Raw genomic sequence first — 72,089 nt, forward strand, 5'->3', positions numbered from 1 at the left:
TCTTTCCATGTGATTGGTTGACTCCGGTTATGATGTACAGAAACTATCTGAGTAGAGCTCTGTCACTTATATATGGATTTTAGTATGCTGAGTGCAAACTCGTGTACAACAATTGGAATTTTGCATCAGGGTACTTCCTCCTATAGTCAATGATTGTATGCCAACCAAGGAGATTCTTTAGTGCCTTCCAAGGTTCTGCGTAGATAGCTAGGGTCTGGAGTAAAGGTTTGTGGGTACACCTCTGGTAAACCCTCCGGAGACAACACTCCGCCACTAGGGCCACCTAGCGGTTTAACGGCTTGCTGCACGTGCTAAGTGTAGTCATTTTTATTTTCTAGATTTGCTCGAGGACTAGCAAATAATAATTTTGGGGGTATTTGATAGACACATTTTTGTGTCTAAATTGTCCTCAATGTATATATTGTTGGAACTCGATTTTTGTATTAATATTGTTTTTTTATGTATTTTTAGGTATTTTTGGAAAATAAATATTGTTGGAAAATTAGGCTCGAAAAGTTGGTCGGAGCACCCCGGAGAACATTTGTTATACGGACCCCCATTTTTGCTAACTATCACCCACGGCTATATGTAGCCCATTTTTGTCCACATCACCCATTTTTGTCCACAACACCCATCTTCTTCAAATTCAAATATAAATTTTGGCGGGAAAATATTCACAGATTTTCAGTTCGTGATTTGGAGGGGTTATAGTGTGATTCAATGGCTGAAACTTCATGGGAAGACTTTATTTAGCTTAACAGGCGTGGTAGGGTCGTTGGAATTGATCCAGTTTGGCTGGATAATCGTTGGGAAGAAAACAGAGGTGTGTGTGCAAATGGAGGAGATATTCACGGGATTTGCATGAGTTGGAGAGAGTTTGCGCATGATGGGAAGACTCTAACAACTGTTGGAAGCGTGTACGAGGTAAAAAAGGAGAAGTTGACATCCACAGACGCGTGAAGGAATCAAGAATCGAAAGAAAATATTCCAGAAAATATTTTCTTCACTGCCGGATATATGAAGATCATTTTGAGTTATTACGGAGGATTTTCTTCACCTGTTGGATATAAATATGTTGATGAGGTTGCGAGGAAGGGAGATAGAGAGTTTGGGAGAGTTACAGAGCATCACAGAGCCGAAAAATGGAGTTGCAGAGAACACCGTTTCTGCTGCCGCAGAACTGAAGAACACGAAGAAAAGACTCACGAAGACAGTCGTTTATCAACAGTGATAACGACACAGAGGCGGGGGTCGTAGAAGCTGAACAGCGACAGTTGGCTTTTATCGTTTTATGTAACAGTGTTTTGCAATAATTAAAAACGTTGCAAACACCCGATTTTTAATAGTTTTTCTCCAATTCATCATTTGTAAACACTTTGAGCAATGAAATCAACTTTTGAGCGCGTTTCCACAATGATGAGCTAAACCCAATCCTTGGGGAGACGGAGGATGCTATCTTTCCAATGAAAAAGTGGTAATTCTTAATTATTTAATTTGTGCAATTTTTATTTATGATTATTTGCCTAGATTGAAAATAGATTTTATGGTTTTTGTTAAACAATTGTATTTTCTTTTGATGGAACATGCTTAGCCTAGGGTTTTGATGTCTCATGCTTTGGATTAACATTTGTTGTTTCTAAAAATCTACTTTTGCAATAGTTGAGAATCAATTTGAACGTATAAAATTGCATGATTATAATTAGTATCACTTTGGAATTGGTAAATAGCGGAATCCTAGCCCCAGTCTCTCCATAATTCTCAAAACACTTTTTATTCGAGTTTGTTATATTTTTTTTATTTATAAAAATTAAGTCTAAATAAATCTTCCTTCACAAGTCTCAACGAACCTTTTTATTACAACAACTTTGAAACTTCATCACCACCCATTGGTACGTTTTTGTAAACCCATGGCCTGAAGTGTGTTGTATCTCATTTGTAGAAGTGATGAAAACATCTTGTAGAAGACTTTGGTTTATGCCCGTCTATCGTGTAAGATTTGGGAAGACGTTCACGTTGCCATGTTTTCAGGTCTACACATCTTGATATGAATCATTAGGGCTTGAAGAAGTACGATCCATAGAGAATGGATAGTTGATGAAGCCGGATGTTGCGCCCAAGAGTGATGCTGAGATTACAACTGGAAGTTCTCCATAAATTCTTGTTGATGCTGAGACCATGAATAGAGTTCCTCCATATGTTGATGCCGATACTATGATTGGAGTGATACAGAGACCGGAGATGATAGTCTTTGCTCTTCTATCCAGTGAGCATGCACGAACTAATTGGTGAGTTGAGCATTCCTAAGATAAAGGTGTATTAGGATTTGAAACCAAATTCTCCTGATATGACTTCACTGTGAAGTGGATTCGTCATGAAATCGATGTTGTTGCGCGGTAGATAGCAGCAGCAGTCTTCATTCTGGATATGATTGGTGAATAGAGGAAGTTCCCCAGTCGTGCAAGGGGTTTTCATGTAGAGAGGTTCCGGTTGACGACGTTTCATGGAATCACATCAGGTTGCAATGACTTATTATGTGTATAACATTCATTGAGATATATTGAATTGATATTTCCAATAAAATAATGTCCCCAGTGCATCCCTCATTCACTTAGCAGAGTTGAAGAAGTTTGTAGCATCCATTGATGAATGATGTTGCATCTGCTTCAGAAGTCTTATCATGGGATAGTGAAGGCTTACGATTGTAATTTATCTATACTTTTATCGTGTCGGTGTTGAACCGGTGTGTCACGTCGAGATATTGTGCTGAATCTAGAGGCGTTATTATCAAAGGTGTACTCTTTGATTGGGAGTACAATTCCAAGGCTTCTTATATGCTTGAGCGCTGAAGTGTCGAATGTCTTAGGCTTGATCGTCTCGGCCCATGTATCTTCTGTTGATTTGGCATACCGCTGCAATTGTGGGATTCAACACTTCTGCGGACATCAAAGATTTCTGATACTCATGGACATTATTACAAGTCTATGGAGAAATGCCCAAAGAGTTCTTTTCCATGCTTCCATCATCTCTCAGTAGTGAATGTCTCAGTGAGATGCTTGATTCGAAGCGGTGTCAGATTCAACCACTTGGTAAATACCAATGTGGTGAAGCTACCATTCGTATTGCAGAATTGCTAGCAGAATTGAGTCCCCATGCTAGGATAGCATGTGAGGAAATAAATGACATAGACATGGAAGGAATGAGACTTGCCTGAGTGCGGAACCTCTTGATGAATGTCTATGTATCTTTTGCAGATTCTTGCTTCAACCTCGTCAAAGCTCGAAATTTCTCCAAGTGCTCCGATGATGGGATGACAAGTAGATTCTTGTCGAGTGATGCCTGCAGCTCTGAGGGTTTTCATTGGAATAGTGCTGATAGAAGTGACACCATCGATCAACGTTCTCTCAAATTCATTTTCTTGAAGATTGACTGTGGTGAGCAGTCCCCGGCCATACATCTTTTTGTCTGTGGATAAAGGCTTAAGAAGCATTTCCGGAATGGATTTGCTGACACGATGTGATTCAGAGCCTTGAGCATGTCTTTCCTTGAGCTCTTGACAGATAAAGCAATTCGCATATGTGCTCGATCAAAGACTGAGCTTCCTCGTCGGAAGGCTTTTCGGGGAGTTTGAAGTTCTGTGATTCTCCATTTCTTCTTCGGTCGGATCTCCCCTGGTGAATGGAAATTTGGTTGCACCATCTTGAATCCAGACTTCCAGTAACTCGATCACTTCTTCGGTAAGAAGAGGGAAATTTGAGTCTGTTTGATCATTTTACCATTTGTTGATGCTTCCTGGTGCGATGTTGTTGTACCAGGTATATGCCCGGCCTGTCAAAGATTTTGTGAATTCCTTCAGCCGGACAACATGATTGTATTCATGCTCCTCTAGTGCTTCTAAGAATCGAGAGACATGTTCTCGGGCGTTCCCAGTTCCGCTGTACAGAGTGAACGTTGGAGAAGTATAGCCCTTTGGGAGAGGAATCCTTTGTGTAGCAGCCGGGTATGGAGGTTGATGATGGTGGACGGTGGGCGTAATATTTTTTCCATGATCCTCCATGAAGCGTTCCAGATCCTCGCGAGTGATGAAACCCGCAGGTTCCTTTGTTGGTGGGTTATCTGCAGCCTTGTAGACTTCATCATCTTCTACTACATGGATTGGAGTGGCTTCAGGATCAACAACCGAAGATCTTTCTCTGGCCTTTCCTTTCTCTTGAGTTTTCTCTGAAATCTTGTTAGTGAGAGTCTTGAGAAAATTGAAGAGCTCCTTATGTGTTGCAGCCATATCATTCTGATTTTTGGAAAGGGTTTCTTGCACCTTCATGAGATCAGCTACGGTAGGCGGATTCTCCCTGACTTCCTCGGGACGTCGGCCGAAGAGGGGATGATTTTTGTTGTTGGTGTGAGGAGGAGTAGTATCACCACCGTCATTGTTGGAAGCGGGAATGTTTTCCGGAATATCTTCATTGTTATCGTTGTTGCTAGTGCTAGCATCGTTTGCATTTGTAATTAACCCAGACCTAAAACCAGCCATTTTGCGAGAATGTGAGATTGCAACCGAGAGATTAATCTCTCATTGTGGTCGCCAATATGTAGATGGGGAAAAAACGAGTCGCCGGTTTTTTGGGAAGTGAAGAGACGAGCGTGCTGTCGAGACTCCTCAGCCGGGCAAAATGTTAATCCTCACACAGATGCACTGCAAAGGGAGTGCTTAGATTCGAGAGATCAATCTATATGACTCCAGCCTAAACCAAGTCAATGGCCGTTCCAGAGTCAATTTGGCCGCAAAGAGGGAGATGGGTTGATCTGTAGGAGGGAAGCTGAGAATTGTGTGGGATCAGTGATGATCAAGGATTGTGGGTGTGTTGAAGGTTTCTGCAATTTGTGGTGAACTGATGAGTTCGAATAAGTTCTGATGGATTGATGAATTATTGAGAGTAGTTTTCTCGAGGAATTCTGCGTAGACAGTTGATAGCTAGTGATAAATCGTTGTCTGTTCTCCTTCAATCATGGATTCAGAGACTTAATTTATATTGTCAGAGTTGTGAACACCTTGATCCTGTAAGTATGACGGTTTCTTGAGTGAAAGAGTGGGAAAGTGGGAGATCATGGTACAACCAGTTCCAGGTCGTGCGGAGACTGGGTTGATCATTTACCCACTACTTTTCTAACTCCTCCAACCGTTGACACGACTTACTCACATTTCTCGTTGTGGATGAATCCACATGTTGTAGGCCGCCAGACCAAAACCCTAGTTGTTATCCCCCAATTTGACGTGATTGGTGTATCACGAATCGTGGAGTCTGAGTGACAAACGTGTATTAATTAGCCAGTTGTTGACTGATTAGACAATGAGTCTAGGTTTTGTTGAATCGAGCGTAAGTGGTGAATGCTCAACGATTCATGGATCGAACATGTAATTCTCTGAAATGTGATGCGTGTCGTAACCACAACAAATTAATTAATATTTTTCTCACTAATTAACAAGTAATATAGCGATAGTAAGGATCGTTCCCACGAGGAGCAAGAGGTTTTAGTTGTCTTATAATGTCACAAAAAGGGGGATTTTAGATTTTATAAAGTAAAAGAATAAACAAAGCAATTAAAAAGATAAAGTTGAAATCAATAAGAGAGATTAGATCAAGGAATCCTTCTTCGTTGCAAAACAATGATTCAAATTATGTTTTTCATCCACATGTTATTAGTCACAGATTACCACCAATCGTAGGATAGCAGGTTCGCTTAGATAACCCCAAAACTCCTTATTTCAATGAGTAACAGGTCCGCTAAGTTATCAGATTCTATTCAAAAGAACCACCTTGAGGTTCGCTTACAAGATGTAATTCCCTGAACGCATTAATATTTATGAATTTAGGTTTAATACTAGTAGTTAAACTCGGTTTGCTTGGTCCACTTTCTAGCGTTGTTTTCACGCACAATTGCTCCAGGAATCCCTCCGCAAGGTCTCGTGTTTGCTACTTGTGTAAAGAGTCAAGAAACTATTACTTATCCCCTAACTTTCACTAGGTTTAGATCAAATTAACAAATCAATTTAGCGTGCACTCTAAACAATCTATCAATCAACCATGAATGTATAAACATTCCTATTAGTAAAAACAAACGATAATCATGTGAAAAACTTCAAAGTAGATTTAAAAACAAAACTCAAAACATGTTAAGAACTAGGAATTCATCCTCAATCAATAAGAAAATTAGCTACTCATGTTTTTGAAATTCACACAAATAATTAAAGGGAGAATTTTTAAAGTTCACACAAATAACTAAAAGAAGAATTTTGAAAGCAAGCAAAAACACAAGTGTTGTGTGTAGAGGTGTAGAAGTTTAGTAGAGAACTTCTCTATTTATAGGCTTCAATGCTCTTCAAATCTTGTAGGAAAAGAATCCTCATTCAGTAATAACACCACTTTCCCAATTTGAGCCTAATTCCAATTTTAAGTCCAATTCTCCAAATTTTCCAAGTTTCCATCCAACTTCCAAATCTAACTATTCACACCCATGAGAAGAATCCACACAAAAATCTGTAAATTTGGGTTGCCGGAGAAATCCCTGGTACGAAATCCGACCATAAAAGTCACTGCCGGCAACCTGAGATTCTTTTCCGTTGAAGGAATATTCCATCCGGTACCGTTATATTTAACTGTCAATCTAACAGTCTTCTGTTAGTCAGCTGGGTCAAGGAAGGGGAGTCAGCCGAGTTAGATTTTCTTACTCGGTCTTACTGGCTGAGCCGCTGAGAAGGATCGGTCATCGGCCGGTATGAGTCGAATCGTCGGTATTAAAATCCGACAGAGTCTCGGCTGTTTTCTGGGATTTCCCGGCCAATTTCAGGCCTTCCTTTCTTCACTTCCCTGCACACATTTTATCATTCATTCAACACAGTTTTGAGAACCCATTCTTCTGAGTTCTATTTTGAGCTCTTTCTCTGTATCTGCAGCACCACCAGCATCTCTGCATCACCTTCAAATCCTTTCTTCTTCTCGATTCAATGGCAGCAACAGCTTAATCATCTTCTTTATTTATCAACGGCAACATAACCCATTTTCTTTCCTGAAATTTCAGTACCATCTCCCATGAACATCAGCAGCATCAATTCTTCCCTGCCTTCCTTGAATTTCAAAACCCATCTTCTCAACATGACCCATTTGATCACCACCTTCAATCACACAATTTCAACCAACACTACAAACCCATCTTGAATCTGTTGCATATCCATCGTCTTCTTATCCTGTCAATCCACCACCAACCTTCCTCTCGATTTCACAGATCCAATTCGAAACCCCATCTACAGACTTCAATCAATGACATTAACATACTCATATTCTCCTAGTCCTTCTCGGCTTCATACCCATTCCACCAGAACTTCAACAGACTACCATCTTCGATTCAACAGCAGGTTCATCACCATCTTCTCTGCAATTTCATCTTTCATCGAAACAGTGTCAATACCTTGCTCAATGCTCTCTCTCAAATCGAACCCATCTTCCATCATCTCAGATTCAGAATAAAACCCATCTTCGATTCGTTCTCAATTCAACACAGATCCGTACAATCTTCATAACAGTAATAGCAGATCATCGAGCTGCAACCAAATTTGTCTTCTTCTCTTCGATTCTCACAGTAAACCCTTACTTCATTTTGATCAGATTTCTTCTCTATCGACTCCATCTCTCCAATTCAATAGCAGCAGGTTTATTATCTTCAACAGATCCCATCGATTCAATCCTCTCTGTGTTTTTGATCCATCTCGATCTCCCGGAACTAACGGCAGTCACAGCTGCTTTTCTCATCTCAATTTCAGGGACTGTAGAATGAGGTGAATGAGAGAAACACGTCTCTCGATTTAGGGTAAAGAGGTATGGTTAGTTATTTAGTACTCGGTCACCTCGATAAGGTCCACCCCAGTGGGTGCCCTATAATAGGTGGTCAGTTTTGATAAGGGCTAGCCAATTTCCAGCCCCTTATCCTCAACTGATCTGTATTTAGTACTCCTTCAAACGGGGTTGCCCCTTAACCTTGAACAGGCTCCCAATAATGACAGCCTATGAAATTTCCTTTTTGCCCTTTTAGCTCAATTTGGGTGATTTCTTCTTCTTTTTCTCCGTGCGACTCCAGAGTACCTAATAACTCAAAAACATGCGTAAAATACATAATTTACAAGAAAAATAGCAGAGAAAGCATAAACAATAGATAATAAATAAGATGTATTCTACACCCTATCAAATTCTCCCACACTTAGACTTTGCTGGTCCTCGAGCAAATCAAATAAAATCCTCTCCAATTTCAAAGCTTTCCAGCGTGGCAAGCATCCAAAGAGATAGGAAGACATAGAGTTTCTGCATGCTAGTAAATAAGAAGTTAGAAATACCAAAGAACATATCCTCATTCTTAAATGTTGAGTGAGAAATAACCACACCATATGAGAGAATGCGTGTTTGAGAAGCGATCAATAAGCATTTCGCCTCGACTTCTGCCTCACCAAAAATGGTTTTATGAAATTTCACTCAAAAGACGTACTTTTATGGTTCTCACATGTGTGCAGGTAGGAATGAAGAGAGAAATCCTGCAACACGTTGAATGGTGGGAAGGAAAACTTCCGAAATATTTTAAAAACCCACATCTTTTAACATTTTGAAAACCATTTTTCTGACGATCTCTAAGAAAGGAAATCAACCACTATTATTGAGGATGAGATTACTTACTTACCTTCACATCCGATTGCCAATTATGGTAATACCACTCTCACGGCATCCAATATAAACGTCTTCCGCTCCTCGTTTTCATCTTCTTGGTCTTCGTCTTCGGCTTCAACTATTGATGATAAACTTTTGAACTTCATAGATCCTTGACAATTTGTAACTCTCTTCCTCAAAATCCTTGTCGCTTGAAACTTCTTTATAGATTTTTCTTCCCCGCAGCTTATTAAATAAAAGATAAAAACAAAAATTTCTCTTGCCATCATTTTTTTTTTCTTTTTTGAATGACAAGAGAAATAAAATACAAACAAAGTGAAAATAAAACAAACCATGACCGTGGGAAAAGTACTTTACCACTTGATTCTTCACAACTTATATCGTCTCGAAATCATAAACTTCAATAATTCTCATATTTTGCTTTTCTTTGCTCTTGTAAATAAGTCTTCAACATGTATATGTAAAAATCCGCTCATTATCTAGTTGCTTTACTTGGATATGAAATTTGCTCTTTTCTTGTTCCGTTGCTTGTAAACCTTGAACTTTTTCAACTTTCCTTGTAGATTTTGATGTTGCCCCCTTGTTGATGATGATGGTGTTTCTATGGATCTGTCGTTGTCGAGAGAGAGAATGGTGTTAACTGCAAATCGAACTACAAGAAGGAGGCTTTCATCTATAGACGTCACCCTCATGATTGACAAAATTAGCACTCAAGAGATCAAAGAGTAGTGTTTCTATTGGTGGGAGGTTGGGTAGCTCACCATTCTACCCGGAATTAACGTACGGTGACACAAACTCAAAAGAAAGCTCTTTAGTTATTTATAAAGAAATCTGGTTGGTGCCTCGCATGATATAAATAGGGTAGTCTCCACTAATGATTGATCAACAACTCTAATAATGCATGTCTCCCTGCTCCTAATCTGCATCACCGGCATGATTAAATCCATTATTTAACGCTCTAACAAGCAAGAAATCCGAACGTAGTTCCCTAACACTTCCAAGTTCAGTTATGTCGGTCAGAATTCTCTACGTAAACATACCTAGAAGTATGCTAGTGACTCTAAAATCTCTACAAGTTGGAGGTTTTATACAAATTTTTTTTTCTTAATATGCTTAACCACTCCCCACACTTAAACCTTACATTGTCCTCAATGTAATTGAATCGTCCAAGTAAAGTCAAGGTGGGAAATCCTAGTATGATATGGAACAAGAAAAAAATAAATAAACAAAACAAAAAAAATAAAAAGTAAAAGGTAAGAAATACAAAGCCCTATGGGTTGCCTCCCATTAAGCGCTTGTTTTAAAGTCGATGGCCCGACTTAGCTTTTGCTTCATATTACTCCTCCAGAGGGAGCACATCGCGAAGTCCAATCACGTCCACATGCTCCGTTGGAAAGTTTTCATAATATGGCTTCAACCTATGGCCGTTGACTTTTAAAGGTTGTCCTGTTTTGTCGCTAACAACTTCAACTGCACCATAATCATAAACATTAGTAACAACAAATGGTCCCACACAACGGGACTTAAGCTTACCCGGAAATAAACGTAGACGAGTATTAAATAAAAGAACTTTTTGTCCCACAACAAAAATTTTCCGAGAAATCATTTTGTCATGAAAAATCTTGGTCTTTTCCTTGTAAATCCGGGCACTCTCGTAAGCATCATTACGTATCTCCTCTAGCTCATGTAGTTGTAACTTTCTTTGCTTCTCCGCTTCATCATACTCCATGTTTCATTTCTTTATCGCCCAATAAGCCTTATGTTCAAGTTCAACCGGAAGATGACAAGCTTTACCATAAACCAACCGATACATTCCAATTAGTGTCTTGTACGCCGTTCTATACGCCCAAAGCGCATCATTAAGCTTAAAGCTCCAATATTTCCTTGTAGTATTCACCGTTTTCTCAAGAATGGATTTGATTTCCCGGTTTGAAATTTCCGCTTGTCCACTAGTTTGTGGATGATAAGGCGTGCCAATCTTATGTGTAATGTTGTACTTCTTGAGGAGAGCGTGGAAAGCCTTCTTGAAATGTGAGCCTCCATCGCTTATCACCACTCTTGGTGTACCATGCCTAGTGAATATGTTTTCTCTTACAAAATCACAAACAACTTGAGAATCATTAGTTTTGATGGCTCTAGCTTCCACCCATTTCGAAACATAATCCACCTCAAGAAGTATATAAAAATTTCCATTTGAATTGACAAAAGGACCCATAAAATCGATTTCCCACACATCAAAAATCTCAACGACAAGAATTGGTGTGAGTGGCATTTGATTTCAAGAACCTAGATTGCCCGTTCTTTGACATCTATCACACGATTTACAAAAAACATGTGCATCTTCAAACAAGGTGGGCCAATAAAATCCACTCTCGAGAACTTTGAGAGCGGTATGTTTAGAACCAAAATGGCCACCACAAGCAAGAGCATGACAAAAAGAGAGAATGGATTGAAATTCGGAATTAGGCACGCACCTTCGTATCATTTGATCCACGCCATATTTCCATAAGTATGGTTCATCCCACACATATTGCATGGATATCTTCTTAAGTTTCATCTTTTGGAAGTTAGACATTGTATTAGGTACCTTCCTTGTCACCAAGTAATTCACTATATCCGCGTACCAAGGTGTAGAATTTTCCAAGGAGAAAAGTTGTTCGTCCGGAAAGCGGTCTTGTAATGGAAGTTCTTCTTGAGACATAACAAGTCTACTGAGATGATCCGCAACGGTATTCTCCACACCTTTCTTGTCTCGAATTTCTATGTCGAACTCTTGTAGCAATAGGATCCATCGGATTAGCCTTGGCTTACCTTCTTTCTTCTTTATTAAGTATTTAAGTGCGGCATGATCGGAATATACAATAACCTTTGTGCCCACCAAGTATGATCGAAACTTTTCCAATGCAAAAACTATAGCCAATAACTCCTTCTCTGTGGTAGAATAGTTGATTTGTTCATCATTAAGGGTCCTCGATGCATAATATATAACATGGGACAATTTGTCCACTCTTTGACCCAAAACGGCTCCAACCGCATAATCACTAGCATCACACATTAATTCAAATGTAAGATTCCAATACGGTGATTTGATAATTGGCGCACTTGTCAACATTGCCTTCAATTTGTCAAAGGCATCCTTGCATTCCTTGTTGAAGTCAAAAGGTACCTACTTTTGTAATAACTTGCACATCGACATGGAGATTTTGGAGAAATCCTTGATAAACCTCCTATAGATACATGCATGGCCAAGAAATGAACGGATTTCCCTCACCGAAGTGGGATATTGTAAGTTCCTTATTAAATCTATCTTTGACTTGTCCACTTCGAGCCCTCGAGAGGACACAATGTGACCAAGTACTATGCCGTGGTTTACCATAAAGTGACATTTCTCCCAATTAAGGACAAGGTTTGTGTATATGCATCGTTTAAGAACTAGTTCAAGGTTGTCTAAACAACTATCAAAAGAATTGCCATAAACACTAAAGTCATCCATAAATACCTCGATGATGCGTTCCACATAGTCCGAGAATATACTTACCATGCATCTTTGGAAAGTAGCCGGTGCATTGCAAAGACCAAACGGTATCCGTATATATGCAAACGTTCCAAACGGACAAGTGAAAGTGGTCTTCTCTTGGTCCTCCGGTGCAATAACAATTTGGTTGTATCCCGAATAACCGTCCAAGAAACAATAATGAGAATGCCCCGCTAACCGCTCCAACATTTGATCAATGAAAGGTAAAGGAAAGTGATCCTTTCGAGTTGCGGAATTAAGCTTTCTATAATCAATGCACACTCTCCAACCGGTTTGAACTCTTGTAGGAACAAGTTCATCATCTTGATTTCTAACAACCGTAACATCGGACTTCTTTGGTACCACTTGTACCGGACTAACCCATTTGCTATCGGATATTGGGTAGATCACCCCCACACTTAGCAATTTGAGTATCTCTTTCTTCACAACCTCCATCATGGGAGGATTAAACCTACGTTGAGCATCACGTACCGGCTTCATGTTCTCTTCCATTAGAATTCTATGCATGCACATGGATGGACTAATGCATTTGATGTCTGCAATTGTCCACCCAATAGCCGTTTTGTGATCTTTCAAAACTCTAAGCAAACGGTCTTCTTGTACCAGTGTGAGGTTCTTTACAATAATCACCGGAAGCTCATATTCATCTCCCAAGAAAGCATACTTCAAATGGTCCGTAAGTGGCTTCAATTCTAGCTTAGGCGCCTTCACAATAGATGGTACAAGTAATTCATCATCCACGAGTAAAGAAATATATGAAACATTACCCTTTTTAGCTTCTTGCAACGCAGTCAAGGCACCACACATCTCCACCAATTCCTTGGAGATTTCAACATCCAAATTAGACAAGCCGTGGACGTCTAATTCAATGCTCTTTTGCAACACCACCTCAAGTTCGTCCTTTTCACTCAATTCTACCATTTGTTGCGCTGACGAACTAACCACATCAATGGAGTAAGCGGAATGCACATCACTTGGGTAGCGCATGGCTTCAAATATGTTGAAGTGTATTATTTCCTTATCGAATTCCATAGTAAGTGTACCCTTATCAACGTCAATCTTCGTCTTTGCGGTCTTCATAAATGGCCTCCCAAGAAGTAAAGAAGTAGATGACCGATTCTCATTATTGTCCATATCCACCACGAAGAAATCAACCGGAAAAATAAGCTCATTTACTTGCACTAGCACGTCTTTTACAAGTCCCTTAGGATATATGTTAGACTTGTTTGCTAATTGGATAATCACTCTTGTCTCTTTCAAAGGTCCAAGATTCAAGGAGTCATATATATCGGCCGACATTACACTTATGGAAGTTCCCAAGTCAAGTAAAGCATGTTCAAATCTTTTTGTACCAATAGTAATTGGCACCGTGAAACCACCGGGATCCGTGCACTTTGTAGCCATCTTCTTCAATAGCATAGCCGACGCACTCTCGCCAACTTTAGTAATTTCATTATCAAGCAACCTATCCTTCTTTGTGCATAATTCCTTCATGAACTTAGCATACCTTGGCATTGTCTTGATGGCCTCTATGAATGGGATGTTGATTTCTATCTTCTTGAAGATATCCATGAGTGCCTTGTCTTGAAATTCTTTCTTGTATTTAGCAAAATGATTAGGAAAAGGAGGTGGAGTAGTGAAACTAGGAACCGTTTCCTTGGATTGGTTGGTAGGTGTTGGATTCTCCTTTGGTGCGACTTCCTCATTGTTTTTGACTACCTCTTCACTAACTTCTTCATGGTGACTTGGACTCTCCACTTGTCTCCCACTTCTTAACGTAACCGCATTAACATTCTCTCTTGGATTTACAAATAGTTGTGAAGGAAGCTTTGTGGATGCTTGAGATTTCAATAGATGCACATCGGTTGCCAATTGTCCCATTTGGGTTTCCAAAGCCTTAATGGCCGATTCATTATTTTGTTGGCTTTGTTGTAACATAGAAGTAAGACCTTGAATGCCTTGCATTAACGCATTGAGCTTGTCATCACTCGAAGAATCACGCTCCTTGACTTGTTGTGGTTGGAATTGTTGTTGAGGTTGGAAGCATGATTGTTGGAAACCACCTTGTTGCACATATGGATTAGGAGCCCCCGCTTGCTTGTTGGCATAACTAAAGTTAGGGTGATCCTTCCAATCGGGATTGTAAGTATTGGAGTATGGATCGTACCTTGGCCTTTTATTTGGATATAAAGCATTTACTTTTTTGGTCTCATCATCCGGAATAATTACCGCGGCCATTCGTTGCATTACCCTTTCCAGGATCCCCATCCTTTGTTCAAGGTATGATGATGAATCACTAACTTCATGCACTCGCCTAACCGTTGGTTCTTCTCTTGTGTAGAATTGTTGCGAGTTCGCCGCCATACTCTCAATCAACTCGGTAGCTTGGGCCACCGTCTTGTTCATTAGTGCACCACCACCCGCCGCGTCAAGAAGAGATCTATCACTTGGGTGGAGAGCTTCATAGAAGTATTGGAGTATCATGACGTCACTGAATTGATGGTGTGGACAGCTTGCCACCAATCTCTTGTATCGCTCCCAACATTCATACAATGACTCTCCCACATTTTGCTTCATCCCACAAATCTCCTTGCGAATTTGAGTAGCTTTTGAGGCAGGAAAATATCTCTCGAGGAAAAGTTTCTTCATCCCATTCTATGTGGTGATACTTCCGGAAGGAAAATAATACAACCATTCCTTAGCGTTGCCCGCCAAAGAGAACGGGAAAGCTTTCAACATTGGTCCATCCGCATTAGTCTCCGGTGGAAGCATAGCCATGACTAAAGTTTGGAAGTCCATAAGATGCTTATTTGGGTGTTCATTCACCATACCATGAAACTTTGGTAACTCTCTAATCGACCCCGGCTTGATCTCGAAAGTTGAGTTAGTTTGGATACACCATTGTTGTGTATCGATCTTGTGAGAAGCTAGATCCTTGAGTGTACGATCATCAATTTCTTCTTCGTCTATATCGGAATCTGCAAACTCACTAGATGAAGAAGGAGGAAGCGGAGTGTTAACCGCTCGAAAGAGGTCCTTTAGTTGAGTGCCGGATCGAAGACGTATACCAATTGGACTCGGTATGCCCTCTTTAAGCATTCACCAAAGATATAGTACCTGAAACAAGCTTCTCGAAAACTAAGTTAGATACGATATAGAATCTAACAAAGCAAGAATAAAGCAAAAAGAAATATAAAACAACTAAAATCGTCCGCAGCTCCCCGGCAGCGGCGCCAAAATTTGATGCGTGTCGTAACCACAACAAATTAATTAATATTTTTCTCACTAATTAACAAGTAATATAACGATAGTAAGGATCGTTCCCACGAGAAGCAAGAGGTTTTAGTTGTCTTATAATGTCACAAAAAAGGGGGTTTTAGATTTTATAAAGTAAAAGAATAAACAAAGCAATTAAAAAGATAAAGTTGAAATCAATAAGAGAGATTAGATCAAGGAATCCTTCTTCGTTGCAAAACAATAATTCAAGTTATGTTTTTCATCCACATGTTATTAGTCACAGATTATCGCCAACCGTAGGATAGCAGGTTTGCTTAGCTAACCCAAAACTCCTTATTTCACTGAGTAACAGGTCCGCTTAGTTATCAGATTCTACTCAAAAGAACCACCTTGAGGTTCGCTTACAAGATAATTCCCCGAACGCATTAAGATTTATGAATTTAGGTTTAGTACTAGTAGTTAAACTCGGTTCGCTTGGTCCACTTTCTAGCGTTGTTTTCACACACAATTGCTTCACGGAATCCCTCCGCAAGGTCTCGTGTTTGCTACTTGTGTAAAGAGTCAAGAAACGATTACTTATCCTCTAACTTTCACTAGCTTTAGATCAAATTAACAAATCAATTTAGCGTGCACTCTAAACAATCTATCAATCATCCATGAATGTATAAACATTCCTATTAGTAAAAACAAACGATAATCATGTGAAAAACTTCAAAGTAGATTTAAAAACAAAACTCAAAACATGTTAAGAAATAGGAATTCATCCTCAATCAATAAGAAAATTAGCTACTCATGTTTTTGAAATTCACACATATAATTAAAGAGAGAATTTTTAAAGTTCACACAAATAATTAAAAGAAGAATTTTGAAAGCAAGCAAAAACACAAGTGTTGTGTAGAGGTGTAGAAGTTTAGTAGAGAACTTCTCTATTTAACGGTCATAAAAGTCACTGCCGGCAACCTGAGATTCTTTTCCGATGAAGAATATTCCATCCGATACCGTTATATTTAACTGTCAATCTAACGGTCTTCTGTTAGTCAGCTGGGTCAAGGAAGGGGAGTCAGCCGAGTTAGCTTTTCTTACTCGGTCTTACTAGCTGAGCTGCTGAGAAGGATCGGTCATCGGCCGGTATGAGTCGAATCGTCGGCATTAAAATCCGACAGAGTCTCGGTTGTTTTCTGGGATTTCCCGGCCAATTTCAGGCCTTCCTTTCTTCACTTCCCTGCACACATTTTATCATTCATTCAACACAATTTTGAGAACCCATTCTTCTGAGTTCTATTTTGAGCTCTTTCTCTGTATCTGCAGCACCACCAGCATCTCTGCATCACCTTCAAATCCTTTCTTCTTCTCGATTCAATGGCAGCAGCAGCTTAATCATCTTCTTTATTTATCAACGGCAACAGAACCCATTTTCTTTCCTGAAATTTCAGTACCACCTCCCATGAACATCAGCAGCATCAATTCTGCCCTGCCTTCCTTGAATTTCAAAACCCATCTTCTCAATATGACCCATTTGATCACCACCTTCAATCACACAATTTCAACCAACACTACAAACCCATCTTGAATCTGTTGCATATCCATCGTCTTCTTATCCTGTCAATCCACCACCACCCTTCCTCTCGATTTCACAGATCCAATTCGAAACCCCATCTACAGACTTCAATCAATGACAGTAACAGAATCATCTTCTCCTAGTCCTTCTCGGCTTCATACCCATTCCACCAGAACTTCAACAGACTACCATCTTCGATTCAACAGCAGGTTCATCACCATCTTCTCTGCAATTTCATCTTTCATCGAAACAGTGTCAATACCTTGCTCAATGCTCTCTCTCAAATCGAACCCATCTTCCATCATCTCAAATTCAGAATAAAACCCATCTTCGATTCGTTCTCAATTCAACACAAATTCGTACCAATCTTCACAGCAGTAATAGCAGATCATCGAGCTGCAACCAAATCTGTCTTCTTCTCTTCGATTCTCACAGTAAACCCTTACTTCATTTTGATCAGATTTCTTCTCTATCGACTCCATCTCTCCAATTCAATAGCAGCAGGTTTATTATCTTCAACAGATCCCATCGATTCAATCCTCTCTGTGTTTTTGATCCATCTCGATCTCCCGGAACTAACGGCAGTCACAGCTGCTTTTCTCATCTCAATTTCAGGGACTGTAGAATGAGGTGAATGAGAGAAACACGTCTCTCGATTTAGGGTAAAGAGGTATGGTTAGTTATTTAGTACTCGGTCACCTCGATAAGGTCCACCCCAGTGGGTGCCCTATAATAGGTGGTCAGTTTTGATAAGGGCTAGCCAGTTTCCAGCCCCTTATCCTCAGCTGATCTGTATTTAGTACTCCTTCAAACGGGGTTGCCCCTTAACCTTGAACAGGCTCCCAATAACGACAGCCTATGAAATTTCCTTTTTGCCCTTTCGGCTCAATTTGGGTGATTTCTTCTTCTTTTTCTCCGTGCGACTCTAGAGTACCTAATAACTCAAAAACATGCGTAAAATACATAATTTACAAGAAAAATAGCAGAGAAAGCATAAACAATAGATAATAAATAGGAAGTATGCTCAATTCGACGAAATATTTATTGGTGACATGACCCAATAAAATATTAAAATATTGGTAGATTACCAAATATTATATAATTAATTCAGACGTTGGTTGATGAATCAATATAAATTCATTAGTTCTTGAATCTTGCTCAGAATGATGATTCGTAGAACATTTTATTCGAAACCCTAATTTCAAATCATAGTTGATGGATCGCTGAAATAGGTCATGAGTGATATAGGGACCGACCACATGGGATGATGGGCGTTCATGTGGTGCCCAGTGCTCGAATGAGCATGCACCATGGTTCTCAGTTGGAGAGTTGGTGAAAGAATGATGATTAAATGTCGGTTTCATCATTTACTGAAATATTGCTGGGTTCAGCATTAGGTGATAAAATCTAGATATGAAAGGTGAGGACCGACCAAGAGAGCATGGGACCGGCTCTTGGTGGGCACGCGACCAGTTGTTGGCCGTTTGAGCAATCCCCAGGTTGGTTAAAGAAAGTTTGAGCCCAATACGAGCAATTGAACAAACTAGGTCAGAATTATGAAAACAGGTGGGACCTGCTTTGTGCAATCCCTAGGGATGACCCTGGTCGGTCATAAAGGCATGCACACGTTGTCGTGGTGTCCATGTCTCCATACTGAGAGTTTCAGTATTTCCTGATGTGAGTTTGAGCAATGTTGTGAATTTTCAGAAGAGTTTCATCTTGACTAAAATTCTTGATTTTTGTTGGAATGAGCCTGTATGCTCAATTCATCAATATTTTGTAAATATTAAAATAAGTGTATTTTAATATATAAAATTGCCGTGGGAGGCTAGCCGGTCGTGTGACCATGTTGGCTTTTGGTTTTTCATGATTCGAGCAAAATTTGAGAAGTTATGACAAAATCATGATTTTTGCTCAAACCCAGGAGTTTCATGAATCGAGGAAAATAATAATTATAAAAGATTAGGGATTGAAAGGTGTGGGACTGGCCACGGCTAGGGCATGGCTGGCCGGTTATGTTTCCCGGTCCCGCATACCTTTCCCTAATTTTATATTATTATTTTCATGAAACTAGGATATACGGAGGATCCATGAGTTTTGTTGAAACGGACGAGTTTCATGAATTTGGGGAGTAATAATTATAAAAGGCTAGGGATTGTGAGGTGTGGGACCGGCCACGGCTAAGGCATGGCCGGCCGGCTAGGTTGCCCGTTCCCGCACACTTTTCCCTATTTTATAATATTATTTCATGAATCCATGAAGTTATGGGAAATTCTTGAGTTTTGCGCAAAAACAAGGAAAGTTGCTAAAATCAAGGAGTTTTCATGAGTTCATGAAAATAACAAAATAAGGCAAAATAATAAAGGAGGCGTGGGACCGGCCAAGGCTAAGGCATGGTCGGCCGGCCGGTGGGCCCGGCCCCTGAGCGCCTCTTATTATTTTATTATTATTTGTCGTTTTTTCCAGTTTTGCGTAGGATTCCTCGTCTTTCCATGTTTTTGTATGCTCTTTTGTGCATCCGGGTGCTCAGTTGTGCATCATTGTCAAGTACACTTGCACCATTTTTGTGGGGCTTACTCAGTGATGGTCCAGATGCCCGGTTGTTGGGTATTTATTACTAATTCATGAAATTCAGTGGAGAATAATTCAAGAAACAGAGTAATAAAAATGAGTAGTGATTTATTATCAATCCATAGGATCAGCTGTGGATTCGACCATGAATTCATAATAATAAAACAAGCATTACCATTCCATGGGATCATGGATTCGGCCATAAAATCGGAGTAATAAAATTATCTATTACCATTCCATGAGATCGGCCGTGGATTCGATCATGAAATCAGAGTAACGAAATAATACAGTTGTTTATTGCCATTCTGTGAGATCAAGTCGTGGATTCGATCATAGAATCAGAGCAATATATATTTCCATTCCATGGGATCAGGCCGTGGATTCGACCATGGAATCGGAGCAATGGTTATTGCCATTCCATGTGATCAGGTCGTGGATTCGACCATGGAATAAGAGCAATAATAGATTATTCTGGGAATTCAATGGTGAATGTCACGGCAAAATTGATCTATTGCAGAAAGAACATTACCCAGTTAAGGCGTCACATCCATTCTGAATGGTGCATAGTCAGGGAGTCACGTTGTTGTTTACTACCAGAAGGCGTTAGTGTTCTCAATCTACAGAGAACCGCCTGAATCTATACACGGTCTCTCCACATAGTCAGGGAACAATGAGTGTCACCGACGTCCTGAAGGCGTTCTTGCTCTCAATCTACGGAGAAGCGCCCAAATCGTTCTTCTATGTGGAGGTGGGTCTCTCTCCTGCAGTCATGGAACTGTTAATCTGCATAGAGGTCATGATGAAATGCTTGGAGTCGAATCGGTCGGCCAGTGGGTCTTTTCGACAACATATTCATTAAGGATTCGTAAAATATGAATCGTTGCATGCCTGAAAGCCGTGTCAAAAACATGCCTCATGATTTTACGGTTTTACCCTTTGCTGAAAATCCACCATCAATAACCCCCTACAGCCCCAATAATAGAGTTCATAAATAACAAGAGAGGAAAAGATAAACAATCGTCACTGATGTCCCCAACGCTTCGTGCTTCTCTATTCTCGAGTACAAAAGCCTTTGCGGCCAACCTTCTTGTTTCTGTGTTGTGATGTCACAACAGATTGAGCAAAAGAATTGATAGAAATATCTTGATTCTCACGAATCAAGACATCTGGTTCAGGGAACGCAGCCATAAATCGATTTAACGATCAAAAAATGTATTTTCATATATTGGATAAGAGTTTCATTACAGATACTTGGGTATATAAAGCTAGGTCACTCTCTCAATATCTGACGGCCATTAACACTCCACGTGGGCTAATGCAACCCAACCTTTACACCTAACTGAGTACTACTACAAATAGACATAAATATGATATGGACACCCCTTAACTAACTACTACTGGCACACAGCCTGGTAGCCCCTACATTCTACACCGTGACATTCCACTCTCCTTGGAAGCATCCTTGTCCCGAAGGATGGAAGTTGAGTGAAGCTCCAAAAGTGGGGGGTCCGCGCCTGTTGTACGTGGAGAAGCACCAAATGTGTGTGTCGTAGGATAGATTCCCCTGGAATACACATGAGAAATACCGTGAAAATAATGCTAATGGATACTCGTGTGAGGATCGTAGACAGTTCCCAAAACCAGGCCCAATAACCAAGTGGCTCCTTCCTTGCAGAAGGCCTGTGTTCTTCTAATAATCAACTAGTGGAATTGACACTTTTGTCATTGTCCTAAAGTAAACATGTGGTGTATCGTCATTACTTGCAGCTTGATGTATAATTAGGAATACCTTTGGATTGTGAACCACCAAGAGGATGAATTGAAGTTCCAGTACCCCTCCAGCAAACTCCAGTTTGAAATAACTTGGCACTGGTTGAGACCGCATACACCACAGGTGGAAGCAGTAAAAACACTTATGCTGAATATGAGCCGAAGTCCACAAAATAAATACAACAGACGTTGGATCTACCGTTTCAACCGTCTCGGCAACACTAGGAGCTCCATAAATCACGGGTATAGGTAATGGAAAGCGCAAAAATGAACCCCTATGGAAGAACTGGAAACAATTTCTAATAAACGAGTGAAGCACCATAAGAGAATGGTAAAGAAATCTGAATTTCCACCTTAAGTACTCTATTCTCACCAACTTGTGTAGACTCCTAATTACCAAGATCAAGACTTGAATTCCAACTATATTTTCTACATTCAACCCATGTGGAATCACAGTGAGCAAAAATGGGATTCCCATCATCTTTATAGAATATTCTGTCGAGTCCCGATTCTTCCCAGTTGAGTACAGAGGAGCCTTCACATGGCTACATCCTGAAGGAAAAATCCAAACACAAAAAGATGTGTGCATACAATTCCAACCTGAGTGCTCAACTGTAAACTTAACACGCACTTGTAACAGAAACTTCCAAAATACTTCAGATGTACGCAATTGAGGACGCAGAAAATGACTAATTCGCCAAAAAGACCACTGAGTTCTAGCAATTGTTGTGACTGAGATATTAAGCACTAGAAGATATGTAAACTTCGTCGAATTAGTCAGCAACACAACAGCATTAGCTTTTCTAACATCTCTAATCATTTCCAAGTAGTCTGACTCGCTACAAAACCCCAACCATAGACGACAACATGCTAGAAAATGTATAGAAGTATAAAAAACAGTGCGAGGATGATACTGAAGTGCATTAGTACCTGGTTGTCGCACAAGAGCTTGAATAGTGTTACAGGAGTCTAGTGAAGTATTATGTAGACCAAGTTGAAACTGCGAGAGAATATCACCACAATTCCGGCTTGACACTACACACCCAACTAATATATCAAAGACTAGAATTTTAAACTGCTCAATCCTTCTCAACAGCACACAAATGAGCCTGACAACACAACGTGCAGCAATCTGATTACAATTCCCAGCTTCGAAGAACAAATTACTCCACCAACCAGTTGAGAGCAACTTATATTTCCACCGCAAGAACTCAATCCACAACACATTTAAATTGCGAGTCATATGTTGTAAGACCTGGTGTGAAGGACTTGGATAGTGCCATCTCGAAAGATAAACAGATCTTTTTGGGAAGAGAAGATTCGGTAAGAGAAGTATCCTGAGAAATTGAATTACCAAAAAAATTTGTTGCACTTCTCTCTGTTTATGTATACCAGCGCTGACTTTGAACCAGTCACCGGAGGAGACTTGTGCAGCATCAGGTAGACCCAGTTGGTGAAAACATGAATTAAGATATTGAACCCAGTAGGACAGGTTCGAATAAATCCCGTTGGAATGCCAGTCTTGTACTAATATTGTCTTGCGAATAAGCATGCAAGGAAGTTGAAACTCCAGCAAAAATTTCTGGAGCACATCACTATGGCCATCAACTATAACCATGAGTAACTTCACAGGAAAAAGCTTCGCAGAAATAGACAAGAGTAATTCGTCTTCTTCCTCATTCAAACTCCATCATGGAACACAACAAGAATATTCAAGATCACCAACAGGATTCAAGACTTGAAGCAGGTGGGAAGGTAACTTATCTGTTAGCTGAAAGAAAAAATTTTCTTCTCCAAACTTGTTGTTGAAAAACACTATAGAGCTTCCAAGTTGGTTCAGGAGATGAATATAAGGGTGCATTTGACGTAAATCATGTGAGAAGGCCGTTGAAGTACTGAACGGGTATGGCTGTACACATTGAACCTTGAGATTGCAAACTGCAAAACAACAGTAACACGGAAATTTTTCTTCCATTGCTCCCCTGTTCACATATAATCCACTCTTAACTTGTAACAACAATTCATTATCGGCAAGTAATTTGTACCCTCGTTTTGAAACAAGCTTAGAAACAATTTCATCTGTGTAATTATCCATCATAATTGACCCAACAAGAAATAGCTAGCAAGAAGTATTTGTATCAACACCAAATTTGTAAGTGTCAATAAAAGAAAAATACCCTTTGCCACGATCGCATATCCAACCTGCAGAATCTCTTCCACTGACCAATTTACAATCGACACTCTCAGGCATATTAACACACAATTCTTGTGCCTCCCCATGTTTAACCATCCATGCCAAAACAAGTGTAAAATTCAGATTTCTAGCTGGTATTTTAACAAACAGCTGCCTCTCATCATATACTTCAGCATCATTAACACATAAGAGATGAATTGATTGCATAAATGAAAAATCTGATTTATACCCAAAGCTAAGAAGTAATCGAAGGATCAATCTACCAGCACATTTACCGCGATCGAATAACAAGCGAGAATCATCAAGTTTGAAATGGAAACAAGCCATACCTAGGAATTCGCTGATGACTTCAATAACATTAGTTTTCACCACTTTCTCATACTGAAAATTCTCATCAGTAGACAGATCATCCTTCTCATGAAAAAAATATGGGGGAATGAACCCTAAAATGAGAGAATCGTCTTCTTCAACAATACCAGCAGGAACTGATTTGATTTCCTCAGATGGAGAAACCGTGAGCTCACCAATTGAAATAGCAGAGTCTTCAATGTTTGATTTCGATCCTAAAAACCCATTTAAACATTTATCTGAATCAGTTTTAGATCCAGAAATTGGATCGGAATCTGAAGTAGCATCAGGAAGAGAATTTGGAGTAACATCTTGACTGAATTCAGGTACCAATTCATCAATGAAAACCTCCTCCTCCTCCTTCGTAACTTTCATATTCCGAACTCTGGTAATGAATTGCTCTTCGAATGGTGGTACTTGAATGGATTGCCAAATGACCCTTGCCCAAGAGATTTCATTCTGTAATCTCCAAAGCTGACTATTTCTACTCCATGAAGATACAACGCTGGATAGATCTCTATATTGTGTCTGCAGATCAAGGTAATGGTTATAGGCTTCATCTTTTGCTCTAACTAGATACCAATAATGCCTAGATCGATATGAAAAAAAAATTGGAACAAAATTTGGATCAATTTGTGCGGAAAGAAACGGCTCTCATGCCAATTGTTGTGATGTCACAAAAGATTGAGCAAAAGAATTGATAGAAATATCTTGATTCAAGCCATCTGGTTCAGAGAACGCAGCCATAAATCGATTTAACGATCAGAAAATGTATTTTCATAAATTGGATAAGAGTTTCGTTATAGATACTTGGGTATATAAAGCTAGGTCACTCTCTCAATATCTGACGGCCATTAACACTCCACGTGGGATAATCCAACCCAACCTTTACACCTAACTGAGTACTACTACAGATAGACATAAATATGATATGGGCACCCCTTGACTAACTACTACTGGCACACAGCCTGGTAGCCCCTACATTCTACACTGTGACATTCTGTTCGTCTCCCAAAACGGCCTCCTCTTTCTCCGGCTTTCGGCTCTGTAGCCGCAGCTTCGCCCTTTCTTCTGAGTTTGTATCTCGCTTAAATAGGTGCTGCCAAGTCTTCTAACTGGACTGTGCTAACCAAAAGGCCCAATCCAGTCACTACTGATATCCAAACTCAGCACCACTTCCTGCTCCCTTTTCTCACCGTTCTAATTTCAATTCAGACCTGACGCATGTTCTTCCGGCCATCCATCTCAAACGACCCCAAATATCTGTACTAATGACTACCAGACTTGTCTCTGTTAACATCTGCAAATTTCCAGCCAACCGTTCATATTTTCTGGCTTTCTAACACCTTTCTCTTTCGACTGCAACTACCTTTGCCGCTGCCGCTTATTTCTGAAATGAAGTACCAAGAGTTTCACGTACAGCTTCACCACTTACTCAGTTGCAGACCCGCATGTCAATCCTAACCATCTCAACAACGTCGATGAAATCCAATTTCGATTCACATCCAGAGATGCCTCTTTGCTGTATTTATTCTTAATTGAGAACTTCCATCTGCATCACCAGTTACCAGCCAAAACCATCACAAACCTGAGTTGACTGAATCATTCATGCACAATCAGTATCATAACTTCATTTGAAATGCAGTCGAAATCATCACTGCTGCCTGCAACTGTTCACCATCGACAACAACTAAATGTTGTCATTCTGTCCGTACATCCAGCTAAAGCACCAAACTGTTGCGAATGCAACCATCTCGGCCAAAGATGATCATGAAAGCTACCAATCAAACTTAATCCCATACAACCAACAAGCCGAGACAGCTTGACCACAACCAAACCCCAAAATCACTAGAGACTCGGACCAACTTTATTCTCCATGTTGCTGTGTGTTTCTTAGTCAAGAGCCACAATTTCAGATCACCTCAAATATCAATAATTGACACCATTAATAGACGCCGAAACTGGGTATAAACCCATCATAGCCACCAGTATAATCCGCTCAACCAACCATCCATCTCGACTTCTTCGTAGCCTGCAAACTCGTAGCACAAACAACCTGATTCCATCTGTTGTTGTAATTGTAAAATCAATCCATGCAAATTAACCCCTAAAAATCCATTGGTGTTGTTGTAATTGTAAAATCAATCAATTTCAGCCCATGCAAATCAACAACCTAAAAACTCAATATCATCCCTCATTCCAGAATAAAAGTAGCACCGGTGGAACTTACTCTCTCTCATGTTGGTTGGTTAGCGTAACCTCGCATTCTCATTGGCTAATTGAGAAACAATTCGTATTCTTCGGATGAAATTTCGTTAGATATGGTGCGTTGATCTGACAATGTGCGGTGTAGATTGGGTGGATTGTTGGGACACACGCGACGGATGACCCTCATTATTTAAAAAAATTGCTATATTAATTTCGTGCATTTGTTGTGAAAATCCAGAAAATAAAGAAAACTACTATATTAATTTCGGACATTTACAATCTTTTATAATTTCATGTATTTATTATAGAAAATACAGAAAATTAAAAAAATACTATATTAATTCTTACATTTATGAATAAAATTAAAAAAAAAATCAATTCAACGTATTTATGGATAAATTAATGAGATTTATATTTTTAAAATCTTTTGTAAGGAAAAAAAAAATATAGAAATGACAAAAAGATTACTATACTAATCTTTATTAATCTTTTATAATTTCATGTAGTTATTATAAAAAAATCCAGAAAATAATAAAAAATATTATATTAATTTCGTACATTTATGACTGAAATAAAAAAATCAACTCAACATATTTATGAAATAAAATAATAAGTCTTAAATTTGTAAAATCTTTTGTAAGGAAAAGAAATTCTAGAAATGGTAAAGAAAACTATTATATTAATTTTGGCATTCATGATTAAAATAAAAAAAATTAATTCAACCTATTTATGGAATAAAATAATAAGATTTGTATTTGTTGAATCTTTTATAAGGAAAAAAATCTAGAAATGACTATATTAATTGTTAATATTAATGATAAACATCTAAAAAAAATTACTAACAACATCTAAAAATTACTATATTCGTTGATATTTTAGATTAATATTTATGTTTAAAGTATCTGAAAAAATCTAATTATTTACCTGAACACAATCTTACGGGTTCCATTTATACAATTAATTTACTAATATAAACAAAGCCAATGGTTAATATGGTAAAGTTAAATTAATATTTATGTTTAGAGTATCTGAAAAAATCTAATGATTTACCTGAACACAATCTTACGGATTCCATTAATACAGTTAAGTACTAATATAAACAAAGCCAATGATTAATATGGTAAAGTTTGTAACTATTGTTCAAGTCACATTAATTAAAATCATATTTATGTGTCATATTTATTTATATTGCCACCATATTTATGTGTTATATTTATTTATATTGTTATATAACAGGAATTAATTCCATAGCAGTTGTAAAGGTTTTCTTTAGAGACAAGTTTCCAACATCTATATAAAGATACAAATCATTCTTCAGCCCTACGCAAAACCGGGTACTTTCAGTTTCTGCGAAGAAACAAATAGCGAACAGGAGACATCGACTATGACTTTTGAAGAAAATCACATCGAAGAGGGAGCAATGGCAGTTGATTTCCATGGTATGTAAAGCCATTCAAGTGTCACGGTTTGGATATGCATCAATAAATATTTTTAAAATTTATAATGCGTCATATATATTTTCGCAATTCCAAAATATGGCTTCAACTTGCAAAATACTACTATGTAAATACGGGCCAAAAATAAGAAACTCCATACATTTTTATATATGGATTTATAATATATATCCGAAATACTTTTCTCCTTGAAGAACAGGTTGAAATTTTTGTTTTGTTTTTTTAATTTTTACGGCTTTGTCTTCTCCAAACATATGATATTAGTTTTATTGATTGATTCATGGTTGTGCTATTTTTTTTCTTTTCTTTCGACAGATCATTACAAGAAGTGCAAACGACGCTACCTCTCTCTTTGACAACAGCTTCGGTTATCCTCCCTCTTTGGTTTAGTGTTAATGATTAAATATGGGTTTTGATTAATCTGTTGCAGAGAAACGACAATTGCAGATGGAAGCGCCCACAAAAAAAAGGACAAATGTTACAATGGTATAGCCTCTTACCTTCTTTTGATTAGTCTATACCACACGAGCATCATGGTTTCCCATTAAGTTTTCTTATACTTATCTTTCTTGAAGTTTAGACGTTTATTGTATCTAATCTTTTTTTTTTGTTATTGCTTTTCGTTTTGCATTTCCTTCCAAGTGTGATCATTTGGCACCATTTGTTTCAGCAGGTGGAATTTATTGTTGGTGTTGTTTGTTTTCATATACATCCCTGGAATCTCTCGCCATGATAATAGAAGTGACATTAATTTTGATTTTCTTCTTCTTTATTTTGTTGTGGTTTCGGGTGATCATATTAACAAGGTAATATTAACCATTTTTTATTTATTTTCATTGATTATCCTTTGAAAGATTAATATAGTTATTTTGATATTATCATTATATCATTTTTAAATTTTCTTATTGGTTTCTGTTGATTTTGATTATTATTTTTCGGCTAGAAAAGAAGGTAAATATCATAGTTTTGGTTTTAATTCTATTTTCTCTGTGTGGTTTTTTCAATTATAGAATACACAAATATTTAATATCTACAATATTTTTTTTTAATTACCGCGACTATATTTGGAATTTTACCTCCGAAGATTTTTTTTTTTTTACAACTTCGGTTGGAAAATAAGGATTCGACAATACTTATAAAGGATTTATCTCTCAAGATTTAGGACAAGCAATACAATCTCTTCAAATAGTTGTTTAAGTAATAGTCATCAGGGTCCATTTGAAGGGAAATTTTTGAAGAGACATGTATATTCAATTCAAAGGCTTAACATCACCTCTATTTTGACCATGATTCTTTTCTACATATTTCCGGAGAATATTTATTTTCTGCGTTTTTCAGATTCTTAATTTGTTGTATTTTTTCAGTCCAGTCCTGTAAATGATGCACACTTTAGTAATCTATACATTGACAGGAAAGTTCAGCCTTTGGAAGTTTCGGGAGAAGTTCCAGGAAAATGAGTCATTTATTGGGAGAAGTTCCACACTCATGTGATTTAGATTTTTCTTTTAATGATTTTCTTATGCTTCAGGAATATATGGTTTGGACAAGGAAGGTAAAGGGGTATACGAATGTGGCTTACTGGCTTAGCATAACAGTAGTGAGAGGCACAAGATTATTCTTAGCATAACAAGACTGTGAGGTATATGACTACGCGAGTATGCGATGGTGGTTTAGCAATGATAGTGGGAGGTACATGGTTGTAATATAATGGCTTGGGTGTGAGAAATACATGATTATATATTTGCTTCGCCAGAGATGGATTTATAAGAGTATATTGTTGTGGTTTTTCCATTGCGGAGAGACAATAACTCTGACCATAAACATATTTATAAGAGTCTGCATTTTAGCCCTGTATCTTTCAACATTGAGATAAACATAGACATCAATTGGATGTCTCGATCTCTTATTTAATATCAGCCATAATAATAAATTGATGCCCTCAATTCATATTTTTATGTGGAAAAATGGGTTTCTTATTGGGAGAGAAGAAAATGTGTTTATGGTTAGAAATTCTGCTCATTTTGTAGTGACCATTATTTACAAGTTAAAGCTTTTCAGTTAAGTGCATGAGTTGATCCAAATATGTTCTCTAACTTTTTGTGGATAACAACTCAATAACAAATGCTCTTATTTTATGTTCTTATAATGGATCTTACCTCTCTCTCTATGTAATAGTCATCAAGGTCCATAACAAAAGAAGAAATTAATAGTCTACGGCAGAAACTGAGTCGCTAATGAGCCGTATTGAACCTTACACAGTTTGAAGCAGCTTACTTAGGGAGAAGCGTATTGAGTCACATTTGTGATACCTTCGCCGATACGATTAGAGTTGTTTTATGGCTCATAGAGAAAAATGGATCTTCAAAGAAAAATTATTGTTGGGATACATAGATTGGTTTGTTAATTAAGTAGACTAATTTGTGTAATTTGTTGTAGCAATTGAACTGCATTTTTTTTATTGTAATGTAACCTTATGATATTTTTTTTTTGAAGCATTAACCTTATGAAATCTACTATATATTACCAAGACAGGGACAATAAGGATAACTATATAAGATGGAATCATGACCATGATCTAAGAGAAATCACCAGGTAAAACTGAAGTTTAAAAGTAACGGCCAAGTTTGTTCTGCCGAAGTTTCATTCAATAAAAGCTTATCTTTGTAGATATTTAATTGTTTCAAATCTTCCAGTAGTTTGCAAGTGTTTTTTTAGCATTGGGTGAACATGCTTGTTGAAACTATCTGGATGATTAGCAATAGTACACCTCCACCTATTCAGTTTTCTTATTATAATATTATTAATTCTGTGTTTTTTTTAGTGTCTCTAATATCAGACATTGATACAATTATAATTTAACTACAGGAAGTTGGAGCCTGGAGGAGAAGTTGAGATGATCGTTTGATTTTTAACTCAGATATATGATTTTCGAAGAAAGATATTTCAGTACATTTCTTTGATTACATCATCTTCGACGGGAAGCACTTCATATGCTTTGCACTATTTAAAGTTAATTTGCCATATATTTTATGTTCATATCATAAATTGTTTAGTACCTATAATATCAAATATTGATACAACTATATAATGAGTGTGATTTTCCATTTAACCACCGAAAGTTTGAGTTTGGAAGAGCAGTTGAGTTGGTTGCTTGATTCGTAACATAATTATATGATTTCTGAAGAAAGATATGTCATGGGAATCACTTCATATGTTTTGCACTATATAGAGTTCACAATCTATTTTATATTAATATTATTTTTTTAATGTCTCTGATATCAAATATTGATACAACTATATAATGAATATGTGATTTTTCGTTTAACTAGAGGGACTTGAACCTGGAAGAGCGGTTGAATTGGCAACTGATTCTTAACACAAGTATATGATTTCTGAACATATATATATGCATTTCCTTGATTACATCATCTTCGACGGGAAGCACTTCGTACACTTTGTAATATTTAAAGTTGGAAATCTATTTTATATTAATATATTATGTTTCTTTTTAGTGACTCTAATTTCAGATATTGATACAACTATATAGTGATTGTGATTTTTTATTTAATTATATGGAGTCGGAGCCTCGAAGAGGAATTGAGTTGGCCGCTTGGGTTTAAGTATGATTTGCGAACAAAGATATATCATTGCATTTTCTTAATTAAATCATCTTCGACGGGAAGCACTATGAGATCGTATGTAAGGAATGTGGGGAGTGTATAGCGGGTGAATTACATAAAGGATATGTCCCTACTGGAAGTCTTTATTGGGGTTTTGAGGTAGAATATTACTATGATTTTCCTTTTTTATTTTTAAGTTGCATAGTATTATTAATTTCTGAGATCTTTTGATTATAATGGTATTATAAAGAGTTTCAAAACCATGTGAGATTTTAGATTATAATAGTATTATACGTTTTATTATTAAAAACTTTAACTACATAGTTTTAATTGTTAATTCTCAGTTCTTTGGATAGTAATTCTACATAGCTTATCAGAATGCTCATTGGGACGGATGCGGGGCGAAGCCCCGCCTCAGTGAACATGAATCAACAGTGTAAAAAATTCCAGCATTCCCGGTGCGTAGCACGGGTTTTAATCTTGTAAACCCCTAAAAATCCATTGGTGTTATTGTAAGAGCTCGAGCTCTATCGGCAGATAGATAAGGAATTGTTATAGTTAAGAACGATTTCACTCTCTCCATCTCGGTTCATCATCAACATATCTCGGTGAGTGCTAAACAGAATAGCCACCGGCTTTTTAGATAGGAAATGGAATTGACCCTTAGGCATTCCACCTGGAAATGTGGTGGTGAAAACATAAGCACGTGTCCACTATTCGTTTAACTCTTCAGGTGCTTGACTAAGCAAAGAGAATTCTCTGTGTTATCTTGACTTCTGGACGTAACTGGGTACTATATCCTTTAGTCACTAGTGAACTTCACCATTTCAAAAAAAGATAGCAAAACCTAGGGTTTGGACGGGAAGGAGCTCCGTTTTTTTCTCCCTTTCTATTCTTTGCATTTCAAGCTTTCTCGGTTTTGCGCGTTCATGGCGCAAAATCAAGTTCCGACTGATTTAGGCGAACAATCACAGCCTGCATATCATGCACGTGGTCGTTTCTTCAACAATGATAACCATGCTAGATCATGCTCGAAATAAAGATCACGACAGTTCTATAGGCCGAAGGAAACTTCTAACCATAACCCTAATTATAGAGGTTCTGGAAAACAGGTTGTAGATGGTAATATGGTTGCGGGTAATGGTGGTAATCGATCATGGGAATCCATAATTAAGAAGAGAACTCATGTTCTATATAAGATTGATGCGGACTCTTTGTCACATCCTCCAGTTAGAACATCAACAGGTGAAGTTATTATTACGATTTCGCGTGAAACTCACGTTAGAATTAAAGATGTTTGGAAGTTTAGTTTGGTTGGTCGTTTAGATTTTAGAACACTCAAATTTGATGTTGTTAAAAGGGAGTTATTGAATCAATGGAAGCTGGGGGGTTCGGTTCAATTTATTCCGTGGATTAAAGGTTATTTGGTTATCAAGTTAGACAATGAGGATGATCGCAAGAGGGTTAGCTATGATGGTCCGTGGAAGATTAATGAGCAACAGCTTAAAATTCAGCCATGGATGCCAATGTTTGATTCTGAGTCGGACAAGGTTACAAGGGATGCTGTTTGGGTTCGTTTTCCAGCTCTTCCATGGGAATATTGGGATGAAGAATCATTGTTTAGAATGTCCAGAGGTTTAGGTAAGCCATGTGCAGTTGATCCGCGAACCTTAAATTATGAGTATGGTTATTTTGCTGCGGTTTTGATTGATATTGACTTCTCGAAGCCACTTGGTAAGATTATTATGAATGGTGAAGATGGTGAGGAATCTTTTGTTCAAAACTACGAAATCCTTAATCGGCCTAGCTTTTGTGATCACTGCATATCCATTGGTAATATTAATGTTGAGTGTCGTATTAAGAAACGTAGGGATTTACAAGAAAAAGTTGATGCTGAAAAAGATCCAGAGATCAAGAACAGAATTGAAGCTGAGATTGCTGAGCTATAAAAAATTTGTAAGAAGAAGAAAATATCAATGGATAAAGTCCCAAATCTGGTGGATCAATCGGACGTTCCTCCATCTGATCCAAAAACTACGCCACCATTACTTAATCCAACAAAGAAAGTCCTAATTACAAAGCTTTTTGCTAGACCCACAGATATATTGATAGCCCTTCAACGAGTGTTGTTGATGAATATATTCCTCCAGTTAACAATGTTGGTGCGTCTGATGATGCTCTGCATAGTGATAATTCGGAGAGGTGCAAAGATAGTGCAAGCCAGCGCAAAGATTGCGCTTCTTCTGTTGCTGCGGGGATGCATAATGATGGTGCTTTAAGTTCTGCTTTAGTCATGATTTCTTCTGAGGATGTTGACTTGGTGGATGATGAAGAACTTGATGCTATTAAAAAACTTGAAAAATTGAAGAAAAAGACTTATGATTTGCAAAGAGATGCGGAGGTGGCCAGAATTGAGCAAGAAATGGCGCATACTAGGGTTGAGACCCTTAGAAAACTATCACTTAAGAAGAGGAAACTGGCCCTTGAGCAGAAGAAGCAAGCTGAGAGCATTTTTGTTCAAGATAGTATTGAAAACCTTGTTGAAACTATAACTACAGGTTTGCTCCCTACAAATTCTGTGTTGGAACCTGTTGACGAGGCTGGTTTTAGTGCTGCTACTAAAACATCTAGAAGATCATCTCTGGAAAATTCTGTAGATAATATAACTTTATCAAACAGATTTGAATCTGGAACTGAAGAAGTTAACAAAGAGGCGGAGGAGGTTGTCTCTGATATTCCTCCTGATACTTCGCAACCAAGTACTAATCCTGAAGATGTTGAATCTAAGAAGATTGAATGGAGTGCTCTGATGGATCAGGAGGAGCGGGAAAAGAAGGCATAGGTAGACAAATTGAAGCAATAAACTTTGGAAAAGAAAGTGGCTGGCACTACAAAAACTAAGCCAAAAAGAAACCGGGCACTAAACCTGCGGAGAGTACTAGCCATGTTGAAACAAGAAATAAGATGAAATTAAGGGGTTCAACAAGCCCTCCACGTGATAGGGGTAATCAATGAGGGTTTTCTATTGGAATGCTTAAGGCTTGGCCAAAGATGGTGCAAAGGCCAAGTTAAAGGAGCTCTATCACTTGCACAAACCTGATGTTATTTGTATTGCAGAACCGAAAGTTTTTTGCACTACACATTTTGTTAGGTCTTTGAGATTGGATGATTTTTGTGAAGATGTTATCACTAATGAGGATGTTGGTGAAAAAGGTAACACATGGGTTCTGTGGAAGAATTCTTTGGCAAGACCAGGTATTTTATCTTCTTCTAAACAAGCTATTACTTTAGATTTTGATGGTGATTGGATTACGGCAATGCATGCTTCTTGGGATCCGGTTACAAGGAGATTATTGTGGAAACAATTGGGGTTGGGTTTTATATCTATTCCTTGGTTGGTGCTTGGTGATTTTAATTGTGTTCTTCGTCTAGATGAAAAGAAGGGCGGTAGGCCAACTTTAAGTACTTATATGAATGAATTTCGAGGTTGGATTTCTGATAATGGGCTAGTGGAAGCAGATTCTATTGGAAAAAAATATACTTCGTCTAATTGTCATAGTGGTGATCATCGTATTGTTTCAAGGAATGATAGGGAGATTATGAATGATGCTTGGAGTTACAAATATGAAAATTGGAGGTGCAAAGCTTTGCCAAGGATCTGTTCAGATCATCCCCTCTTTTTGGGTTTGCTTTTGACAGCCCAAGGCCGGCAAGAGCTCCATTTAGGATCCAGAAGATGTGGTTTGATCATCCGGGTTTTATGCAGCTGGTAGAAGATAACTGGAATTTGCACCTTGTTGGTACGCCTCCTTTTTTTTTTGCTGGAAAGTTAAAACGTTTGAAGGAAGTCTTGAAGCTATGGAATAGAACTGTTTTTGGTGATGTTCAATTTCATTTGAAACATGCTGAACTTAGTCTTGAATCTGAAAATGATCTTCTAGATTCAAATCCGGTGAATGAAGTCCAATTCACCAAGGTGGCAGATGCCAACAATGCTAGGGATGCAGAGCGGACTGATTTTGCAGTAATTCTTAAGATGAAATCGAGAGTTACTTGGTTGGAGGATGGTGACCAAAACACTCGATTTTTTCATAATAGCATTCGTATGAAGCGGAGTCAAAATACAATATCTGAACTTAGGATTTCATCTAACTCTACTTTGGTTTTGCAGGATGAAATTAAAGATTTCATTGTCAATCACTATAAGGAAAAGTTTAATGGTGGAGCGGCTGTCATTGATCCAAAATTGTTTGAATTTGAGCATGAAAGAATGTCAGACCTTGAGAGTTCTATTATGGATGATGTGCCAACTCTAGACGAGATTAAGAGAGTTGTTTTTGACTTGGGAGCGGATTCGGCTCCTGGCCCAAATGGTTTCTCAGGTTCTTTCTACAGACATTGTTGGAATATTATTGCTACTGATCTTTTTAGTGCCATTAAAAATTGTTGGTTGATGAGGAAAATTCCTAATGGCATTAATTCTAGTTTTATTGTTCTCATTCCAAAAAACACAAGGTCAGATGCTATTAAGGATTTTAGGCCTATTGGTTTGAGTAATTTTTTCTTCAAAATCATTATAAAATTTTTGGCTACCAGGCTTGGTACGGTTCTGAATAGACTGATTTCTGAAGAACAAGTGGCTTTTATTAAGGGAAGGAACATTCATAAAAATATAGCTCTTGCGTCTGAATTGATTAATGAGATTTCTGCGCCAAGGAACTTTGGTAATGTCGGCTTAAAACTTGAATTTGCTCAAGCTTTTGATATTGTAAGTTAGGATTTTATAGCTGAAGTTTTCCGTCAATATGGTTTCTCTGAAACCTGGTGCTCTTGGATTCATAGTATTCTTAGTTCGGCTAGGATTTCTGTGCTAATAAATGGCAGTCTGGAGGGTTTCTTTAGCATCACTAGAGGGTTGCGCCAAGGTGATCCTCTTTCACCTTTGATTTTTGTTCTTATTGAAGATATTTTGAGTCGTAATCTCTCTAAATTGTTTTCTAAAAGAAGTATGCACAAAATGGCTAGTAAGAAAGGTGTGGCTCCAACACACCTTCTCTTTGCGGATGATATTCTTGATTTCTGCAAAGGTAATCTTCATAGTTTGCAAAATTTGAAGACTATGCTTAATGTCTATGAGAAGGCTTCAGGCCAGTGCGTAAATTATGCAAAAAGAAAATTTTATTATGGTGGTGCCACTTATTCTCGGAGTATTGCTATTGCTAATTATTTGGGCATGGAAAGATCTTTATTTTCGGATAAATATCTGGGAATTCAATCAAAGCCTGGAATTGTGCGGCACATTCATGTCAGGCAGGTGGTTGAAAAGATTATGGACAAGTTGGCTGGTTGGAAGGGTAAACTCTTATCTTTTCAAGCTAGACTGGTTTTGATCAGAACGGTGATTGCTAGTTATGTTATTCACTCTATGGTTGTTTATAAATGGCCTTGCAATATCATTAAACAGGTTGAGAGGGCTATTAGGAATTTTCTTTGGTCGGGTGATGCGGAGAAGCGTAAGTTTTTTACGGTTTTATATGACAACTTGTGTTGTTCAAGACGTGAAGGTGTCCTGGGCCTTAGAAGATTGATTGATGTTAACAAGGCTTTTCTTATGAAGTTATGGATTTCAATTCGTGATTCGGACAAGACTTGGGCCAGATTTTTGAGGGCGAAGTATTTCAAATTGAATGGAGTTTTGATTGATTACAAACTTGGTTCTACGGTTTTTCTTGGAATCAGGTGGGTTTATGATTTTGTGCAGCAACACACTAGGTCAATTATAGGTGATAGCGCTAATACTTCCTTATTCTTTGATAATTGGCTTGGTGATTTTTCGATTGCGAAGAGATTAGGTATTACTTCCAAAGGCCCTAATGAATTTAAGGCTAAGGTGAGTGATATCATTGTTGATGGTGCTTGGACTATTCTTCAAAGCACACGGGATTTGATGGTTCGGCTCAATATTGATGTTGGGGGCGATGACTATAAGATTTAGGATTTAGATAGCAAAGGAGTCTTCTCAGTTAAATCTGCAAAGGATGCCATTAGAGAGAATGCAGAAACTCTGCCAGTTGCAACTTTGTTTTCTCGGCCAATTGTGCACCCTACTCTAAGTGTTCAACATTGGAAGGTCTGGGCAAAGAAGTGTTGTGCTAGTGATGATAACGTCATTAACAAGATTGGAGGGTGGTTTCCTTCAATGTTCCGTTTGTGTAGACGGGATTGCGAAACTCTTAGCCATATTACTTGGAAGTGCAGATTTGCCAAGAGAATTTGGGCTTGGGCGACGCGTAGTTTTAATCTGCAACCAAGAGAAGATTTGGTGGCTTCGTATAAGGCTGCTAAAGGGTGCAGCAGGATGATTAAGGATCTGTGGTTGGTTGCTAATCTTGCAATCACTACGGAGTTATAGAGGCTGCGCAACAAAGTTTATTTTGAAGGTGTTGTTGTGCATTGGCTAGGTTTTAAAGGTAGAGTTTATCACTTAATTCGTGATAACTTAATACGGATGAAGGGCCATATGAATAATACAATGGAGGACTTACGCATCATAAATTATTTCAAAGTGAAGCATAGATCGTGCAAAGTTTCTTCTCCAATTGAGGTAAGGTGGTGTCCTCCTAACCAAGATGAAATCATGATTTGCTGTGATGGTGCGTCCCTTGGGAATCCAGGCCCGGCTGGTGCTGGCGTTACATTTCGTGATGCAAACGCAGCTATTTTGGGAGTCCTCTGCGTTGGACTGGGATTGCAGACAAACTTTTATGCGGAAGTGTTCGCAGTTATATATGGTGCTATGTTGGCTAGAAGGTGGAACTTTAGGAATATCTGCGTACAATCTGATTCGATGAGTTGCATTCGAGCTTTTCAAAATGAGGGTTTACCTTGGCAATTAAGTCAGAAGTGGAGATTGGCGAGGAATTTCTACTCCAATATTCACTAAATTCATAAATTTAGGGAAGTTAATTTTTCTGCAGATGCTTCGGCTAAGCAAGCCTGTTTTCTAGATGAGGACATTTTTGAGTTTTATGAGCGGAGACCAATTTCTATGCTTTCTGTAGAATGGACGGGTGAGGTTTATTTTCGTTTTAAATAGGCTAGTTTTGTTGGTAGTCCATGGATAGCTCATTATAGCCTAGGACTTGTACAGTTTTTGCTTGTTTATCTATTTTATTGACCGAGTAAAAAAAAAGAACTTCACCATTTCATCTTCTGTCGTGAGTGTGTTTAGTGGTAATTTTAGCCGCAGGGGCTATTTAGTCTCTACTTTATTGGCCATTAATTTTTCGGGTTGATCGAATTTTCTCGTACTTTCTATAAAAGCATTAAAATAATACTATTAGCCCAATAACGAGTCCTAGCTAATGTAGTTATGGATGTAAATGCGTCGCACTTACGTGCTTATCAGACATGTTTTAGACTTTCTTCTGCTCCGATGTTGCTCGTCTCGAGAGCATCAGCTGTGGAAGCAGTGTCATCTTATAGTTTTCGTGGAACATCCTGGACTTCGTCTTCACGCGACTCACTATTTTGGAAACACTCTTCTGGGCAGGGAGATCTTCCACCAGTCTCATCTGTCAATTGCTAATCTCATTGTCGAAGGCATATGAATTTACCTTCTGTGTCATAGCTGGTCCAAAATGAGTCCCTCTCTCGATGTGAGAACGAGTTGGAATTTTAGCAGGATGACGCTTGAGCGGCTTGGCAGGTAGAAGTGGCTTAGGCGCTTTGGTCTCCACTGCAGGTGTTGAGGATTACATCTTATCAGATTTCTCGATTGACGACGAGGAGTGGTGTGCTGTAAATTCTGCTATCAGGGATGCCTTCTCGTGGTTCAGAACTCAGCATTATAAACCAAAGCATAAGTAGACGAAGATGATACAGATAATCTTATTATTGGACATGGTCTTCATACATTAATGATAGGTGGAAGAAGAAACCTTGTTGTCGTGAAGCTATAGTCGCCTTTCAGATCTAGGTGAACGTACCCATATGTGTTAGTCAGGTTCTCTTCGAAATACTTCATCGTACCAGGATAATGGACAACTTTGCTTTATGGAGCTCTGGCAGTGTTCTGAAAGAGATGATGTTGGTTGTAGCACCTGTGTCGATGAGATCCCTCTTGAATTCTGAATCCTTGATATGTGTAGTCACGTATAAAGCGTGGTTATGTCCCTCTTATGTCATCCTGTCTTTTTCAGTGAAGGTGATGTTGTTTATTGAAGGATCAGCCGCCATGGATACTTCGGTGACCTTCGGAGATGGTGAGATCAAATCAGATGACATTTGACTTAGTGAAGCAAACGTGTCTGCACTCTAGCCCTTGAAGAAGTGCAAGAATTTATATAAGTTTTTGACCAGACACCTGGCCTCTTGGCCCTTCGATTTTTTACAAGCAGTGAAGCTGTCGATCTGAGAAGGAACGCCAGTCAAGAAATCGGTCTTAAGTGATGGATGTTTTATGCTTAGCTCCGTCGTTAAATTCATAAAGAAGTTAAATATATTATTTATTGCCTCTTCAAATCGTGCTATATTCCATTCCTAGGCTTCTTATCTTCGTGATAACTCGATCAAGGATGGAATCTCGTCATTGATTGTGTCATTGGAAAGGAGAGGGTTAATGATATAAGCATGAGGGATATTGTCGTTTGAGAGACTGCGATTAGAATTAGGAAATGTTTTAATCTGAACTAATACCGACGATATTTGAAGGAGTGAGCCTGCGACCGATAGATCAATACTCTGCAGTCACCAATTTATTTGCGGGCAAAAACGATTCCCTGGTTTTCCGGTAAAAAGTGGTGGAAGAGGCAAGTGCTTGATGAAACAAATCATCTGAACTTTTAAACAAATATATTGTATGGGAGTACTTTGAGTTCGAGAGACTAATATATAGGACCCTGGCCTAAACCAAGATATTGGTCGTTCCGGGTTCAATTCGGTCACAAGGAAGGAGAAGGCTCGGTCTATAGGGAGGGAAGCTGAGAATGTTTGGAGATCAGTGGATATTGATCGATTGATAATGTGATCTTTTGAACTGCTTTGAAGATGAATCCTCTGTGTAGGTGAGAAAATTATCTATAAGTGTTTGATGATTGACAATGATGATTCTTACTCGATTCAATTGTTTCTGTTGTTTTGTTGTCTTAGCAAACCATAGGTTGAGGAACCTATTTACTGCAGCACATCATTCTCCTGTAAGTGGTGACAGTTGATGGAAGTGGAAGAATGATGAAGTGATAGAACATGCAAAAACCACTTCCACTTTCCGTGGAAAATTTGGTTGATTGACCATCCACTATTCCATTTACTCATTAATTGTCAGCACGATTTATTCACATTTCTCATCGTGGATATATTGCATATCACACGTGTTGTAGGCCGCCAAACCAAAACCATAATATTGTACACCTCATGTGACATGAATTGGTGTCTCATGTGAAATTATGCTTCATAGACGTATTTTATATGGTCAGTCTTTGACCTAGTTAGACTATGAGTCTTAACTGATGAACTGAACGAAGTTATGATGGATGAAGCATGAAGTGCTTGCTGGAACAGCAACATGCTTTGTGGACCATAGATGTTGAATTAGGTCATTGATGATTGTGACATATCATCATGCTAGATGAAGCAATAATGATAGTTGATGAGCATAAATTAATGAGAATTCTAGATCGGTCATAAACCATTATATTGGTGTGTTGAGCACTTGGTAGGAAGTTGTAAAAATAATCATTATTGAATGATCATAGAAGGTTCATCTCGATCCATGTGTCATGAGTCATTCGAATGACAAGGAGAGATTATAATAAAATGGTCGACTGACTAACCAAATGTTGGTCCATGGACCAATTGAGTATTGGTTGATGAACCAATAAAATACTGAAAAGACGAGGATACACTAATACACCAAATCTTTTTATTTCAACCTATAAGTCTGATATCTTAAGTGATCGTCTATGGAGAAATTCGAGACAATACAATTTAAATATATTCACTTGATAATAGTTACGGTCCGAAACCGATTTACTATAGGATCAATATCAAGTGATTAGGATTCACGCACAAGTGTATTTACTTTTAATTATAATAAAAACAAGGGGTATTTTGTGTTTTCCCCTCAAAATAAATAGCTATTTTGCATTACCCCTTTATAAATTACTTGGCAAAACACCCTTTCGGTTATAACTGCCGTTATAATGCACTTAGTTGTGCACGTGCAACTTACTGTGTGTAAATTAAAACAAGTTCATTGTCACCGTTTCTTATTCTCTATCTCGTCTTCTCTATTGCTCTAACACCATACCTTCATCCCCTTCCAACACCAGATTCCCTTGGTTACCGTTCACAATCATCCAAATAATCCAAAGCAAAAACCCCTTCGATTCTTGTTCACACTTTTCTCTCAATCACATCAATCATTCATCATCTATAAAAATCCCTAAATTTCATTTCACTGTAACGATAATTTCAACCTTGGTTTGAAATTTCTCGCAGATCTGCGAAATTGAATTTATGGGTTTTAGTGATTTGTTGTTTTAGATTGGGGATTGAAAGAGAAGAAAAATTGGACAAATAGTTAAAGAATCGAAATTGAATTCATGGTGACGATGACTGCGACTACTACAAATCCAGCGAGATCATGGAGAACGACTTTGCAGCCTTAAGAAATGAAACCCTAACTTCTAGTACTCTCACTGTCATACCTTAATCGACTTTATAGCAAACATATCTTCAACTGATTTCTTGGGGGGAAAATTGTGACAAACAACATTGAAATGAATTGATATTCCTGATATTGATGAATTATAGGAATGTTTATTCTTTGAAAAATTAATGGCAGCACGGCGGTGTTTCTAATGGCGGCGACAGTGGTCTTCATGAAAATGGTGAAGATGGGTCAGTCAAAATAAAAAAAAGCCCTTTTTTTTCTTGAATTGTGGGTATTAGGTTAATATAGGTCAGATTAGATTGGATTGAGCTTCTGTTTCATGAATCTTGTCTTCGTGGTTCATGTAATAATCCAGTGTTATAGCGAGAAGAGTATACATTACTAACACGTCTCTTTATATTTAATTAAGACCTTTAGATTAATGGAAGGCATGAAAACCACTCTTACTGTCAAAAAGGTATCTAACTGAGTAGACGGTAAAGATAACAAAAAAGGGGGTTTTTCCAATTAGTTATTTCTAAAAGGGTAATATAAAATAGTTATTTATTTTGAGGGAGAAACACAAAATCTCCCCCAAAACAATTATAATTGTGAAATGTAAAAGTAAATGACACACACAATATTTTGTTAACGAGGAAACCGCAAATGCATAAAAACCCTGGGACCTAGTCCAGTTTTGAATGCTCTCAGAATTAAGCCGATGTATAAAGAACATAAGCCAACTTCGTATAGTTGAGACCAAGTAAACTACCCCTAATTACTTAGTTTCCTCAGTATCCCTGCGTCTTCGACTTTTTGGTCATGCACGTGAATCTCAAGACAGAAATCACTATCTCAAGTTGCTTTACCAAGTAAAGTCTTTATGTACTCAACTCCTTTTGATCGTATCCAAACAGTAAAGGAACAAATTTGTTTGGTAACCACTCTATTTAATCTTTAAGGAAAGATATGTTGAGTCATCGACAAAGGCTCTTATGTTTAATCTAATAAACTCCATTGTCTGGTTAGATCAATCTAAATATTAATTACCGAAATAATAAATTTCCGTATTTGCAATCAAACAATATAGAACTCAAAGAGAAACTATAAAGTGATGCCGATTTTATCAACTAGATAATCACAAGTATATCAAAGATAAACAAGATCTAGTTGGATCCCATCCGATCAAGATGTGTGCACAAACTCACAAGATACAAAAACTAATTAGATAAATTCTTCTTTAAGTCTTCAGATCTTCTGCCTTCTTAAAACCTGCACAACACAAACTTGAGTCCTCTTGTGATCAATTACGCACGGAACGGAGTCTGTTAACAGTGGATTATCACAAGATGTCTTTAGATCTAACAACAGTTCTAAAGATCTCGTCGATACTGTGATCTAGCTTGAGTAATCCTTATGTCAGAAGAGAAGGCTCTCAAGAATAACCAAACTAGGTGCAATCAAAGTTTCAACAACTGTTAGTCAATCAAATCAATAATCGAAAACTAAAATAACAATGCAATTATATAATTTCCCACCAACGGTTCTCGTAGAGCTTGTTGATCCCACAAAAGTCTTTAAACGAGCGGTCGTAAGAGATTTCGCCTAATTAGGGTACTTTCCTCTCCGGATAGACGGCTCCACCAGAAAAAACACGAATGGAGTTTTCCTGGCTCGTAGGATAGTTTTCAAGAAATGAAAACTCAAGTATTTATAGACCAGAGTTGTTTGGACAACAAGGAAATTCCAAAACTGAAAATATTATCAAGATATGCAATAAAGTACCTAATTTCGGTTTTCCTAATTCCAATAAATGTCAAACATATAAAATCAAAAATCATAATTAAATTTTTTTCAATATTTCGGTTTGGGATCACCTTGAGCATCAAGGAATATCTTTGAACAATTAATGATAAGAGTTATGCACATGTTCAAATAATATCGACATCTAGAAGTTTCCTATTTTAGCAAACCCTAATTCCAAGTTCACACACAACATAAAGAAATATGTGAATATTGAAAACTCGGTTTGCTCTTGGGACCGGTTCTACCATGACTCCCAAACTAAGTTAGGATCGGTTATACCATGAATCCCAATATAGGTTATGACCGGTTATACTATGCTTCCCAAAACTAGTTAGGATTGGTTATACCATGTCATTCAATATAGTTTATGACCGGTTATACCTTATCTTCCAATACTAGTTAGGATCGGTTATACCTTGTCACACAATATAGGCTATGACCGGTTCTACATTGTTTCTCAACATAAGTTAAGAATGGTTCTGCCTTGTCATCTTGTATTGGTCATCCAAATAATCTTCAATGAAAACCGGACCTACACATTTATGATTTCCCTTTCGATTATGAAAAAAGTTTATACATCTACTTCCTTAAACCAATGTAATAATACATGGTTTCCTAGGATGAAATCAGACATATATCCCACACATAATCAAATAAATATATACATAGATTAGATTAGTGTCGTATTTAATAACTTCAAAAGATAAGTGTTATACTTCGTAATTCAATATAATTCCTTGATACTTTGATCATAATGTTGTGACCAAGTCTAGTCACTAGAGTGTTATAAATACGGCTTCGCATATTATGTTTTCAATATAAAGAGACTTGAAAACAAGTTAAGACAATATTACTAACCTCAAGTGGAAGGATGAGTCTTCATTGTAGTCATTACTTCTTGACATTCTTCGGCTCTTTAGAGTAATACTTGTAAGTCTCAATATTCCTAGACTTTCTAGTATAACATAGGTTAAATTGACTCTAGTAATTAATCAAGCGACTCTAGATGAGTTTTGATACTAAAATATGACAACCAAACTTGACATACCAACGCTTGGTGGGTTCAACCGATCTATGCTCTAACAATCTCCCCATTTGTCAATTTTAGTGACAAAAATCTATTACATATGGAGATAAACGAATTACAAAATAACTCATTCTTCATATGCTTGATTCCAAGTTTCAACAACACAATATCCTGCACATATTTAAAAAAATAAATGTCGTTGTTGACATTTGAATAACAAAAGCTTTACTCCCTCTAAAGGAAAGCTGGGTAAATATTCAATATGAACATCTTTGTTATTCCTCTTTTGTAGTATGAAATACATCACAACAAGATGATATGTTTCTCCCTCTTAGTCTATGCTTTGCTCTTTCATTAGATATAACGTTTAAGCACATATATCCTTTTCTAGTGATCATAAATCAGTTGTTTACTCCATATATTTCTCCCCCGTTTTGTCAAAAAAAATCACAAAGAAACGAATAAACAAAAGAGCAAACCGGAAGGATCTTACAAATCCATAAGACTTGTACAACCTATGAGAGTTAAGCACGAAGGTTTCACACACCATTTTAGATAACCAATACTAAAACCAAAACTATAAAAATAATCTTGTTTTAGTATGTTATCAAGGAAATAATTGCCCGAAACAATTTTCCCTTAGTCTGATAAATCAACTAAGATAACTTAGTTATTTAACCAAATCGATTGTGTATGTACAGTCGCTTATTTCGATAAGACACAAATAGAGATCAGAATTAACTCAATTTTTCTTATCAGTTTCTAATTATTCATAAAATAACTTAGACCTTCCTTTAGACAAGACAAAGACTAGGTTAATTAATTTGTTTTTCTTGTCAAGGACTTCGATTAGACTTGAGTAACCGAATCCTATATTTGATAAGCCTAAACTAAGATCATAATTAACTTAGTTTTTCTTATCCGGAATCAAATGGACTAAACAAATGACCTTGTATTTCGTTAAGCAAAAACAGTAGATATAAATCAAATCATTGAATTATCATAGTTTTTCTTAACCAGAAGCAATTGAAACAAAGATAATCCAATGAAAATACAACAATTGCACCAAATTTCGTTAAGTAAAAATAATTGATACCAAACAATAAAAAAGATACCAAATCAATAAGTCAATATAATTGACATAGTTTTTCTTAACCGGAAAAAATTGAATCACAATAATCAATCCATACATCATAATGAAAATATCAATTATACCGAAATTTTGTTAAGCAAAAGCAAAATATTTGAAATAAAATCAAGCTTTTGTTAAACAAGAAAAATGATTAACAACCGTAAAAAAATTGTTACCTTGGTTTCCTCAATCCGCTTTTCCCTAGAAAGATATATCATTTCAGCACCAGTTTAATAAGAACTCTCCCCGTGTTTGTTGTAATCCTCTCACAAGAACAAAAGAACAACAACAAATACAAAATAACCTTTACCAGAGAAAGGTTCTGCAGCGGAAGTGTTTAGCCTTCTTTCACTTCTCTTAACTTCTCAAATGCACCTCATAATGCACTCAAACAATGCCATACATTACTGACAAAAATCAGCCAACCAAGAACACTTAGACCATGACACAATCTACTCATTTTATTGCATCAAAGGGAAGATATACAAAACTTGCCCACTTAGGGTCTTACACAAACTTGTTCCTCTTCAACCAAGCCTTAACCTTATAAAAACTCTCTCAATTTGAGTCTCACAATCTCCTATGTAATCCTTATGACTTTTCCATGCCTTAGGAATATTTATACAACAGATTTACTGGCCAAAAACCGTGCAAAAGTGTTGCACATGCAGGGGACAGCCATCTGTCTCATGGAGCAGTTCCATAACCGTCTATAAAGTGCCACCTTGGCTAGTTTCTCTTTAAACTCGGTCCAACACTCAACACATGTTCCAAAGCAGTTACAAACACTCTCCCACGCTTAAAAACTTCCTTTATAATCGTTCTTTATTGTATTACACCTTTGGCACGCTTGTGAAGCTCGTAACCAACTCATAACCGTCACTTGAGACGTATTGCACAACTGTTGCGCTTTACTGAACTCGGCCTTGATCCAATGCTCAACAACCTTGGACTTGTAGACTTCTTCCTCTAAGTTAATTCACGGTCAATCGTGCTTCAATCATCAAGGCCAACTCCTTAAGCTTTCTCTAGTTATTCATGCGTCATATGTTTCACTTAGCCAATTTGTTTGACAATAGGAATGCCACTCTTGCATTACTAGCTTGTTTGCATTACTAAAGCTTTGGCCCTGCCTTGAACTAATGCAAAGACCAACTCTTGGTCTATTCTACCTTCTTGCATCATCCTTGAGTTTGGGCCAACTCAATTCCATGGATATTCCTTAATGCCAACATTGTATGTTGCATCTTGTCACTTTGGCCTTTCCTTTCATTTCACTCAATGAAGCTTCATTGTGTCGGCCAATAATCTTCATTAATTTTCCAATGTCCTTACACTGTAGAGCCACCTTTGCGCTTCACTGGCCCTGCAGGGTTTTTCCATTCTTATCACTTGACAGTCTATGCAGTATCGCGCAATCATTGACGGACACAGACTTGGCCTGCAATACTGTAACGCGCAATCATTGTGCGCCACTTTCCTGGCCATTCATAGACCTCCCCACCTAATTCTTTCAACTCCCTCGTTGAACGTGACCCAGTATAAACACTATCCTTTTCTTAACTTCGCCGCATGCACTTTCAGAACCTTTTCTGAAATTCAACAATCATTGCTGGCTTTTGCAAAATGCCTTTAGCCAACTTCCATGCTTTAGCATCAGCACCACTTAGATTTACTACCTTTCTATTGATCTCATATACTTGAGACAGGCCTTTGCATTGTGCACTACGCTTCAACTTCTACTCAAATTATGCATTACTACTCAAATGCAAACTTGTAATTCTCCTTAGCCAATTTCTCCAAATTAGGCCTGAATTACTTCTTGAATCATTTACGTCTAAGTGTACGTACGAAATGATTCTTCTTAAATTGATCACTACGATCATTGCCATAGCCTTTCGCCTTCCGAATTTTCCTTTTGCATCTAACTCAACATGACAAGGACTTATAAACGACTTGACCTTCGTTTTCAATCAATTTTGCTGGCACCTGCCTTGAACTGTTGTCATCCATTCCCTCCATGAAGCATGTCACAAAGTGCATTGGGGTTCTCTTTGCATAAGACACCCGAACTTAACATTTCATTCCTCGCAAATTATGACTATGCAAGTCATTCAAGAACTCATTTCTATGAATGTGGTTAAGTATAAACTTTGTGTACTTAATGTGTCATCTTGCATACCCGAATCAGAAACATACGAGTTTGATTTGCCTAACTCGCTAAAGCAAAACTATTGAGTTACACAACCCATCTCCGTAATTGTGACTAACTATCTTTTGGACATAACATAACTAACCTTTTAGTTGTCCATATGTCATGCTTTCAAAGCCAATATGTCTCCAACTATTCCTTTGAACTGCATTTCTTGTTGCCTGGAAAGTGTGTGTCTTTCTCTAGGCCATGAGTTCTTCCCAACTCATGCTCGCTGATGGAATGATTTCTATCTTGTTGTATTGGTTGCGTTGTCGCTGCCCATCCGCCATCGTGCCATATTGTATTCCCAAACAACAATATCATTTTCACATCAACTAGGACCCTTGTCCTATGCTTTTCTTATTATCTTTCAACTTGTCTCGTTATTGCATACGTTAGGCTAAGTATGCTACCGCAACATCTCCCCATGAACTAGCTTTACATTGTAAATAAAGAGGCAAGATTTTATAAACGAAAACACTTTCATTCATTAGTGCTCTTACATAGTAAGACCATGTACCATTACATGATTGATCCAATCGATCATTTTGGAAAACTAAAGCTTCATTAATGAAGCAACTTGCTTACACCAAAGAAAAGTATGTACAAACTTAAAGACTCAAATAAAAGTCTGTACAACCAAACTTTACACACAGAGTTTGCAACAACCAACAACTAAAGCTACATAAGAACAAGATCAAAAACACCATGTTTTCTGCACTAAGTGTTACCAATGGAGACATCAACACTCATTCTTGTTCTAGCTTAGTTTCTTCCTTTGTCAAAGTGAGCAAAAATTTCATTGCGTGGTCTGTTCCTTGAACCTTCACTTCGGCTTTCACGAGTCTTGCTAGAATGACTCCCATAGTCTTCTCCAACTGATGCATTAAGTTGCGCCTTTAGTGGACATCTTCTAGCGAAATGCAAACCTTTTGCAAATGAAACATCCCCTATGTAAAGACCCTCACCTCGTCAATGCTATTAGACCAGTCAATAGACGTTTTAGCCGATAATAACTGGATTAGTTTAACACGAACTTTAATTAATATTAGAAAAATTGTAAGCTTAGTGTTATTGATAAATCTTGAAAGTCACATTGGAACTTATTGAATACCTTGACTTATAGGTAGAATCAACAATTTGTATTTGCATAAGTGTTAATAATATTTTTGGGACTCAATAATATTTGTAAGAGCAGTCAATGTTAATAATAAAAATATTATTATAGTGATTATAGATGATAAAATAGTAGCAATAATTTTTATAAAGCAATGATTAACATTTATCAATGAGTATTATACTGAATTTAACCTAACAAAAATTACGATATAATATATAACGATAAAAATAATAATTATGATTAAATAGTTATGGGAAACTAATAGCACTTGTCTACGGTTAAGTTTTGTAAATAAACTAATGACAAATTAAATATATATTTTGTGTTTAAATTAGATAGTTAATATAATACTTATTAGGTGTTAGACGTAAGAAAGCGAGGATATAATATATAAATAAAAAGACTCAACTTGTTAGCAATCTTGTACCAAAAATTATCTTTAATCTAACAAATGATCCAGTAAATATTTAATATGAAACAAATATATGAAGTAGTAATAATAGTATTCGAATGCTTAGCCTAATATTAGAATTAAAAGAAAATAAATTCGTATATTAATAGGATACATTTTACATTAATAACAAAATCTAAAGACTGTTAGGATATATTATAATTTTATGCAGACTCATATTTAAATCATATTAAATTACCAACGTCAACATTTAACAAGATATAGTATACGGGTTCAATCGGAATAAATAAAATCTGTTAAATCAATCTTTACGTGGAAGTAGAATTATACTTACAAGATTAGAGCTTAACAAAATTAAACTAAGTATCATTACTAAGTAGTTATTCTGACCATATTTTAGTTAAGCTAGTAATCAAATAGGAAAAAAGTTGGTAAAACAATAATGACAATGATAATATAGTTAAGACAATAACTTTTGAGAAAATAAATAAATAATAATATAAATAAATTATTTTAAGAAAAGATTAATAAATTATTATTATTATGAAAATCGAAAAATGTTACTAAAATTTTGATGATACTAAATTTTTTAAAATGTTGTGAACTATTTATATATTTTACGAAGTAAAATTATAAGACTTACACAAATTACGATAAAAGTTTAGAGACTAATTAATCTTAATAAATTAATATTTAGTTAATCCCCGGTGCTGAATAGTGAGGTTGGTAATTCTGATGTGTTCGGGTGATACTTGTTACGTAGGTAGGCATTGTCAGGAATCGCGAACCTAGACAGGGCAACTGTATTCTTGTATCATTAGGCATAGAAGGGAGACTTGCTTCTATTAGTGGACTGATAGATCCCAAATTTTACTTAGAAACTTCAGTATAAAATATCTTTTCTCGTAATTAGAACCAGTAACTTATTGAAATAGAAACTAATCTATTGAACCTGGATCCATAAATTTCGGTAGTAGAAAGTCATATAGGTTTGTGCTTTGTTTCTTGTTGTTTGCGCTTAGATAAGAAATAAGATTATTTTATAAGGTGGGGAGTTTTTTTTGAAGACTAAAAGGATGTTTGATTTTCGAGGACGAAAATGTATAAGGTGTGGAGAATGTAAAGACCCTCGAGCTCGTCAACGCTATAGACCAGTCAAGAGACGTTTTAGCAGATAATAACTGGATTAGTTTAACACGAACTTTACTTAATAGAAATTAATCTAACAACGATTTAGATACGAAATTAGTACCGCTCGATAGATCTCGAAAAGTTACGTGGAATGGAATACTCGAACGTGTCAATCAGATATTAGACGAAGAAGTAATCAGATACGTATGAAGGTCAAAATAGTCTTTTCATAATGTAGATCGACCTGGCTGTCCATATCATTTGGGTGAGTGCCTTTATCATTTTTTCTTTGGTCTTATCTAGGGCTGCACAACGGGTAGGGTGGGTAGGATATGGCCTATACCCGCCACCCTACCCGTTTACTGGCGGTCAAGAAAATCTTTACCCGCCACCCTACCCGCCAAATAATGAATAGGGTAGGTACGGTTAAAAAACTGGCGGGTAGGGTAGGGTTGGCGGGTATGAGTAGGGTATGTGCACCCCTAGGTAGGGTGGGTAGGATATGACCTATACCCGCCACCCTACCCGTTTACTAGCGGTTAAGAAAATCTTTACCCGCCACCCTACCCGCCAAATAGTGGATAAGGTAGGATACAGTTAAAAAACTGGCGGGTAGGATAGGGTAGGCGGGTATGGGTAGGGTATGTGCACACCTAGACTTATCTAACCGGTTGAAGCAGATAAGATCATTCGTATTCTTTTAATCTGCTTTCATTTTCTTTCTTTCTTCTCGTTCTTCTTCCTTCCTTTGGTTCCCCTCTGTTTTTCCTTCTGTTGATTTTCGCGAGATGAACTTGAGTTTTGTTTGAGGGAATTAATTGGTGAAGTTGTTTAGATGAACAAGGAGATGTAGTTTTTGTAAATTGTGAAGAAGACGTTGGTACTGCTGTGATGAAGATCGAATAGAAATTCTAGGGTTTTTGTGAGTTGATGAAGCTCTGATTTGAGGTAGTAATTGAGATGGGTTTTAAGTAGATGTTTAGAAGAAGAATATTATTATTCTAATTGAAGGAATTGGTTGCATAAAATAATATTAATCGAGGAATCAAAGAGTTAGGGTTTTGTTCTTCCCTAAATTAGAATTAGGGTTTTGTTCTTGAGGATGTTGGTTAAGGAAGAATTATTCGATGGGTTTGCTCGATCAGGAGATTTGAATCGATGCTCAGAACTCGAATTGGGAAAAGAGAATTTGGGGGATTACTTTAGGGTTTCTGAGAAACAGTAAAGGTGATTGGGAAGTTGATGGATGCTGGTGGAATATGAGGTGTTGAATCATCTCAAGGCAAAGAAGAAAGTAATTCAATTGCTGCAATAGAACTATCTTGAGGTAATTGCTCTCACAGTAACTTAGTAGAGTTATTGATTTCAATTAATGAGTTTATAAGTTATGGATGTGATGAATATATGATGAAACAGAAGTTTATAGTATGTTGAATTTCAAGTAAGTTAAGATAACTGATGGTTTGTGTATAGTAAGATTTGATGGAAATGGGTTTTGAACTTCAGGTAGTTTTGGATTAGGAATTGGTGAATGTTGAGTTGGTATTACATCCATGGAGTGGAATGGTTTTAAGTTGAACTGAGCTAGTAACACTGTTGGAGTAAGTGAAACTTGGATTGAGTCTGACGAACTGAAATTGGAAGGATGTGAAGTTAGAGCTGTTGTTGGTACTGAGATGGAGATGCAGGTAAAGTTGCAGGGAGCAGGGTTGAACTGCAATTATGGTGAGATCGTTATTTAGTTGAGTGGGTTAGTAAAATGAAGGTATGTGGATAAAGGAATGATAATGATTGTGTCAACTTACAGCTGAAATTTATGGAGTTGGTAAAGGGGTTTATATTTTATGTTACATCTGAGCATATAGAAAGGATACTGGCAGTAGTAGATTGGATGATTGTTGTTTGGTGGTTTCAGTGGAGGCTTGCTTAGAGCTACAATTGCAGGTAAACTGATTTTATATTTAAAGTGAGTTGATGAAGATGTTGATTTAGTGAAGTTGATATTGGGTAGGATGTTGTAATGTTGGAGGTGGATGAATGTTGTTATTGATGTTGCTTGGAGTTGTAGTTGTAGTTGGGGTTTGCTGTAAAAGCTTGGAACTACAACTGCAGGTAGGCTGTTGTTGTATTTGTAAGTTGATTTTGAAGTTTATTTAAGAATGAATGAATTGATGTTGTTATGTTAAAATGGAAGTTAAGAATGTAAGTTTTCTAGCTGAAGTGAAGCTGCAATAGATTTAGACCTTTTAGTCATCCCAGTCAGTTTAGCTGACTTAACCTTTTATCTGATTCAGTCAATCTGACTGAGTCGACTTGACCCTTTTAACCTGAGTTGAATCAGTTTGACTCAGTGACCAGACAGTATACTGTTGACTTTGACCTTACTTTGGATGTTGACCGATAGGTGATTCCGTTGACCAGATGTTGACCACTAGTGACTGTTATTTATCTCAGGAGGATCAGGCTTTGGATTAATGAGTTTGTTTAATGGGCTTGAGTTTAGAGTCAGATTTCCTATAGAATTTGGGTTGGACCCTTATGGTCTGAATTGACCTTTGGCTTATTCTACAGAGTTGTAGATAGTCGTAAGACTTATTTAATGGATCATAGAATCAACCTAGTTGGATTAGTAAATTCTTAGTTATGCTAAAGATAGATAATTAAAAGGTGTAGAAGTCATAAATGGGCTTAGAACCATTAGATAGACTTGTATGATTCTTGTATGAGCCATTTTGGCTAGATTCTTAGAGTTTTTGTGTGATTAACACTTAGTCTTTATTAACAATGATCGATTCAAAGGATGAACCAATGGATCGTGAATCTCGGGGTAGGCGTGGCTTGTCATCAAAAGAGGTGGAAATTTACATTTAGCTCTTTTGTGATTATTGTTGTTTTCTTTTACAAAAGTTTTTGTTCAACAAGTTCATGCATTGTCTGATTGTGTATTCCATGCATTGTTTTATTTAAAATTCCGAAAGTATTGTTGATTCCTTTAATCTTTCCATGGTTTGGAAAGGAGCTGTAATGCTTTCTTTGTCTCTATGAATGCTTGGAAAATAAGATTTTCCATTTGAATGCTTGGAAAATAAGATTTTCCATCTGTAGTATATAGGATACTGCTCCTTCATTTATACATACTTACTTTCAGCTTTTATGCAATGGCTAGGGAGATATACTGTAATATTATTATTGAGTGTGTTTAGCACACATATGACGAAGGAGTTGGTTCCATATACATGATTATTTATTTCTGTGAATTGGTTGTCTTTTAATGTTTAGCAAAAACATGTATTGTTATATAAATCATTCCAGTGATTACTTGAAAGTTAAATTGTTGTTTCCACCGGGAACCGCTTTTAGGGATGATGTGCTCACCCATTCCCACTTTCAGTTTCAGACACAGATCAGAGTTGCGCAGCGGAAGCTTCAAGGTGTTGAGTTCGTTAGTTGGTTAACTGTTGATATGTTTATCATGGTGTATATTATGTTTGTAAACTAAACGACTATTGTATATGTATCATTGAGAGAAGGTTTTGTATATATATATATATATTAGAGAAGGGCAAGTTTTCGGGTTAAGTTTTGTAGCAAATTTATTAATTGAATTCTTAAGTATATGATTTAGATTCTTAGTACCTCTGTGTTTAGTTAATATCTTGGATTAGTCAGCTTCTAGCTTTGGGGGCGCTACAGTATACTTTCGGGATGAAGGGAATAATTCATCTTCCTTTGGATCATGCTTGCGCTTACTGCCTACAGATTTTTCCTTTCCTTTGGGTTTTCCTTCATAGATTTGCGCATCTTCAGTTGTTGTCCAACAGGTAAGCTCTCTTACCGCTTGAATAGCCATTTGGACACTCTGAATTTTGCGCTTCTTGAGTTCAGCAACAACCAACGAACTCGCGCTAATCAGAAATTGGAACATCTGATCTTCTTCACTCATGCCACGCACTTCTTGCACCAATGCAAGGAAGTTTTCAGCATAGGCTTGTGATGTACCCGTCATTTTTAGCCACGCAAACTCTATCTTGCGTACCAAGCATAATTGCTCGACCAGAACTGACATCTCAGTCTCTCTTTCATGTCATTCCAAGACATAGGATTGGTATAACCAGCAGCTTCATCTTCTTGCATCATAGTTCTCCACCAAACCTTTGCATCACCACTTAGGTAATTGCCTGCGAGGGTTTCCCTTTGTCCTTCCCAAGTTCCATTCGCCTCAAAGTATGCCTCAACGTCATACAAGAAATTCTCAATTTCTCTAGCATTTCTGGAACCAACATAAATTCTTGGCTCAGAGACTCGATTAGAGCTTTCTCCATTCACGTTTTCCCTTGCAAACATGCCATCACTGATTAACTTGCAAAGTTTTGCCATCTCCTCAGACATTTGCTTCGCATGTCCTCTTAGTATGGTCTTCATGTCACTGAGTTTCCCCTTCAGTTCAGTCACTTAAGCATTGGTTTCGCAGTTCAACAAGGTTGCATCAAACACCTTGTCCTCGACTGCACCTACCCTTTCGTCAAATTCTTTAAACCAATCTGATGTTCTTCCTTCAAGTAATTATAGCCTGCCATTATCTTCAGAACCAAGAGGGATATCTAGGACATCACAACCAATGTCATTGGTCATATTTCCAAGATCACCATACTCCTCTTGTTGATCAAACATACCCGGTAATTCCTCGTCGATCATAATGCCATTAGGACTCATTTCTAATGCAAACTTTCTGAATACAATGCACCAACTACTTGATCACAAGAAAATAACTTAAGAGAGAAAGAAGTACCAGCGTATTATCCAACAAATACACTTGAACTGTGTACCAAACACAGCTCTGATACCCGAACTGTCACACCTTGAAATGCCCCAGAAAAATTTCCGCGAAAGTGTAACCCGGCAGCACAGTGGTTCTGTGAATCAAGCTTCACCCACGTGCACTTCAGCCTTATAATTTTATGCCAATGAAAACAACCAACTTTTCAGTTCTACATCGGAAGTCTTTAGCCTTCTTTCACTTCTCTTAACTTCTCAAATGCACCCCGTAATGCACTCAAATAATCCCATACATTACTAACAATAATCAGCCATCCAAGAACACTTATGACATGACACAATCAACTAATTTTATTACATCAAAGGGAATATATGAAAAACTTGCCCACTTAGGGACTTACACAGACTTGTACCTCTCGAACCAAGCCTTAACCTTACAAAAACTCTCTCAATTTGAGTCTCACACTCTCCTATGTAAGCCTGCTGATTTTTCCATTCCTTAGGATTATTTATACAACAGCTTTACAGGCCAAAAACCGTGCACAACTGTTGCAAACGCAAGGGACAACCATCTGTCCCATGGAGCAGTTCCATAACCGCCTGTAAAGTGCCACCTTGGCCAGTTTCTCTCTAAACTCGGGCCAACACTCAACACATGTTCTGAAGCAGTTACAAATAATCTCCCACGCTTATAAACTTCCTTTATAAAAAAAATTTCTTGTCTTACACCTTTGGCACGCTTGTGAAACTCGTAACCACCTCCTAACCGTCACTTAAGCCGTATTGCACAACTGTTGCGCTTTACTGAACTCGGCCTTGTGTAGATGGGGAAAAACGATTTGATGGTTTTTACGGGATTGGGGAGATGACCGTGTGGAGGATACTCCTTGAACCGAGCAAATACTAAACCTCACATAGATGCACTGCAAGAAGGGAGTGCTTTAAGTTCGAGAGATGTAGGACTCCGGCCTAAACCAAGACAATGGCCGTTCTAGAGTCAATTCAATCACAAGAGAGGATGGGTCGATCTGTTAGAGGGAAGCTGAAAAATGTGTGGGATCAATGGTGATCAAATATTGTAGGTTTGTTGTGTATTTTGCGTGAAGAAAATAAGATAAATTCTGATTGATCGAACGTTGGGTTATTAATCTCTTGTTTATATGCTTTGACCAGAGATTTTTATTGTTTTTTAATCATGATTCAAAGACTTATTTATATTGCCAAAATTGTAAACACCTTGATCCCATGAAGTGTGACAGTTGCTGAAGTCAAAGAGTGGGGAAGTGGGAAATCGTGTCAAACCAGTTGCTCATCGTGCGAAGACTTGGTTAATTTTCCACCCACTACTTTGCTAACTCCTCCAACTAATTGCACGACTTTCTCACATTCTCATTGTGTGTATGAACACACGTGCTGTAGACCGCCAGACCAAAACCCTAGTTAATATCCCCTATGTGACATGATTGACATCTCGTGATTGTGGAGTCAGTTGTGACTTTATGGGACGATGAGTCCTTGTATTGTTTAGTCGAACGTGATTTGTAAATGTTCTGAGACTCATGAATTGAACATGTCTGCTGAGACAAAGGTATATTGTCGAATAAATGTTGATAACTTAAGGTGCGCAAATGTTGCTGAATTGTTGAATATTGATAGTTGAACCAATATCCCTTAGTCTGAGCAAATATTGCTCGTCTGAGCAAATGTTGCTCATTTGATGAATTGTTAGTGGCAGGACCAAATAAAATATTGATTTAAGATACTGACAGCTAGGCCGAGCATAATAATAAAAGTGTCGATAACGGGATTGACGTAAAATTATTGGTGTTTGAATCTGCTCAGAATTATGTTTTTGCAGAGCTCTGGATCCGAAACCCTAATTTTGATCAATTGATGATTTATTGAAAATCAACCACAGAGTGAAGGAGGGACCGGCTACATGGGTTGACAAGTCGACCATGTAGCGCCCAGATGCTCAAATGAGCAAAATACCAAAGTCTCTTGAAGACCAGTTGGTGAAAGAATGATTAAATGTTGGTTTAATATCTTATTAAAATAATGCTCGTGTGAGCGTTAGGTGGTAAAACCTGATTATGAAGAGATGAATAACCGACCAAGGGGCCATGAGACCGGCTCTTGGTGATCGTGGGACCAGCTGATGGTCGTTTGAGCAAACTCCAAGTTGTTTGAGAAGAGTTTAGACCCAATATGAGCAATTGAGCAAATTAGGTCAAAATTATTAAAACATGCGGGACCGGCTATTTGCAAGTCCTAGGGACGGACTTGGTCGGTCAAGGAGACATGCCCACGCCACCATAATGTCCGTGTCTCAGTCCTGAGAGTTTCGATATTTTCTGATGCGCGTTTGAGCAACATTTTGAGAAAATATGAAGGATTCAGGGTTTTGCTGAAACTGGGGAATCTTCATGAGATGATGAAAAATAATTAATAAAATAGGGGATTATAAGGTGTGGGACCAGCTGTGGCTAGGGCATGACCGGCCGGCTAGCAAACTCGGTCCCGCAACACCTTTCCCAATTTTATGTAATTTTAATTATTTTCCTTGATGTGAAGGAAATACCATGAAACTGAGGAATTTCATGAGGTTATGGAATTTCCATGAGATTATGGAAATAATAACAATAAAATAGGGAGTCATGAAGTGTGGGACCGTCTATGGCCAAGGCATGGCCGGCCGGCCAATGAGTGCGGTCCCATGACACTTTCCCTAATTTTATGTTATTTTCATGATTTTAGGGAAATATCATGAAATCAAGGAGTTTGCCGAAACTAGGGAGTTTCCTTGAAGAGAGGGAGTTTCCATGAGATGAGAGAAACAAATAATATTAAAATAGTAAGACCTGGACGTGTGGACCGGCCACGGCTAGGGTATGGTCGTCCGACAAATGAACCCGGTCCCGTGAGTTTTCTCCCTAATTTTACATAATTTTCATGAGTTGAGGGAAATATCATGAAATCGGGGAATTTTCATGGGATGAGAGAAATAAAAAAATAATAAGGAACCATGAGGTGTGGGACCGGACACGGCTAAGGCATGGCCGGCCGGCTAGTGGGCCCGGTCCCACGACACCTTTCCTAATTTTTATTATTTCTTTGATACGAGGATACAAAATGAGATTAGGGAGTTTGTTCAAATGAAGGGATTTTCATGAGATCAGGGAAAAATAATAAAACATGATAAAATATATAATTGGGCATGGGACTGGCCACGGCGTGACCGGCTGGCCGGTGAGCCCAGTCCCCCAGCGCCTTTGCTAATATTTTATTATTATTATTTTCCATCCTATTTTGTATAGGTTCATCGTTCTTTCATGTTTTGAAATGCTCGTTTGTGCATTCAGGTGCTCGTTTGTGCACTATTGCTGAAAACACTTGCACCATTTTAGTCGAGGCTTACTCGATAGCTGCTCAGATGCCCGTATGTGGAATATTTATCACTAACCCGTGGAATTCTGCTGGGAAGAACCACGAATTGAAGTGAAGAAATATTATGAAGAATCGTAGGATATTTCTGAATATTCAGTTAACGATTAGAAATAATTAATTGATAGCTCTATACTAGCAGGCATGCTGTCTAGGAGCATTAATTATCTGAGAATTGAGAGATATGAGCTTGTTGAAGCGTCATATTTCTTTTACATAGTCAGGGAAAACAGTGTTGCGTCCTGAAGACGTTGTTGCTCTATACTAGCAGGCAAGCTGTCTAGGAGTCGTCCAATATTTCGATTCTATATAGAAGTAATTACTGAAATTGCTCAGTATTCATGAGATACGCCGTTTCCTGAGCTGAGAGACTGCACATCCGTATATACTCTGAGAGATAGTATTCTCAGTCAGAGATTCATGCGGCATGAGCTTTCATGCTTCAACGAGAGACATGAGCCTCAATACTCATCTGATTGCTGGATCAGGAGCATTACAATTATTGTTTTACGATTTTAACCCTTGTTGAAAATCCACCATCTACATTAAGTCCCCTGCTTAGTGAGGGATAGTCATGTTCCTCAATCAGCACTGAATGGTGATTTTCCAGTTATGAACGAAACAAGTAATTGAACTTAGTCGTAGGATAAGATGTTACCAGATTTTCGATCGCGCGAGCGAACCAAGGATTGAACGAAGATCTCAGTGGCATGACAAAGTATCGTCTAATGAGCATAAATTGGTGTTGAACGACTGATTTAATTATGGAACCTTGGTCGATTTAGGATTCATGGGTCGGGCCCGAAAAGGAAATCCTTGTGAAATTAGGTTTTGGAAATAAAATTTGATATAAAAGGGATTAATCCTTTTTTTTATTTCACCTAGACCGACCACCACCTTCATCAATTCTTCATCTCCCTCACGTCAGGGGAAAAAGTTTTCGTACTCCAGAGACGACCGTCACCACCCATCGCCGGCCGAATTCTGGCCAACTCCGGCGCCGACCAGGTACGTCAATTTTTTTTTTGTTTGCTGATTTCATGAGTTGTTCATGCTTTGATTATGTTTAAGTTATATACGTGTGCATATATGAGTGTGAGTTTTGTATAAAAACCCTTGTTTTATTAAACATATGTTTCATTCGATCGTTAGTTCAATTAACTAGCAATAATCCCTAGTTTGAGAGATTTTTTATTTTGAAATAGACTTGTGTTCAGTGATAAAATTTTGTTTATGAGCTTTCATGTAAACCAAAACTTTATCTTAAAAGGTGTGAACTTTTCACAAAATTGAAATAAACCTTCGTTTCAAAGAAAGACGATTGTACGAAGGAAAAGGGATTTTTTTTTTTTATGAAATTATGGAGCCTCCACAAAGAATTTTTTTTTTTGATAAAATCACGTGAGCCTGTGCTCACGTCAAAAAAAAAATTTAAAAAAATTTACGTGAGTTAGTCACGTTTTTATTTATTTATATATATATATACGTATATATATATATATTTTCGAAAATAAAAGCCTGACTTTGAGCAATATTAACAACAAACAATTATTTATGATGAAATATTTGTCTAGTTTTCATAATCCGATGACTAATGTTCGTATGATGTAAGTGTTCATGATTTTATGAAAACCTGAGTTTTGCTCGTCTTTTGTAGATTCGAAGAAACGAACAAGTTTTGAAGTGCTAACTCTTGAATTACAATTACTATTGTTAGTGGAATCATAAAAAGGTAAGAGTTACCATTTTTTAGATGCTTGCATGAACATTTTGTCATCAGATTGTATAACTGCATCATATTGTCGAAGTTTGCATCTTGTATAATGATATACTGAAGTAGAATGTTTTGTGCACATTACAGCTACTTCGCAAGGATGTCCGACTCCCAAGAAAATGATGCCTCCAGAGACAATACATGCATGGACGAGACTTCCGTTGGTGAAGAAGAAGAAGAAACTCCTGGGATCAAAAACGTTCCAAATATAGACGATGCATTTTTCGCGGTTCAGCAGGGAACTGAAAAACGTCTCAAAACTCCAGCATTTCGCCTTCTGATAAATCCCAGAGAGGTTGTTCAGAAGAAACGTGTGACTCCTCGGGCAGCTATTCGATTTTGTCTTGAACGAGGACTTTTTCTTGCGTCCATTATAGAATTCAAGCTTTCCCGACGACCTTTAGAAAAATTCTCTGGGTGCGCTAGACACATGCTGGGTTTTCCTCGTGTTAGAGCCATGTTGGATATAACACAGGTGACCAGGGCTATCCAAACATCTGGAGACTTGTTCATTTTTCATGACGCGCGAGGTATTGTAGATATACTTGCTCGCTGGTGCATTCCAACTCATACCTTCATATGCAGATGGGCAGAGTTTACTATTACTTTGGAGGATATAGTTGTGTTGTTTCATCTCCCAATCACGGGTAACTTTCCTGAAGAGCTTTCAGGAGAGGAGACAGTTGTTTCCAACATCTTGACAGTCGAGATGGAGAGAATTAATAAGGCGTCCGGAAAAGGTTGTTATGCCCACTAGTTAACACACTGGTGGCCACGAGATACCCCTCTTGACAATCCTGACGGTATGTTATCTATTGTTGTTTTCTTGTGTTTATGGCTATCCAGGGACGTGTTTGAAGACATCGGAACTTTGCTAAAGCCATTTGTAATCCCTTTTTCCATTAAGATGGCTCAAGATGAACAACTTCCCATAGGTAGTTTATTCTTGGGTTCTTTGTACTCTAACCTGGATTCCTTGGTTATAGACTCCAGTGTTTCGAACGGCTTTATGACGATTGAGTGCTACGCCAATACGATGTTTCTCCAGGCCTTGATGTGGGAACGCTTCAAGAATTATGCACCCATTCCCTGTAATATCTTGCAAGGGATGAATGCTGCTGATTCTCGCTGTATTTTTCCTGAGAAGGATAATGCCAGGATTATGTGCTGGTCTACAAAGCAACCTCAATCCAAGATACGTCTTATTGACGTATTAGACAATGAATCTGAGTTTAATTTTTGCCCCTGGTGTCAATTCCTTCTTATATTTCTTAGTTGTCAACCTTCAATACTGAAGAAAGTATGAATTTGAAATCTGGTGCTGACTTGAGTGATGGAGAGAGATCCTTCATGTTGAGTTGTACCCCTGGTCATTTGATATCAGCAATGTATGAAGATTTTTCAGTAGAAGAATACAACGTCGATAGAGCATCTCTTCAAATGGGTATGGATAAATGTGTTCCAACTTTTCGAAGGAGGAAGCCATCAGTGGAACAGCTCAAGACCTGTTTAGATCGCACACATATGGAAGGAAGCTCTTACTGGTTCCCTTGTTCTGAATGAATTACATACGTGACTCCGGGTTACATAGACTTCTGGGATCAACATATTGAGAGTTTACACGATTTTGTAATGGTTGGCAAACCTTTAGTGAAATAGCCTCATTATGTTGAGATGATTGCTTCTTGACCAATATTGAAACATATTTCTGGTGGCGACAAGCGAAAGACATCTCCAGGGTGTTCACCGGTATGTATCTTTTGCATAATCTTCATAAAATTGAAATACTTGCTCTTGATTATCACATCAATTTCCTTTTTCAGGATGGTCGTACTGTGAGACCTCGAATTGAAGTAAACTTCTCAGAAGCAGAAACAGTTATTCACGGTGGAGAGGGCAGGAACAAGAATTGCAAGCTGTTTCCTAACACCATAAAGTTCCCAGTTGTTTCTTTGGTGAGTTGTCAATATTTTTCCGCCGTGACCCTTTCCTATCCGTGTTATTAGGATCGTAAAACCAATATTCGTTATTTGGTTACATAATTTTGCTCCATCAAGTATTGATGGTCTTCAATTCTCTGCTTCTGGGCAGACGGTTTCTGACTTGAGTGCTGAAGAAGAGAATGACGTGAGTACTTCTTCATATAATCAAATATGATGCTTCGTAGATAAAATGCTAATTGTTTGAGAATATATCCAGGAAGATGTCGCTATAGAAGTGGAGAGTGCTGATGCTCGTTCATCTTCGGATGGTAGAGATGAAGAAAATTCCCAGGGTTCAAAACCGAATGGAAGTAATGAGACTCTTGATGTTGACATGGGCAATTCTGATTCTTTGAATATTTCAGAGACCATCCAAGTAAGTATTTCCCTTGCATTTTATCCATAGAAGCATAAATTTTTTTATTTATGAACGAGAATCCATGTGCATATACGAAAAACTTTGCTGAAATATGTCACCAGAAAATTCAGAACTCAGTCTTTTAGCAAAAACGCCCTAAAATCTTCATATGAAGCCGTATTTTCACGGTCTGCATATGTATCTTCAAGACCGGAAAATTTCCTAACTTTAGCAAAGAAGCTTTTTAATTTTTGAGCATGTTTAGGACCTGAAAAAGGCTAAACAATAGACTTCCAGGAAACTTTCAGAACTTTTTCAGACTGTATGTTGTCCAATGTTTTGACCACATATCCTTGTTTGTTTATCCAATTGTTATGAAATTTGGGTATGTTGTATAGGACATCCATACTAATAATATGGTATATGACTCATCCTTAGATTCCTTGTAGATTGGTCCCAGTTCGTCGTCTTGTACAGGGCAGAGTAAAATCTTTTCAGATGAGCTTGTCACAAAACGTGTTTATATGAATTTCACGCTATATGTTCATGTCTTGAATTCATAATGATGAAATTTGATGATGTTGTACTGCTTGTATGCTATAGTTTATGATCTCATTTGGTTTCCATGTCCAAATTACTCTAACCTCATGTAATCTTCGTATTAGGCACCAAATACTGAAGTTGAGGATACTGAAATCAATAACGATAACTCGAGCAGCCCTGGAGTTATTGATGAAGAGACAACCATCCCTTCTTTTCAAGGCCATGAGAAAGTTGTCAGTGAAGTTATGAAAACCTCGATTGTTGCTACTTCAGTAGTAGAAGAAACCGAGCCACAAGTAGGGGAGACTGAAGGAATTGTTGCCATGACCGTAGAAGTTGCTCCAATAATTGAGAACCGTATAGTGGTGCATGAATATCCAAGTGCAGGAGTTTCTTTTGATCCTCCATTTGATGCATCATTCCCATATCATGAACTAGTTGGCGGATTCAGCGTTCCTATTGGATATGCAGGCTTGTACGAGAAGATATGGAGGAAGTTTGGTCACATCATTGTTACCAGAGACCCTGGATGCGCTTATGATTTAAAAATGCAAGTAAGTGTCATCTTGCGTGTTGTAAGTGATATATGCGCTAGGGCTAGAAATATTGTTACTCCAGATGTACTCTTCGATTGGGAGTTCAACTTGGAGAATTCTGAAAGACTTGGATTCAACGTGAAGTGGCTTCGTAAGAAAATGACTGCTATCAAGAAATCGTGTGAGAATAACATACCCTTTCCCAATGATGCCGTGATGGAGAAAGAAGACAAGATTGCTAAGCTGACGGAGCAACTGAACATGGAGAAAGCGGCTTTGCAAGTCTTGAAGGACGCAGAGGAGCGAAAATCTTTCTTTGCTGATTTTCTTTGATTTCCTTTTTCATAATCTCTTGAACTTCTGAACTTCTGAGAGATGTGATATTTTATTTTGGTTTTGATATTGATTGGATTTGGATCCGTAGATGATTGAGGATTTTCTTTTGGATTTGATAGAGATTTTCTTTAAGAAAAATGAACTGAATTTTGATAAATTGCTGAATTCAAATACTGAATGCAGGTATTGCAAACATTTTGGAGAAATTGAAATACAATGAAAGAAAATCCTAAATGCCAAATCCCAGACGTCATGAATGCTCAAACGCCCAATACCTCAAATGCCCAATAATTTCAAGCGTTAAACGCCTTAAGCCAATTCTCGTGGATCACTGGCAGGGTCCTGCCATCTGTGTTGATCAACCTGTAGTATCTTTGTTAGTATCCTCCGGATCAGAGTAGCATATTTGAACATTGGTAATATTGGCGCATGAAGAGGAATAAGACTTGCGTGAGTACGGAACCTTTTGACAAAGGTGTATGCACTTTCTCCAGGTTTCTGTGTAAGCTCCATCAAGGATTTAACTTCCTCCAGATGCTCAAATGGAGGGGTATCTTCTATTTCTTCCTAATCAGAGTCTCCTTCAACAGTAGGGTGTGGTGAAGGCGATAGAGCCATCTTTCCAGCATGAATCCAAGTTCGTCCGAGGATCATGTCATATCCTGGATCTTCCCAGATTATGTAAAACTTGGTCTCAGTACAGACCGAGCTTTCCTTAATCTTGAGGGTGGTATAGCCATATGCGTCTCTGGGCTTCCCCTCGTGATCCCTGACTGTCATAGGAGCATGAGTAGCTTCTTGTCGAGTAATGCCAGTGGCTCTGAGAGTTTTCAAAGGAATGATGTTTATGGAAGTTCCAACATCAACGAATGCTCTCTTGATTTCATTTCCTTGAATATGCACTTTGGTGAGCAGTCCCCAGTCATACATTTCTTTGTTAGTGGCTGGGGGTTCAGGAGGTACTTCTGGAATTGGTAGACGTTTCCCAGATACTATATGGTTCAAAGCCATGAACATGTCTCCCCTTTGCGCCTTCGAAAGATAAAGCAATTCGCAGACATGCTCGATCAATGACTGAACTGCTTCTTTGACCGGTTGTTTGGAGATGGAGAAAGTCCTGACTGGGAGAGGGTCTTTGTGTACTCCTTCAGTCCCCAAGTTAATCTCTCCTAATTCAACCTTTTCCCTGAATATGTGATTCAAAACTCTGCAGTCACTTGTGGGATGATTGACGAACCTGTGGAAGCGGCAGTAACGAGGACTTTTCATGTCTTCTTTAGTTGGCTCTTTCTTGACATATGAAAACTTGATTGCACCATCTTGGATCCAGAAATCCAGGAGTTCGATCGCCTCTCCAATGAAAAGGTAAAGTCAGGTGCTCTTGATCAGGAACTCCTACGCGTTTGTCAGGGGTTTGTGCATCTTGCTTATCATTCCTTTGTGCTTTTGAAGGAGCTGAGGTATGTTTGCGTGGCGGTTCGGCTTTCTGTTTGCTCCCTTATGCAACAACGTTTTTGGAAGGCTGGAGGTTGTACTTCTTGTTGATCAGACGTTTGCTACCCCGAGTATCTCGCGGCTCTTCAGTTTTTGTAGCTTTTGTTCTTTCCAGTAAAGCGGGTGCAGTAGTTTCCGATCTCTTCGCCGCTTCATGTAGTTCTGAGAAGGTCTGGAAACGAAGATTTTTCAATAAATCTCTGTATACCGGGATCATGCAGTTGATACACAAGTCTACAAGTTGTTGCTCCGTGACGTTTGGATCATGACAGTCCAAGGCTTGAACCCTTAATCTTTTCACGTAGTCATTGGGATGCTCATTGCTTCTCTGAAACATTCTTCCAAGATCAGAGAGAGTAATTTTCTCTGACAAAAGAAGTACTTTCTGTAAAAGGCGTTAATCATTTCTCCCCAATTGTTGATAGTTCCTGGTGCGATGTTGTTGTACCAGGTGTATACCTTGCCTTTCAAAGACTTTGAAAATTCCTTGAGGCGAACAACATGGTTATGTTCGTGTTTACCCAATGCTTCGAGAAATCGAGAGACATGCTCTCGAGAATTTCATGTTCCATCATACAAAGTGAAGGCCAGAGAGGTATAACCTTTCGTAATAGGGATCCTTTGCGTAGAAGCAGGGTATGGAGGTTGGTGACGATGGAAATTTGGCGTGGTGCTTTTCCCACGGTTCTCCATAAAGCGTTCCAGCTCTTCATGAGTGATGAAACCAGCAGGTTCTTTTGATGTCAATTTCTCCGCAACTTTTTGGGCTTCATCATCATTAACTATATGGACTGGAACAACCTCTGCATCGACAGTTGAAGATGCTTCTTTGCCTTTTCCTTTCTCATGAGTTTTTTCTGACATCTTGTCAGTGAGAGTCTTGAGATAATTGAATAGCTCATTTTGTGTTGCATCCATGTCAGTTTGATTCTTTGCAAGAGTCTCTTGCACCTTGATGAGATCAGCCATGGTAGGTGGTTTTCCCTGACTTCCTCAGGGTGTCGGCCGAACAGGGGATGATCTTCCATGTTAGAGTGAAGAGGAATAACATCACCACCGTCAGTGTTATAGGCGGGAATGGTTTTCGGGATATCTTCATTGTTATCGTTGCTAGTGCTAGCGTCATTTGTGTTCGAACCTGTAACTAACCCAGACCTAAGACCAGCCATCTTTGTGAATTTAGATTGCAATCGAGAGATTAATCTCCCACTGTGGTCGCCAATATGTAGATGGGGAAAAACGATTTGCTGGTTTTTAAGGGATTGAGGAGATGACCGTGCGGAGGAAACTCCTTGAACCGAGCAAATGGTCAACCTCTCACAGATGCACTGCAAGAAGGGAGTGCTTTATGTTTGATAGATCAATTTATAGGACTCCGGCCTAAACCAAGACAATGGTCCTTCCAGAGTCAATTCGGTCACAAGAGACGATGGGTCGATCTGTAGGAGGGAAGCTGAGAAATGTGTGGGATCAATGATGATCAAAGATTGTAGGTGTATTGTGTATTCTGCATAAAGAAAATAAGATAAATTTCTGATTGATCGAACACTAGGTTCTTAATATTTTGTTTGTCTGCTTTGACCAGAGATTTTTCTTGTTTTTTAATCATGATTTCAAAGACTTATTTATATTGCTAGAATTGTAAACACCTTGATCCCATGAAGTGTGACAGTTGCTGAAGTCAAAGAGTGGGGAAGTGGGAAACCAGTTGCTCATCATGCGGAGACTTGGTTAATTTTCCACCCACTACTTTGCTAACTCCTCCAAATAATTGCACGACTTGCTCGAATTATCATCGTGTATATGAACACACATTCCATAGACCGCCAGAACAAAACCCTAGTTAATATCCCCCATGTGACACGATTGACATCTCGTAATTGTGGTGTCAGTTGCTGAATTTATGGGACGATGAGTCCTTGTATTGTTGAGTCAAACGTAATTTGCAAATGTACTGAGACTCATGAATTGAACATGTCTGCTGAAACAAAGGTATATTGTCAAATAAATGTTGATAACTTAAGGTGAGCAAATGTTGCTGAATTGTTGAATATTGATAGTTGAACCAATATCCCTTAGTCTGAGCAAATATTGCTCGTCTGAGCAAATGTTGCTCATTTGATGAAATGTTGGTGGCAGGACCAAATAAAATATTAATTTAATATACTGACAGCTAGGCCGAGCATTATAATAAGAGTGCTGATCATGGGATCGACGTAAAATTATTGGTGTTTGAATCTGCTCAGAATTAATGTTTTACAGAGCTCTGGATCCGAAACCCTAATTTTGATCAATTGATGATTTATGGAAAATCAACCACAGAGTGAAGGAGGGACCGACTACATGGGATGACAAGTCGACCATGTAATTCCCGGATGCTCAAATGAGCAAAATACCAAAGTCTCCTGAAGACCAGTTGGTGAAAGAATGATTAAATGCTAGTTTAATCACTTATTAAAATAATGCTCGTGTGAGCGTTAGGTGGTAAAACCTGATTATGGAGAGATGAGGGACCGACCAAGGGGCCATGGGACCGTCTCTTGGTGATCGTGAAACCAGCTGATAGTCGTTTGAGCAAACTCCAAGTTGTTTGAAAAGAGTTTGGACCCAATATGAGCAATTGAGCAAATTAGGTCAAAATTATTAAAACATGCGGGACTGGCTATTTGCAAGCCCTAGGTCCGGACTTGGTAGGTCAAGGAGACATGCCCACGCCACCATAATGTCCGTGTCTCAGTCCTGAGAGTTTCGATATTTTCTGATGCGCGTTTGAGCAACATTTTGAGAAAATATGAAGGATTCAGGGTTTTGCTGAAACTAGGGAATCTTCATGAGATGATGAAAAATAATTAATAAAATAGGGGATTGTAAGGTGTGGGACCAGCTGTGGCTAGGGCATGACCGATCGTCTAGCAAGCTCGTATCCGCAACACCTTTCCCAATTTTATGTAATTTTAACTATTTTTCTTGATGTGAAGGAAATACCATGAAACTGAGGAATTTCATGAGGTTATGGAATTTCCATGAGATTATGGAAATAATAATAATAAATTAGAGAGTCATGAAGTGTGGGACCGGCTATGTCCAAGGCATGGCCGGCCGGCAAATGAGCACGGTCCCATGACACTTTCACTAATTTTATATTATTTTCATGATTTTAGGGATATATCATGAAATCAAGGAGTTTGCCGAAACTAGGGAGTTTCCTTGAAGTGAAGGAGTTTCCATGAGATGAGGGAAACAAATAATATTAAAATAATAAGACATGGGAATGTGGGACCAGCCACGACTAGGGTATGGTCGGCCGGCCAATGAACCCGGTCCCGTGAGTTTTCTCCCTAATTTTGCATAATTTTCATGAGTTGAGGGAAATATCATGAAATCAGGAAATTTTCATGGGATGAGAGAAATAACAAAATAATATGGAACAATGAGGTGTGGGACCAGCCACGACTAAGACATGGCCGGCCGATTAGTGGGCCCGGTCTCACGACACCTTTCCTAATTTTTATTATTTCTTTGATACGAGGAAACAACATGAGATTAAGGAGTTTCCTCGAGACGAAGGAGATTTGTTCAAATGAAGAGATTTTCATGAGATCAGGGAAAAATAATAAAACATGATAAAATATAGAATTGGGCGTGGGACTGGCAATGACATGACCGGCCGGCTGGTGAACCCAGTCACCCGGCGCCTTTGCCAATATTTTATTATTATTTTTTTGGGAAAATTAACAAAGTGTCCAGCTTCCTACCATATATTTAATAAACCGGCCAAAAAATTTAAATCTTTTATAAAGTGGCCTTTCTGTTAGATATAACACCTGGTCCCACCAAAATGGTCCACCAAGCTGACTTAGTCAATCATGGGGATTAAAATTACCACTACATCCTCACCCTTATGTTATCGATTCTTCTTTTCATTCATTTCTTCTTGTTTATGTTTGTCTCTCGCTGTCTCTCAATTCTTCTCTTCGAACTCAAGTGATTGATGAAAAATAGAAGTGACCTCACAAGCAGTCAATACCGAAGATGTAATTATTAGTGAAGAAGAAGAAGAATGGTTTATTAGTGATATTTGACAATTTTGAAGTTTTTAGGGTTTTGCTGGATGCAGCAGCGAAGCTGAAGTACAAATCGAAGATGAAGTTGAAATCGGGGATGAAGAAATCAAAATCCAGGTAAGAATTTTAGAACCCACACGTTAATTAACTTAGTATTTAATGAAAACACATGTTTGGATGGTGAAATCAATTGATTTCGATTGTTTGAATTATAGGGTTTTGGGCTCTTTCCTTTTTTTTTTTGTTTAATCAATTGACTTAATTTGCAGTTGTGATTGAATCATCGATGTAGAGAAGAACAAAGAGGAAGAAATACTGGTGGATTTGAATTATTTGAACTCAAGAAGAGAAAAATGCAGGATCGTGTTCGAAGATAAGAAGAAGCTGTGAATGTTGATTTCCATGGGTTTGATGAACTAGGAAGTTAGGGTTTGTCGAGATGATGTGAAATGGAATATATATAAGACATGAAAGAAATTGGGGAGAATGACAAAATCAGGGTTTGAAGTGCAGTTCAAGTAGTTGTTGAGTATCTGTGACAGATTTGAAGCAATGGGTTTGTTCTTGAATTCAAATTGACAAGTATTAAGATATTTTGATGTTCTGCTGCTTTAGTTTATGATGAGCAGGTGTTGGTAGTCACTGGCAAGGATGTAAAATGGATAGTTGTTAACCAAGCAATAACCAGGTTATGAAAAGTTGCTTGAGTTGAGCTCAAGTTGTGAGTAGTTTTGAGCTGAGATGATAACTCATGTGGTGTTGTTGTTTTTTAGAAAGGAAGAAGAGTTGTTGTGGTTGATTGGCTAAGAAGATGATGTTGCTGCTGAAATGAAATTGCAGGTGCAGTTGCAATTGGTGGTTGTTACAGGGAGAAAATGAGAAGTGGCTGCATCTGTTGGCTCATGTTGTGATCATGAAGTTGTTGCAGGGGTTCTAAGTTCAACAAAATGCAAGGATTAATGGGTTTGATTTGTTTCTCTTGTTGCTTACAGGAAGATGAAACTGAGATGACATTAGTGTTATAACTAGGTTCGATGTCAGTTAAGATGAGAAGGAGAGTAAGAGGATGGCTTTGTTTGAATGAGTCTTGGCTGAAGAGAAATCAAGTAGTTCTGGTGGTGTTGGAATTGTAGTATATGAGTTTGTGGTGCTATTGAAGGTTGATGTGGTTTTAGTGGAGCTTATAGGTGTCGGTGTAGCTGAAATGAAATTGCAATGGGTTGCAGGTCCAAGATAACAAAACAATGTGTTGTTGTGCTGCAGAGAAGCTACAGAAATAACTTAGATATATGCTAGGACTGTGCACGGGTGAAGAGTATAATGGCTTGAATATGGCTCAGGCGAGTTGGCTCACCAATCCAGACTGACTCACCGAGGGTTAAACTGTCTTTTACTAAGGAGGTTAACTGACACGCGTGTATTTAACGACTGTTAACAGTTTTTTGAAAAAAACGGATGGAAAAGGTCAATCTTGGCCACTTTATATAAACATTCAAAAAAACGGACATTTTGTGAAATACATTACAAAAACATGGCCACTTTATTAAAAAGCCCTATTTTTTTTCATCTTATTTTGCATAGGTTCATCGTTCCTTCGTGTTTTGGAATGCTCGTTTGTGCATTCAGGTGCTCGTTTGTGCACTATTGCCGAATACACTTGCACCATTTTAGTCGAGGCTTACTCGATAGCTGCTCAGATGCCGTATGTTGAATATTTATCACTAACCCGTGGAATTCTGCTGGGAAGAACCGCGAATTGAAGTGACGAAATATTATGAAGAATCGTAGGATATTTCTGAATATTCAGTTAACGATTAGAAATAATTAATTGATAGCTCTATACTAGCAGGCATGCTGTCTAGGAGCATTAATTATCTGAGAATTGAGAGATATGAGCTTTTTGAAGCGTCATATTTCTTTTATATAGTCAGGGAAAACATTGTTGCGTCCTGAAGACGTTGTTTCTCTATACTAGCAGGCAAGCTATCTAGGAGCCGTCCAATCTTTCGATTCTATATAGAAGTAATTACTGAAATTGCTCAGTATTCATGAGATACGTCGTTGCCTCAGCTGAGAGACTGCACATCCGTATATACTCTGAGAGAC

The 72,089-nt window shown here is 38.0% G+C and overlaps 4 protein-coding genes across 4 annotated transcripts; 3 read left to right on the top strand and 1 right to left on the bottom strand.

Moving 5' to 3' along the window:
• Positions 1–20,795: 20,795 nt before the first annotated feature.
• LOC113301308 lies at positions 20,796–23,037 on the bottom strand. The gene is made up of 2 exons (XM_026550074.1): positions 21,396–23,037; positions 20,796–21,170 (listed from the first exon to the last, which is right to left on the bottom strand). The coding sequence occupies exons 1-2, from the start codon at positions 22,992–22,994 to the stop codon at positions 21,033–21,035; spliced, it is 1,737 nt and encodes a 578-aa protein (XP_026405859.1). The 5' UTR covers positions 22,995–23,037; the 3' UTR covers positions 20,796–21,032.
• A 9,290-nt stretch (positions 23,038–32,327) lies between these two features.
• Positions 32,328–33,149, top strand: LOC113305596. The gene has a single exon (XM_026554615.1). The coding sequence runs from the start codon at positions 32,328–32,330 to the stop codon at positions 33,147–33,149; it is 822 nt and encodes a 273-aa protein (XP_026410400.1).
• A 3,068-nt stretch (positions 33,150–36,217) lies between these two features.
• Positions 36,218–37,612, top strand: LOC113305597. Its single transcript, XM_026554616.1, has 2 exons — positions 36,218–37,090; positions 37,196–37,612. The coding sequence occupies exons 1-2, from the start codon at positions 36,218–36,220 to the stop codon at positions 37,610–37,612; spliced, it is 1,290 nt and encodes a 429-aa protein (XP_026410401.1).
• Positions 37,613–37,732: 120 nt separating this feature from the next.
• On the top strand, positions 37,733–38,143 carry LOC113305600 (14.7 kDa ribonuclease H-like protein). Its single transcript, XM_026554617.1, has one exon. The coding sequence runs from the start codon at positions 37,733–37,735 to the stop codon at positions 38,141–38,143; it is 411 nt and encodes a 136-aa protein (XP_026410402.1).
• The last annotated feature ends 33,946 nt before the right edge of the window (positions 38,144–72,089 follow it).

This window comes from Papaver somniferum, chromosome 8 (genome assembly GCF_003573695.1).
Source record: "Papaver somniferum cultivar HN1 chromosome 8, ASM357369v1, whole genome shotgun sequence".
Taxonomy (NCBI): Eukaryota; Viridiplantae; Streptophyta; class Magnoliopsida; order Ranunculales; family Papaveraceae; genus Papaver; species Papaver somniferum.

What these genes read in the sequence shown, in the direction of transcription:
- LOC113301308 (XM_026550074.1), bottom strand. Translation starts at nt 22,994, where the DNA reads ATGGTTATAGTTGATGGCCATAGTGATGTGCTCCAGAAATTTTTGCTG. An exon ending in TGGTGGTTCACAATCCAAAG is followed by an intron (nt 21,171 to 21,395) that starts GTATTCCTAATT and finishes TGTGTATTCCAG; the next exon opens with GGGAATCTATCCTACGACAC.
- LOC113305596 (XM_026554615.1), top strand. Translation starts at nt 32,328, where the DNA reads ATGGTTGCGGGTAATGGTGGTAATCGATCATGGGAATCCATAATTAAG.
- LOC113305597 (XM_026554616.1), top strand. Translation starts at nt 36,218, where the DNA reads ATGGCTAGTAAGAAAGGTGTGGCTCCAACACACCTTCTCTTTGCGGAT. An exon ending in CTAATGAATTTAAGGCTAAG is followed by an intron (nt 37,091 to 37,195) that starts GTGAGTGATATC and finishes TATAAGATTTAG; the next exon opens with GATTTAGATAGCAAAGGAGT.
- LOC113305600 (XM_026554617.1), top strand. Translation starts at nt 37,733, where the DNA reads ATGGAGGACTTACGCATCATAAATTATTTCAAAGTGAAGCATAGATCG.